Genomic DNA, 59,924 nt, shown 5'->3' on the forward strand with positions numbered 1-59,924 from the left:
GAAACGTTCCCAGCATTATGTATTCAGTACCGACAAACTCTACATATGTGGAAGAGGCTGAGATTCTTGTTTGATGAAAGGCACAGAGGGAGAGTTTTTCAGTACATGGATACAACTCCGATACGAGACTCGTGCGTCATATGTCGTGTTTCAGTCAGGACAGCCGCCAGCGGATGTTTACCAGTAGAGTAATCCGACTCAGTCTGGCCGTCCCACATGCACAACAACCCTCTCTTTACCTCTACGTGTACCATCCCATGACACCATTCCGGACATGACCTCTTTAAAAGCCTCGAGTCTGTGTTGTCGTGGGTGTTATTTTGCAAATCATGCAAACAATATCAGTGTAAATGTGTGTGTGCAAGGTTGCATGTGTGCACATTTGTACAATTGTGTGCTTGATTTGTCTCGTCATCCCTCACGTCAGATGTTTGCCCAGACTCCATGCTCAGTAATCCCACTCTTTTGCCAATATTTCTGCTCAATCTGGTTTCATCAGGTCAGGATTAGCAGAGATTAGTCAAATGTCCAGCCGCTGCCATGCACATTCACTCATTCATTAATAATGTTAATGTCTCTGTCATCAGCACATGGCATTTCTCTCACTATCTTTTTCAAAAACCCTAACCCGTATATTAAACTTTGGTGTGTAACTTGTCCTGCACCATTTGTGCATCTCCACTAGTTGAGTATAGGTGTTGTTTTTTAGTGACCAGGACTTTGACTTGGTGGAAAAAACAGGTAAATCGACTTAAATTGAAAGATGGACCCAAGCCGTATCTAGAGGCCAGAATTGACTTCCAGTTGGACAGTTTCCTGACTTTATACTTATACTTTTAGCAAATGCCAGGAAAATCCTAGCAACCAACGTTTTTGTCCATCATTTTAAAATTGTGCTGATGCTTTTTGAAGCCTGTGTCCGGCTTTTGGAAAATAGTAGCCATGGCAGCAGAACTATTATCTGTCATTCTAACAGAGAATTTTAAATGATGGACAATGACTCAAAATAAACTGAGTATGTGCGGAGGTTGCAACATGGGGATTGGACACGATTGTTGATCATCAAAGTTAATACTCCAGCTATGAGAGGCTTAGTCTGGCCAGAGTGGTGAGTAGGAAACCAATTCTCAAAATTACCCCCATTTTCTCTATTTTTAACACTATAATCATAACTTGTGGTCAGTAAGTCAGTAAATCCCCTTTCTTCTCATTGCAATTAACAAATATATCCAACCTTGTTGTTGAGAACTACAGCTCAATACATCAGAAATACTGATGTGATGCATTAACTACTACGTTTCCTCTTTTTAAACTCTTTTTAAGTCATCTAAAACCAGCTTGTTCAGTTTTAGAAGTTTCAGACTGCTTAAAGGAATAGTTTACCCAAAAATGAAAATCATCTCAAAATTTATTCACCCTCAAGCCATCCTAGGTGTACAGTATAAGACTTTCTTCTTTTAGTCGAACACAATCGGCGTTTTATCCTGGCTCTTCCCAGCTTTGTAATGGCGTTGAATAGTGTCCAAATTTTTAAAGCTTAAAAAAGTGCACTGTAAAAAATGACCGTGATTTTAACAGTAAAAGAGTGTAAAAATGCTGTAAAAACTGTCAATTGGTTTACAGAAAGTTTCCGTACTATATACGGTGAATAACTGTAATTGTACATTTAATGTAATTTTACGGTAAAATACAGTTAAATTAACAGTTTTTGGAAGTGAAAAATAACAATTCATTGTAAAATTTACAGTGAAAAAACGTAAATTGACATTCCCACAATTCCCTGCGTGCCACTTCACATTTGATATATTTTCATTGAAATAAATCTGTTTCTTCTTAGTTTTTCTCATTTTTTTCTAATCAGTTATGTACATTAGGGTTTTATGTTACATCTAATGTTGTTAACTTAATGTTTATTGCATTTTTAAAATGTCATGCATGTTACCATGATGGTGTTTAGTGTGTGTGTGAATGACACTGTGTGCACCTTCTATATATTAGTATTGTTCTCTCAGCTTGTGGAAAATCTGCTTGTGATGAACTTTGATTCATCTTGTGACTCTTATCACCACTGTGTTTGGTGACTGTCAGTGTATTATAAAGATACAAAACAGATATTAGTACTTCATTAGGTTGGTAAATTAACATTATATCAGTTAATGAAATACGTTATTTTACCGTAAATTTAACAGTTTTTTTTTTTGTTTTTTTTACGTTGCTACTGTATTTTTTACGGTAAAGTTCTGGCAACCACAGCTGCTGTTTTTTTTTTTTAGCGTAAATTTTACTGGGATTTTTTTTACAGTGTGCATCTATTGTGTTGGAATTTTTGAACTAATTAATCATGAACTAACATTTCTTTTCTTCTCCAGGCCTAATAATAATCTAACTCTGAAATAGAGAAACAGTAACTAGGACTGAGTGTTGTGATTTAGAAACATTCTGCTGCGCTGGCTAGACAGCATCCTTCTCAGGATAAAAAATAGTCTTTGAGGAATTGTTTCAACCTATTGAGTAATCTGAACTATTAACCCCGAGACATTTTTTGATGATCTTGTGATTCAGTTGTTCTAATCTAAATTTATGCGGGACAGAGGAACTGAGATGTGTTTCTTAAATCTAAACCAATCGTATTGAGACTGATGATAATGAGTAACAGATCAAGCCATACTGACTGAAGTGTACCTGAAATCCTATAAAACCTGTTGTGTTCCTTTGTTTGGAGAGAGATTCTCTGGAATTGATGAGAACTCTCTCGGCTGTGATTAAAGCTTTGATGGACAAAAACTGGAGTCTCTGGTTATAGCTGCAGCAAGTCAGGTTAGGGAACAAGGTTTAAGGAGTCATAACGTTGACCCGAAATATTGAGTGTCGATTAGGGCACGCTCCCAGGTATTATTGAGTGTCGATTAGGAGATGCTCTGAAAGATCAGGAAATTTATTGAGTGTCAGTTAGGAGACACCCCAGGAAGGTAACTTAAGTCAGGTGCGTCTTGGAAAATCTACCACACTATCCATCATAAAAGTAATCCATACAGCTCCAGGGGGTTAATAAAGGCCTTCTGAAGCAGAGCGATGGGTTTTTGTAGAAAAAAATATCCATATTTAAAACTTTATAAACTACTGTATAATCACTGGCTTCCGGTAATGGCCGTATGCGCATTCAGGATAGAATCCAGTTCTGGCAGAAGGGAAGCCTCTCTTATATCAAAATCCTATCAAAATCCTTTAAATATGGATATTTTTCTCACAAAAACCCATAGCTTCGGTTCAGATGGCATTTATAACCCCCCTGGAGTCATATGGATTACTTTTATGATGGATGGATGTGCTTTTTTGAGCTTCAAAACCTCAGGCACTATTCAATCCCATTACATAGCTGGAAAGAGCCAGGATATTATTTAATATAACTCTGATTGTGTTCGGCTGAAAGAAAAAAGTCATATATACCATGGATGGCTTGAGGATGAGTAAATTATTGGATGAACTATCCCTTTAAAGGTATTTCTAAACTTTTGATTATTCCAGTATGAGTATTTTTTTTTTTTTTTTTTTTTAAGGTTCTGTGCAACTCAGAGTCTTTTAATCTAATTTTAGCCCACTGAAAATGGAAGACTGGCAGGATATTATTTTCTCAAAAGCTCTATGTGTTAGATTCTAATGAACAATTTATTTAATTCTGATTCGGAACCTCTTTTTTCATCAACTATTTTTCTGTTCTTGCTAGAGAATAGAAGGGAATGTAATGGCTGATATTCATGTGAAATTACACAAAATTACCTTGAACAGATGGTGGTTCTCTCGGTAACACTTAGTTTGGGGACTATTCCTAATTATTAAGTAGTTGCTTATTATTAGCATGCATATTACAAGCAACATTACTAGAATATTGGCTTGTTATTAGTATTTGTAAAGCACATATTAATGCCTTATTCTACATGACCATACTCAACTCATACTCAACAAGACTCAACTTAACCACTAAAACATCTTACTATTAATAAGCAGAAAATTAGTTTATTGAGGCAAAAGTCATAGTTAATAATGTGAATATGTGTTCATAAAATTAAAATGTGACCATTCTTTTAAGAACTGATCACTGAAAGGTTCCAAAAAAGGTTCTTTTATGGCGTCGCTGTAAAACCCACCTTTTGAAAACTTTATTTTTAAGGGTGTACCTTGATCCTCATTGATCCTGGAACAACATTTCTATTAACTGATCAGATAGTAGGATTAGATTTAGGATTGGGGTGAAATTCTACCTAAAAGACACCATACAAATGACTACAATCATTGCATTAATGGAGTGTTTCCCATTTAAAAAGTCCTAAAATAGGATCTTTGGAGGGTTGATAAAAGCACAGGGCTCAAAAATAATGGACATTTGGAAGTTCAGCATGGCTGCCAAGATTATGCCTTAAGAATGACCTGCAAAGGCATAATTTAAGCCATTTAAATCACACTGAACGAGACAGAAAGCTTAAATGTTTTTCCCTTTTGCCTGAGTCTATCCAACACAGCTCTTCAGATGAGGTAAAAAGGCACTCAGAAAGGCACTTTCTATTTTTACGAGGAAAGGCAAGAGCTTGTACTGGCATGAATCAGTAAAAACAGAGATTGACCACAAGGTCAAATCTTCAACATCAACTTCAACTCAATGGCTCTTCCCTGTTGTCTTTCCCTCTCTGAACATTCTTAGCTTCATCCACTGTCAGCCTCTCCTAGAATTGGTGTGCCCTCGCTGACCCACATATGTTTCTTCTTACTCCACATTCTTCAGATCAGATGAGACCAACAGCGCAGCTGACTCATTAGATAAAGTAGAACCTAACCCATAGAGATCAGGCAGGTCCATGGGTGAGTTCTAGTCAGCCAGCATGCATTAATGACACAAATCAGTATGTTATGCCAGACAGATGTCTGCTTGCGCAATAATGGCTGTTATTGCTGACTTAAACCTGGGCTCAGTTTTCTCTGGATGGAAGTGTGGACGCAGACCTCTGAGGCATGTGTGTTACTGTGGCAACACAGCATCAGCTTCAAGAATCTGGATGCTTTAAAGACGGTCTTAATCATAGGCTGCACAGACACCTATTTCTGTTGTGGAAAACAGCAGCATTGATCTTTGGTATATACAAACACAAGAAAATATGAAGAGGAAGAAAAAAAAAATCATACTCCACCATTTCATCACGAATCATTTTGTCTTCATTCACAAACCACCCAAAATCCAACTTAATCAGGTCATACTTGAGCTGGTATAAGGTGAGGTTGTGAGTATTCAAAGGTGCACCATGGGTAAAAATAACAAAATAGCTAACAAAATTAATTTATTGAGCAAGTAAATCATTTTTTTTTCAAAGCAAACTTATTGAAAAATGCACTGGAACTGCAACACTGAGAGGTAGAAAATCCACCAAACATCCAAACAATTTGCAAATTTTCTTCTCTTTATCAAGATATAATTAAATGTGGTTCTGCTAGCATGCAGCAGACAGTGATTGCAAATCATAAGAGGGAATTAACTGTATTATTATGAGAGAAAAAGCAGTTGTAATTGTTGAAGTGTGGTGTGTACGGAAACTTCAAGGACATTTTTGTATTGTAATGATGAGTTTCTCTTTGTTGCTAAATATTTAGATCAGAACTATACTATAATATTATATCTCTATATCTACTATACTAGACTCTAAAAAACACTGGGTTAAAAACAACCCAATTTGGGTTGTTTTCAACCCATGGGCTGGGTAAAAATATAGTACAGATCACATGTTGGGTTAATTTTAACCAGCGAATTGGGTCGTTTATTTAACCCAGCATAATGGGTTGATTTATTGTTTACAGCTTTTAATGTTTATTCAGACCGCTGCCTGTGTTTCACTCGTTGCTGAAAAATGCTGTGACTGACTCCATAACCTGTCCATAAATAATCAGTGTGCAATTCTGAGAACATATTTAATATCCTACGTATTTATGTTCTTTATCTTTTTAAATAAAATCATAAACTTTTATCCAAGGCATCAGGCGTTTCCATTACACGAAAAGACCGATGCAACACTAGTTTAGGTCACATTATGCCCCTGTATGTTGCTTTGCATAAAATTAAACAATATATACAGAACAATAATTACGTACGTACGTACACAAATCTGTATTTTACCGAAGACATGCACCAATTTGACGGAGCTGCACTGCTTTCTCCTGAAGAGGTTGCAAAAAGTCAGTGTTAAAGGTGCCATTGAATTGAAAATTGAATTTATCTTGGCATAGTTGAATAACAAGAGTTCAGTACATGGAAATGACATACAGTGAGTCTCAAACTCCATTGTTTCCTCCTTCTTATGTAAATCTCATTTGTTTAAAAGACTTCTGAAGAGCAGGTTAATCTCAAACTCATTCAGAATCAAATGTAAACATCCAAATAAATACTATACTTGCATGATCCGACGCATGCATGACGAACACTTTGTAAATATCCATTTGAGGGTTATATTAACTTTGTGAACTTTGTTTATGCACTGTTTTATAATTGCACGGGCGGGGAGCGGGCTCATATTTAATGATGCCCCAAAATAGGCAGTTAAAAAATTAATTTAAAAAAAATTGATGGGGTATTTTGAGCTGAAACTTAACAGACACATTCAGGGGACACCTTAGACTTATATTACATCTTGTGAAAAAACATTCTAGGGCACATTTAAATAACTCAACCCCTGGCTTGTTACGTCTGACTCAGGATCTGTGTAAAACAAAAAACTAGGTTGTTACATCTGACCCAGGATCTGGGTGACACAAAAACTACCCAAACACTGGAAAAATAACCCAAAAAAATGACCCAAAAGGCTCAACCCAGGACTTGGGTAGAAAAAATAACCCAAGATTTTTAGAGTGTATATATCTATGTATATATTTTTACTGTATCTATTAGGGGTGTTAACAATGCCCTCTTTTCAATACATATCACAATACTGAACTCACGATACAATATTATTGCGATACTCCAAGACATGTTAAATATGTCTAACAAAAAATGTACTGTTGATTAAAATGCTATATTTGGTATTACATTAGGTAACATAAGACATTTGGCATATCAGGACCCACAAATATTCTCCTATTACATTATTATACATTATATTTAACGTTATAGTAGTTTAATGTATTACTGACAATACAACTCTGTAAACTTGAATTTTTTCTCAGTAATTTTCATTTTGAGTGAACTATGCACAATATCTATCTATCTATCCATCCATCTATCTATCTATCTATCTATCTATCTATCTATCTATCTATCTATCTATCTATCTATCTATCTATCTATCTATCTATCTATCTATCTATCTATCTATCTATCTATCTATCTATCTATCTATCTATCTATCTATCTATCTATCTATCTATCTAGTGTGTAGTTATTAAAACAAAACTTAACCCATACCGCACGCATTATGATAGACCTATAGTAAAAAATATTTGACTCTTTTTCTTTTCTTATAATGGCTAAAAATTTGGGGGGGAAAAAATATTATTTTAAGGTACTTTATGATATGTTGCCATATGGCAACAACATACAATAGTGGAAATAATTTAGAATAAGTGTAAGTGTATATAGTTAATATTTTCCCTCAGAAATATTGTCTGTATTGAATCAATTGGTGCTATTATAAGCTTTAGAAGTAATTATAAACAACACCTTTTTACATATTTTCCAACATATTGTGCTTTTATTTATTCCATTCTCTTTTGCTGAATAATGCTTTATATTCTTTGAATTTCATTACGTTTTTCATGAATATTATTTAAATTGCAAATTTAGACAGTTAAAAACAAATCTAATACTGTTCATCATGTATCATAAAACATTGACATAAAACCAAAAACATTGCAGTTCATGAAAATTCAACATTACGCAGTCTTATGAAAGGAAAGTTATGAACATAAACCCCCCATAATCCTAGAAACTTTTTTTCTGTACAAAACTTCACAAAGCATTGTTTTTGTTTTGTTTTTCAGAGGTAAGGCACAGGTGCACATCACATTTGGTGCACTTCACCCTAACAATACACTTACAGCCACTTGCACCATGGTAGGCCAGTGGTTGGTCTGGGTCAGTATACTGGCTGTGGTGGCAGATCTCTGATGTTGATTTAATCCATAATATAGCTTACGTGAGATGATGTTACCAGTTTTTTTTTTTTGTGAATGTGACATTGGGATAGGTCAAAAAAACATATCATAATTGATGTATTTTAAATATATAAATTATACACAATTTAAAATTCTACCTGTAAAATAATATTCTGTTTCTAGAGCAATAATATTTTTGAAATGGCAAATTCAGTAGATAAACTCAATAATATGCCACTAGAAACAACTCGAACAGTCCTGCCATTTTATACCAAGTTCAGCTAATGTTACAGGAGATCGATTGTTGTCAGTGCTCTATAATTAATTAGAGTAGGCTATCATTAGTTTTGTCCTGCCAGATAATGATCACCTGCTTTTTCCCGTCATGGCTAAGGTTAGGCGTGTTATATTATCTTAAAAGCTAATAACATTTATTAATTAGCTTATAAAGCCCACATTCACATGTTACCAAAAAAAGCTCAGTGATCCATCAGATCCTGTAGGTCGGTTAGTCGGGTTTACAGCTGAGCAACTCATTTTGTCGGTGTGAAATAACACAGAATTCAAAAATTAATAGTTAGTAATCTTCTCCGGGAGAAGCTGTCAATCACAAATGTCAATCATAACGACACACCCGGTTTCTATTGTTATCTAAAAACTTATCACAAAAACAAACAATTTGAACATGTATCAGAATGATAACAACTACCTTAAATGACCAAAACCATCTTTCAGAAATAGAAGTGTAAAAAAGAAGTTTATTTGAAGTGTAATTTATTTTTTTATTTTGACTCAAGTCCCATTCGTTTGCATGGAGAGGGCGAGGTTTATGACCTGTACTGCATCCAGCCACCAGGAGGCAATCAAACAAACAAACAAAACCGCTGGAGAGATTGCTAATGAGAGACACGTCTCGAGAGCAGTGGAACTTTTAATATGCCACAGTCGCCATTTACGCTTTTTTTTTGGTCTAGCGTATGTGGGGTAATGCAGCGCTGTTTATCATATTATATACATTTGTGTGTTGAAAGTTGTAATGATGATACTCTGTGTGTTCGCTTGGTGGCTGCTATGAGACACTTGTTGCACACTGCAGTAAGCTAGATCGATATTAGTCATGGTAAAACATGGTACTCGCGGTAAATCAAGAAAACTAAATTTAAACAAGAAGCTATATAACATGAGGAATATAATGCATCTTTGGTGTTTCAATGGATTCTACAAAATAAAACGAAATCGAGGGTAAGTAATGTAAGATAAGATAATGTAAGTACACAAGTCAACAAAATATATAACTGTTCTAGTGGTTTTTGGATATTTTACTGCAAAATGCTTACATATTGCACCTTCAATGCTTTGTAATGCCCCGCGGAAACCCTAGAGAGTGAACAGAAGAGAGACAGAGAGAGAGAGAGAGAGAGAGCATAAAGAAAGCTCTCAGCGTCTCACGTTCAGATGCTCACGCGTCTTTGACAGTCATCACATCACTGTTTACTCTGACTGGAGTAACTCTCAGCCGACTAATGAAGAGCCAGAGGATGTGTTAAGGCTTTTCAGACTTTAACAAGTGGTGGGTTGAGGGTTCGAGTCGCGGGCAGCATGAGCGCGGATTGCGCGGGATATTACAACGCGGAGAACGTGTTTGTCAGCAGCTTCACGTGCCCAAAGCCCGACAGCGACGCGCGTGCGATATTCTGCTGCGGGTTCAATGACGTCAAATACTGCTGTGACGATCCCAACAGCTTTTTTCCCTATGAATATGGATACATGTGGTGGCTTAGGTAAGACGATATTTTGTGTAATATTTGTTATGAATCCCTAATTTTAAATGATGTAGGCTAACCTTTTTTTTTTTTTTTTTTTTTTTTTTTTGTCAACATACAATAGTTGCTAGTTAGTTGACAACTTTGTAGTAACCAGCATCATAATACGTAATGTTAAACATGACAGAAATGACAAAGTTTGAGTGAGTAACTGATATTTTAAAAGTTTGAAAGAGAAACTGTGAAAATGTGCCAAATTATGGTTGTTATCGTAGATTTTTATAAGAATTGTCTACTGTCTGCTTGTGTATTTACCAAAACAACAACTTTAAGGGATGTTTCACTGAAAATTTGTTCATTGCCCATCTCCAAAATCGAAATTTACACATGACACATTTATAACACATTTTTGAACACACAAGATGTTTTACATTCTACAAAAGTAGCTAGATGGTGATTTATTGGCTGCTGTTAAGCACCAAAAAAGACAAATTAATACAACTAATGCACTTTAAGTCTTTTAAAGCCATATAGCTTCAAAAACGTGTTTAATCAAAATCTACAACATGCCATGCCTGTTTTCCTAGTAGGAAACAGCTATTTTAGATGATAAGTTTTTCAAAGAATAATGACTGAATAAATAGTTTTGTTCTGTCCATCGTACGTAACTATCATGGCTTCAGAAGCCCCATCATATATTATTAAAGTGATTTCTTGCAGTATAATATTTGTTGAGATATAGATATTCTATGAAACATCTATTGTGTTACACAAAAGAAAGATAATCATAAAGATGTTGAAAGGCAGTATATTCTTCATTTTTGTATGAATGTGACAGTATCAAGTACAAGCTAGTTTATAGTTTACAAACTATTATTCTTCTCACTGTTTAAGAAATAAAAGTGTTTTCAAGAGATATGATCCAGACCAAACAGATTTTCAAAAGTCAAACATCCTTTACATGCAAACGAGAAGCTGAGAATCTAACATAAGACTCATTTTCATTGAATGTATCTTTTTTGACAAAAAAACAACAGATCTTCACAAGACAAACTAATCATGTTTAGATGTATATCAAACTTGAAATGGGATATTGAAAGGTTTAATTGTTGATTGATCAGATTCATGAAGGATCATCATTGCTAATTTGTGTCATTAATCAGCAAATAGCTTCAGTCGGATCAATCTCAAGTCTTAAAGATGAACACTTTCTGCACAGCAGCTTAATAATGACCTTACAAGACTTGAAGTGAGATTATAGACACTATCAGGGAACATCTATTTTATGTTATTAATACCTGAGCTTTGATTAACCGAATAAGCTGTAATTAAATGACTAATTAATTAATGCAAATTGCACTTATCAATGCCATCATATGTAATTAGAATAAAGGAGATTGAAGAACTGCAAAACTTGTGTACATTGTTCATAGATCCATTCTTATGTAAATTGTTGCAATAACTTAAAAGCTGCAATTTACATCAAGAATGGTGGAAATTTATGTATGTTTCTTGAATCTTCTGATTAATGATGATAAGGGCAACTATTTGCATTAATCATCCATATTCATGCCTGAAGTTTAGTTAAATGCTTACTTGGGATTTCATGCAAATCACAACAGCTGGTTTAATAAGTGGCAGAACACCTTCAATCAGGTGTTAATGAGAACTATTGTAGTTTTACTGGATTCTCACAGAGAAAAGTTTGTTTTTGTTCAGAGGTCACTGTTTCATAGCTCTCAAGACTAATGGAGTAATCACCTTATGTTTCAAGTGTAAATTTATTCTCTCTGATGTGTCTCTCAAAGTACCGTGAAAGAACTAGAAGTAGAGACAAATGGGGCGATTCTTGACAGCAGTAAGAGTATAGAACTATAAATGAAAAGCAAATCGTTTGGTCCTGGTGTTGAGAAGTCTGTGGACTTTTTAAGATTGAGATCTCTTCTGAAACTCAAGAGGAGATGGGATTAGTGTACAGGAAGAGAGATCTGAGAAGCAGATGCAGTCTAAAAAAATGCTGGGTTTTTTAGACTCAAAAATGGACAAACCCAACCATTGGGTTAAATGTTTAAATAAAACCCAGCAGATGGGTTTGTCCATATCTGACCCAAACACAACCCAGCATTTTTTAGTGTGTATCCATTTGCTCTGCATTTAACTTCATTGCTGTCTAGAAGAAACATCAGCGATAGTATAAAGAATTCTCATTTGAGATTATTGATTCTTACAGGATCACAATAGTTAATATCATCCTGGGCTGCATTTCCCAAAAGCATCGTAAACCAACGCTATCACACGACCAATTTGTACGTATTTTACGAGGTGGCTAATTCGTATGAATTTATATGATCTCATTCGTATGAATTAGTGCGATTTATCTAAACCCCAGTGACGGTTAGGTTTAGGGGAGGGGTTTGGGGTAGGTAATTCGTATGCGAATTTGTCAATTTGTAAAATGTGTACAATTTAGCAAAAAACGTATGAATTGGTACGAGTGAGGTCGTATGAATTTGTACAAATTAGCCACCTCGTAAAATACGTACGGATCGCCCTGAGATCGGGTTGCGTAAACCTACGTAGAGAGACCATTGGTACCAAATGGTTTCTACAGTCCACTTAAAAGGCTACTCATTTGGGAAACACATAGTCCCATTGAGCGAGTGAATGAAAACGAGTGAGTGAATTCAGACACTGAGTGTGATGCTTTTAGTTTGTGCTTGCTGTTTAATAATCATTTAAAACTTTGCAAACTGACAGCTCTAGTAGTAATGAAAAGATTTATATTGAACTCTGTTATGCAAACCATGTATAAACCTCAATTAAACAATGGAATAATCAATTAAAAAGGAGTTTATACCTATATGATTTAATGCTGAAGCCACATTGGACCAGCGGTTTGGAAAATGGATAGATGGATGATTCAGCTGCAGGCGCCATCTTCTGGTGAAATGGGGGAATTAATTTAGCACAACTGTTACAGTGTACATGAGTGAACATCAGATGTACACTTGTTGTTGTGGTGCATTATGGGATTGGATGAGTGCACTCAATAACATCCACTATGGTTTTGGACACTACAAATGGCTGTCCTCTCAAATAGTGCCCTATTTAAGGGTATAGGGGCCGATTTCGGACACATCCCTGGTCAGAGGTGCTTTCCTGTACAATGACGTAACTCGCTGCTTCACTACCATAGTATGATGCATCACTGAACAAATCAACTAGCTAGTCACGACTGTTTCCTGAAACTGTATTGTCACAAACCTGTCTTTCAGCCACACTGGTGAATAATGTCATGCAGATGAATTAATTACTTAATTTGTTTGAGATCAAATCAATGCTATATATTTTTGGACGGAACTTGCGATGTTAGTTGGCTAACGATACTTTTGGGAAACGCACTCCAATACGGTTGCTATTCTAAAACCAAACAAACAACTTGTTTTCAATCCAGATCTTGATATATTTTGTGTGAATATCACAAAATCTGTCAAGAACATGTCTATTTCAACCCAAAGTCAAAGTAATAAAGTTTTGCTTTACGTCCATTTATTTTTTTGGCATCGTGAAATTTATTTTCTAAACTTTCTTAACTAAATTTTCATAACTTTAATGCAAATATTCCCATTTTCATGCATGTTCTTTACACAAAACTTAGGCCGAATTTATTTTTTCTTTTGATTGTGTGGTGAAACATGACCTGGACATGCTCTTGAAGGATATATAGGTGATAAAATTCCAAACATTGTGCTTTGCTATAATAATGAATGCAGAGATTAAGCTTTTCTGTTACAAAGGGCCAATTAAAAGCCTTCTGTGGCTGCTGCTACTAATCTTCATGTGATCAGGTCAAGCAGCCCTGCATCACTCTCTCATAGAAAACTCTATGATGACTTTTTCAATCACATGCCACCATGACATGACCTTTTACAGCATGACCTTTCAGAGAAGTCTTTGGACAATCTATAATAATTCTGATTCACACTCAGGGGTTGTTCATGGTTTCCCCTTTGAGCTTTATAGAGTGTTAAAAGAGTGTGATGAGAATCTTGAGATCTGTTCCAAAAATAACCTTTCAGCAATCAGTTCTAAAAGAACCATTTTTTTCTGAATCATAGATGCCAATAAAGAACCTTTATTTTTATTATGAGTGTATATGCAGCTGCCTTCAATGGTGTGGGCTCTAATGATTGGGTCACCTAGCAACCACCCAGCAACAACAAGTTTCCATGGTTTAGAAAAAAATAAAAATCTAATGAGCGTTGTACTGCTAGTTTGACTGATGCTCTTTAATTGCAGTTTCTCCGCAGGTGATGTTCTGCTGCTTTTAGTGCCTCTGCAACTAAACAATTAATGTGAAACAATCCATTAACATTAACTGATTTATGTAAGAACTCATTTGCTTTTTTCAAAGCTGGTTATAATTTGTTCTCATTCTCAGGGATGCAGAAGTGTGACGGCACGCTTTAATAATCTAAAACAAAGTCATTAGTGCTTTCATCCTATGATCTTGTGGGGGAGTAGAAGGAGATTTGAAAGCAGTCGTTTGAAAGGGGAAAAACATCTGACCAAAAAAATTAAATATTTGAAAGTGAGAGTCTTTTATTCTAATTGCAGAGTGGATTTTTATGTATTCAGAAATATGCAAGTTATTTATTTATTTATTTTTTGGTGGTTTTACTAGATATCTCTGCTGTCCTGCATTATTAGCCTACTGCGTAATTAAGAAAGCTACATTTCTGACTAGTGATTAATAATTTTGTATGTCTCATTCCTTTATGCATTTGATAATTCTGTTTCTCTCTTGACGTCAAACATGGCACAGTGCATCCACGTGCCATTGGGCATTTGATATCATCATGGTCTACAGTGTTGCCAAGTCTGTGGTTTTCCCGTGGAATTGGCTGCTTTAACAGTGTTGCCGCAGGTTGTTTGTCATGTTCGCGGGTTAAAGCGACTCCAATAACGTGATATTTAGTCCCTGGAATGCTTATCTTACCAGGAGGTTTTGTTGTGAAAACCTGGCAACCCTGGTCTACATGTAAAATATTGAATCCCTCTCTTTCTCTGCCTGTCTCTGTCCTTCAGTTTGGGAGCTCTGGTTGGTTTGTCTATAGCTGCTGTGGTGCTGCTGGCCTTCATCATCACTCTCTGTGTGCTTTGCTACCTGTTCATCGCCACTAAACCCCGAGGGTTGGACAACGGACTGCCTCTACGAGCACCAGGTATGAAAACAGCTTCAACAAAAGAACATCTTGAGAGGAAAGTCAGTGAGATCCAAGGCCCTGTTTACACTTGGTATTAAGATTTATTAATTTCCATTTTCACATGGTGTTTCAATCTGTCTCTCTTGTCCACTTTCAAACATTTCTGTCCTGATTTCTTTGAGGGGAGGGGCTATGGGCAGGTAAATGTAAGCCTCCTAAGTTTCTGCAGCTGCACAATGTCATGTTGTAAATAAGTCAACATCTATATGGCAAACCTCTCTATGTTGCGGTGGTTGTTGTTTTTGGTGTATGACCACCAACGCAATTGCATCACACAAATCGGATCTGAACAGACGATAATTTTAGATCAGATTCCAGTCAGATACACACATAATCTGATTTGGACTGCCTTGCACATCGACGTGGTTACATGTTTGTGATGGTAGGTTTGAGAATATCTTTGGCACACTGCATTTTTAAAAATGGCTCATGGTTTATCTTAAAGCATATTAAAATCACCACATAGACATATGATCAACATATTAAAAACTTGATTTTCATCACAGGGGGTCTTTAATTGCAACAATTTTATTCTATGAAAATAAGAACATGAAAGGCACAACAACAATTTTTCTCTTTATTCCATGGATCTCGCCAATTTTCCCCCATTTGTAACCCTTTTTGTCACCATAGTGTGTGAGCAACTGCAGTGACGTAACCTTGACGTCTAATCCCAAATGGTTTATTGTTTATAAACTGTAAACTGTTTTTAGAAACTCGTTCACATGCTTTGATTGGATGGTCTAAACAGCCCACCCATGGCTATTTTCACCTCACATTTTACTGAACTACTGTATATTTGCGTCATTAATGTTAGTAACACCATAGGTGCTAGCAGTAGCTAGGTAACAACTCAAGAGAAATTGGCAAAAATGAAAAGAGAGGTCACTTTCTTACTCTTATTGTTTGGTTGCACTCCCAAAATATACAGTAACATGCACTGAACCGCACTTGCATGATTATGTTTTGGATGCATTGCAAAAGAAATCAAGTTAATCATTGAACAGGATTTCAGAGGCAATTATAATTCTTTATTGCAAAGGCCAGCCTTTTCAAGCGTTTCAAATAAGCGTTGCTCATTTTTATGTTTTTACAAGGCTTAAGCAGCATAACAGCATACTGAAACTAATAACGACATTTTCCAAGTGACAGTTCGATAGCTTGTTTTGTGTGAGAAAAGGTTTCATACATCAGACACCAGACAGTTCAGGAAGGACACGAGTTAGTTCAAAGCAAAGTTATATCATTCAGTGTTTGAGAGCTCTTGTACTATGTGCTGCAACTTGGTCCAATGTTAGATCCGTAAGGATGGTTTTATAGACCTTTCAGTAGGCGAATTCATCTCTGTCAATGAGCCGGTGAATACTCCATCAGGTGAATAGATGACTTGATGTAAGAGCAGTAAGTAACTCCAAAGAGCTGCAGAACCATGTGATACTCATGCAATCACAGTAGCTATTGACAAAGCTTGTATTTGCATAATCAAGTAGCATTCTCCAGAAAGTTTAACAATGAACTGAAGAGAACAGCTGTAGGGGGTTTTCAGGCAAGACATGAACATTAACATACAGAAAATAATACAAAGAAGTTATGAACACAAGAGAGAACCAACGAAATATTAATAACTGATTATGTTGTAGTCAATGTATGCTCTTTTCTGTGAGCTTTTTGTGTGCCTTTTTTTTGCATAGTAAAATAAAACCTGTAGCTGTAATTTGCCTTTTTTGCCTTATTTTTCTTGCAAATTTTGTCAGATAAATACCAAGTTTAGTGTGTTGTTCTTCCCTCATATTTAAAGGTGCCATCGAACATTTTTTTACAAGATGTAATATAAGTCTAAGGTGTCCCCTGAATGTGTCTGTGAAGATTCAGCTCAAAATACCCCATAGATTTTTTTTTATTCATTTTTTTAACTGCCTATTTTGGGGCATCATTAAATATGAGCCGATTTATGCTGTGCGGCCCCTTTAAATCTCGTGCTCTCCACCCCCGGAGCTCGCGCTTGCCTTAAACAGTGCCTAAACAAAGTTCACACAGCTAATATAACCCTCAAATGGATCTTTACAAAGTATTTGTCATGCATACATCGGATTATGTGAGTATTGTATACTGTTATATTGTTTACATTTGATTCTGAATGAGTTTGAGGCTGTGCTCCATGGCTAACGGCTAATGCTACACTGTTGGAGAGATTTATAAAGAATAAAGTTGTGTTTATGAATTATACAGACTGCAAGTGTTTAAAAATGAAAATAGCGACGGCTCTTGTCTCCGTGAATACAGTAAGAAACGATGGTAACTTTAACCACATTTAACAGTACATTAGCAACATGCTAACGAAACATTTAGAAAGACAATTTACAAATATCACTAAAAATATCATGATATCATGGATCATGTCAGTTATTATTGCTCTATCTGCAATTTTTCGCTTTTGTTCTTGCTTGCTTACCTAGTCTGATGATTCAGCTGTGCACAGATCCAGACGTTAATACTGGCTGCCCTTGTCTAATGCCTTGAACATGGGCTGGCATATGCAAATATTGGGGGCGTACATATTAATGATCCCGACTGTTACGTAACAGTCGGTGTTATGTTGAGATTCGCCTGTTCTTCGGAGGTCTTTTAAACAAATGAGATTTATATAAGAAGGAGGAAACAATGGAGTTTGAGACTCACTGTATGTCATTTCCATGTACTAAACTCTTGTTATTTAACTATGCCAAGGTAAATTAAATTTTTCATTTAAGGGCACCTTTAAAATAAAAAAAATAAAAAAATAAAAATATATTTGTCACGGTTATGGACTCTTATTTTAATTTTCTGTTTTGTTTCCTGTAGTTCCTGTTTCCCTGTTCTGTTTAGTTTCGGTTTGCTTGGTTTCTGATTATGTCCCTGTTTGTTTCTGTGGTTACTTATAATTATCAGCTGTGCCTTATTTAGTTTATTGTTATCTCTTTACTATTTAAGTCCTGAGTTCAGTTCTGTTCCTGGTCTGATATTGTCTTATTAATATTTATACAAGCTGTTACGCTGCCTTTGCTTACCTTTGTGATTCCTGAGTAATTAATTTGATTATAGGACTATAGCTAATCCCTTCTTCTGGGGATTAATTATATATTATAGTTTATATTTAGTATATTTTGATGGTGCTATATTTGTCCAGGTCATACTTCACCTCAAAATCTAAAGAAAAAATATTATTTTTGTATAAAAATGACTTTTTTTCTTCTCCTTCTTCTTTTTTTTTTTTTTTTTTTTTTTTTTTGCATTGTGAGATATATATTCATGGCAATTAAGATCATTAACCCTAGTTTGCATTCAGTTTGAGTTAATGAAACATCCAGTTTGTTTGTCATTAAATCCAATAAGACTCAAGGACCTGCAGCTGTGAAGTGTCATTTTCCATTCATTAAGAATATCAACTATATATATATATATATATATATATATATATATATATATATATATATATATATATATATATATATATATATATATATTAGTTGATATATATAATCTTTGCATTGAAAAGTAGGCTTTGTTTTCTTAATGTATGTTTCTATCGTTTGACTTGTATGTTTTGTTTGAATGTGACCCATCTTGTACTCAGACTAAAATAAAGAGCTCAGAAGCCATGCACTTAATGCAGGTCTATAAACAATATCCACTAGAATGCTTAATTGGCAGAAAGGTCGAGATCTGAGTGGTTTAAATGATTCAGAGAAGAGAGGTTTAATGAGACAATTCAGCTCCTTGTGTTAAGCGGTAATATTCTTTAAAGACCTGAAGGGTTGTAATTACTCATCTTAACTCATTAACACATGCATGAGAACACATGTTTCTCTACTTACTAAGATTAAGTGGTTACTCATAATAGCTACTACAACACAGATACTACAACACATCAGCGTTGTGAAGCATGTTAATGTTGGCTGTAATTTATTATCTACTAATAATCAGTAACCACACATAAATGCTTCATGTAGGTGCTGAACAGATTAACCAGAAAATGTTTAATTTCCTGTTCATATTTAACCAAATCAATAATTGTATTTTGCACAAAGAAAATGAAGCCTCTTTTAGGCTGTTTAGGCTTAGAAAATATACAAAAAAATGCACACAACTACAGTTGCAATCAAAATGATCATAATCAAAATGCAAAAACAAACCCTAGAGACTACTAATTTACAAATGTAAGCTTTTCTAAAGATACAGTTTATCTATAACAGTTTAGTGGCAAATTAAATGTGTTAATATATAATGTCAATATTATGTAATGCTTTTGAGTTAATTGAGTGGATTTTTTGTATTATAGCTAGTCATAGTTATTGAACCCCTATTTAACGCCGCTGTTTTTAAAGGGATAGTTCCCCCAAAAATGAAAATTATCCCATGATTTACTCACCCTTAAGCCATCCTAGGTGTATATATCTTCTTTCAGACGAACACAATCAGAGTTATATTAAATAATATTCTTGCTTTTCCAAGCTTTATAATGGTACTGAATGGGGGGCGAGATTTTGAAGCCCCAAAAAAGCACATCATCCATCCATAACAATAATCCATACGGCTCCAGGGGTTAATAAAGCGATGGGTTATTGTAAGAAAAATGTCCATATTTAAAACTTTATTAACTATAATAACCAAAAACCCATCGCTTCACTTCAGAAGGCCTTTATTAACCCCCTGGAGCTGTATGGATTATTTTTATGATGGATGGATGCACTTTTTTGGGCTTCAAAATCACGAAAATCTATAAAAAGATTAAAAAAAAATGTCTCTATAGTTCTCTAAATCACAAAGTTATCAATACATTTGACTAATTTTTCTGTCTAAGCTAATGTTTACATTGATTGCTAAGGAAAGTTTACGATTAAACTTTGGTGTGTAACCCATCCTGCATGGTTTGTACTAAATGCATGATGCCTCAAATTGTTCAGATTTGTTTGTCAGTGTCATGATGAATCACAGGAAGCAATTGCAAGTTACAAGGTTTATTGTAGAGAGAAAACAGAGATGGACACAAACAGTCGATGAATGGTGCAGGCTTCCAGTAACGCAGGGACTGAGATGATCCGTTGGTGGTGAGTGAAGGTGACGAGAAGTGACGTGAAGATAAATCCAGGGTCCAGACATAGAACGAGCAACGTAGACAACCAACTGGACTGAAGACGAGATGAACAGAAACTCCGGTCAGGAACAGACGAAACACTAACGACACAGGACACCAAACAACGATCTGACAATGGAGATGAGAATGAGGTGAGTATATAAAGGGGAGTGAATGAGCAGCAGGTGATGGGATGATGAGCGGCAGCTGGATCCGCTGATGAGCCGCGTGGCCTGGACACGCCCACAAACACACTCGCACACACACAAGCACAAACACACCCACAGCTGTCAAAACACAGAGCACGCGACAAGAAGGAAACAATGTATCTGTGAACCGTGACAGTACCCCTCCTCCTAGGGACGCCTCCTGGCGTTCCCCGACTCCCTTACCTGTCGATTGTAATCATCGATAAGGGTGTGATCCAGGATGTCTCTGGCAGGAACCCAACTTCTCTCCTCCGGTCCGTAACCTTCCCAGTCCACCAAGTACTGAAATCCACGTCCCCTCCGCCTCGAGTCCAGAATACGGTTGACCGAATAGGAAGGTTCCCCATCTACGAGTCGCGGCGGTGGGGGAACCGGAGCAGGCGGATTAATATTGGAATGAAAAACGGGTTTGATCTTGGATACATGGAAGGCGGGATGAACTCTCCTGTACGCTGGAGGAAGTTTGAGGCGGACTGCCACCGGACTAATGATCTTGGTGACAGTAAACGGACCAATAAATTTGGGAGCAAGCTTATTAGAGACGGATCGGAGAGGAATGTTCTTAGTTGAAAGCCACACCTTTTGACCAACGACGTATACGGGAGGCCTTGACCGGTGGCGATCGGCCTTGGCCTTGGTGCGCTCCCTCACTTGGAGAAGAGTCTCTCGGGCTCTCGTCCAAGTGCGGTGACACCTCTGGACAAAGGCGTGAGCAGAGGGGACCGCGACTTCGGATTCCAGACTAGGAAAAATAGGTGGCTGGTAACCTACGCTACACTCAAACGGAGATAGGCCCGTGGACGACACTGGTAAAGTATTGTGCGCGTACTCCACCATCGAAAGTTGCTGACTCCAGGAGGAAGGATTCTTAGAGACCAGACATCGCAACGTTCGCTCCAAATCTTGATTGGCTCTCTCAGTCTGGCCATTGCTCTGGGGGTGAAACCCTGAGGACAAACTAACCGTCGCCCCCAGCAATCTACAAAACTCCTGCCAAAATCTGGACACAAACTGGGGACCTCTGTCAGAAACCACGTCTATCGGGAGGCCATGAAGCCGAAAGACGTGGTCAATGACTGTAACCGCTGTCTCCTTGGCTGATGGTAATTTGGGCAAGGGAATGAAATGAGCCGCCTTCGAGAATCGGTCCACTACGGTCAAAACAACCGTGTACCCTTGGGAGGGTGGGAGGGCGGTGATAAAATCTAGCGAAATATGTGACCAGGGTCTCGAAGGGACTGACAGCGGTTGAAGCAACCCATCCGGGGAACGATTGGAAGTCTTGCCAACGGCACAAGCTGAGCAAGCCAATACAAAATCGCGGACGTCCCGAGCCATGAGAGGCCACCAGAATCGTTGCTTGACTAAAAATTTAGTTCGACTGACTCCTGGATGACACGCTACGTTGGAGCAATGACCCCATTGAATGACCACGGACCGTAGTTGCTCCGGCACGAATAAGCGGTTCGGTGGACACTCGGGCGGAGGCGTTACCCCTTCTAGAGCCAACTTGACTCTCGATTCGACCTCCCATGTGAGAGTGGAGACCACTAACGTCTCAGGTAAAATGCACTCGGGAGTAGACGGGCGTTCGGAACGATCAAAAATACGAGACAAAGAGTCGGGTTTGATGTTCTTAGAACCCGGGCGGTACGAGAGAGTAAAATCAAAACGTCCGAAAAAAGTGCCCACCGAGCCTGCCTGGAGTTCAACCTTTTGGCAGTTCTGATATATTCTAAATTCTTGTGGTCGGTCCATACAATGAAAGGCACCCCAGAACCCTCCAACCAATGGCGCCATTCCTCCAAAGCCAACTTGACTGCCAGCAACTCCCTATTACCAATGTCGTAGTTGCGTTCGGCGGGAGACAATCGATGAGAAAAAAACGCGCACGGGTGCATCTTATCGTCTGCGGAAGAACGCTGGGATAACACTGCTCCTACCCCCACCTCTGATGCGTCGACCTCTACCACAAACTGCCGTGATGGATCAGGGGCAACAAGAATGGGGGCTGAAACGAAGCAGGCCTTCAGTTTGGCAAACGCAGCCTTGGCTGCGTCTGACCACCTGAACGTAGTTTTGGGAGAGGTCAAGGCAATCAGAGGCGAGGCTAGTTGGCTGAAGTTGCGAATGAACCGCCGGTAAAAATTGGCGAACCCCAGAAACCTCTGTAGGGCCTTACGGGAATCTGGACTTGGCCAATCCACCACAGCCTTAACCTTCTCAGGATCCATGCGCACTCCCTCAGTCGACACGATGTACCCTAGGAAAGGAACAGACTGTGCATGAAAAACGCATTTCTCCGCCTTGACAAAAAGCCCATTCACTAACAACCTCTGAAGCACTCGTCGAACGTGCTGAACATGCTCCTGGAGAGATGAGGAAAAAATCAATATGTCGTCCAGGTAGACATATATGAACTGATCAACCATATCTCTCAGCACGTCATTGACGAGTGCCTGGAAGACCGCTGGGGAGTTGGAAAGCCCGAACGGCATAACCAAGTATTCAAAGTGCCCCCTGGGGGTGTTAAAAGCGGTCTTCCATTCATCCCCCTTCCTGATGCGAACCAAATGATAAGCATTTCTTAAATCCAATTTTGTGAAAATGGACGCTCCCTGCAACCTCTCGAAAGCTGAAGACATTAACGGCAAAGGATAGGTATTCTTTACCGTAATGTTGTTCAGCCCCCGGTAGTCAATACAAGGTCGCAGGGACCCGTCCTTCTTCCCCACAAAAAAGAACCCCGCCCCCGCTGGAGAAGAGGAAGGGCGGATGAACCCGGCTGCCAGTGAATCAGAAATATATTTCTCCATGGCCTCCCTTTCAGGAACCGAAAGGGAATATAACTTGCCTTTAGGCGGAGACTTTCCTGGCAATAAGTCTATAGCACAGTCGTAGGGACGGTGCGGAGGAAGAGAAGCAGCCCTAGACTTACTGAACACCTCCTTCAGGTCGAGGTACTCAACGGGCACGTTAGACAGATCCACTGCTTCCTCCTGTAAAACAGAAACAGAAACGGACGAACAGGCAGAGACAAGACAAGACTTATGACACTGCTCGCTCCAGGCCACGATGGAGTTCTGGATCCAGTCTACCCGGGGGTTGTGTCGGATCAGCCACGGATGACCAAGGACAACGGGGGTCTGTGGAGAATCAAAAATGAAAAAGGTAGTCTGTTCTGTGTGATTTCCGGCGGTGATCAGGGTGACGTTCTCGGTGCTGTGAAAAATAGTGGGGAGACTCTGTCCATTGAGTGCGTGCACGGTGATACTGTTGGTGAGAGGTCTGAAGGGAATGTGAAGTCTCATGGCAAGAGATTTGTCCAAAAAGTTACCTTCAGCACCGGAATCCAGTAGTGCACTGCAGTCGTGAAGATGATTGGACCATCCCAGTCTCACCGGGAGGAGGGTGGATGTGGTTGAGGGCTTTCCGGCGGAGATCCCACCCGACAGTAGCCTCAAACTTACTGCCGGGCTTGCCCCTTTTAACGGGCAGTTGTAGGCGAAATGACCGGCTCCACCACAGTATAAACACAGTCCCTGGGACCTCCGCCTCTCCCGCTCCTCCCGGGAAAGCCGAGCTCGACCCACCTGCATGGGCTCATGGTCTTGAACGGGGCTGACCGTGTCCATGCTGCTGGAGCGAATCCCCTCCGCGCTCCTCTGGGCTGGAATCCTCCGCTCGACCCTGGTCAGCCGAGCGTCCACCCTGAGCGCCAGGTCAATGAGTTCATTAAACGTGGTCGGAAGGTCCAGCGTGTAGATCTCCCGCTGAACACGGTCAGCCAGCCCATGCAGGAACATGTCCCACTGCGCCTCCTCGTTCCAGTGGCACTCAGCCGCTAGTGTACGAAATTCGATGGAATAATCAGACACCGACTTCTCTCCTTGGCGAAGTTCCGCCAACTGCCTGGCGGCTTCTCTCCCAGCGACCGACCGGTCGAACACTCTCTTCATCTCCGCGGCGAGTGACTGGAACGAGGCGCAGCATGGGTCTTGATTCTCCCACACCGCCGTCCCCCAAAGAGAAGCTTTCCCCGTAAGGAGAGTGAGCACAAAAGCCACCTTACTCTGCTCCGTATTAAATGTCCGGGGCTGTAGAGCGAAATGCATAGAACAACGTGTCAAAAATGCTCTACAGAAATTAGGTTCACCTGAGTAGGCTTCTGGCACCGGAAGACGAGGTTCAGGACTGGCGGCGTTCTCTGGTGTGGGTGGGAGGACGGCCGGTGTGGGCGGCGCAGCGGGACCGCGGAGAAGCTGGAGCTGTTGGGTGAGCTCGGACACCTGCGTCACTAAAGCCTGCACAGCTCGCCCGGTTTCATTAAGATTTCTCTCCTGGGAATCCATACGACGCATGTTGCTGTTGATAAACTCCTCTAGGGTAGTTTGCCGGGCGCTTGCTGCTTCCGTAGCTGGGTCAGATCGTTCTGTCATGATGAATCACAGGAAGCAATTGCAAGTTACAAGGTTTATTGTAGAGAGAAAACAGAGATGGACACAAACAGTCGATGAATGGTGCAGGCTTCCAGTAACGCAGGGACTGAGATGATCCGTTGGTGGTGAGTGAAGGTGACGAGAAGTGACGTGAAGATAAATCCAGGGTCCAGACATAGAACGAGCAACGTAGACAACCAACTGGACTGAAGACGAGATGAACAGAAACTCCGGTCAGGAACAGACGAAACACTAACGACACAGGACACCAAACAACGATCTGACAATGGAGATGAGAATGAGGTGAGTATATAAAGGGGAGTGAATGAGCAGCAGGTGATGGGATGATGAGCGGCAGCTGGATCCGCTGATGAGCCGCGTGGCCTGGACACGCCCACAAACACACTCGCACACACACAAGCACAAACACACCCACAGCTGTCAAAACACAGAGCACGCGACAAGAAGGAAACAATGTATCTGTGAACCGTGACAGTCAGGTCCCACAGTCCCACAGATTTACATTGAAGGATGGATTGAGCCAGATCTATAGATTTTTGGGTGGAATGTTTTGACTTGGAGGAATAGGAAACCACAATCCTAAACCTATGAAATCCTGAACCAGTGCAAAACAATCCCTCAGATGAAGGACGAGGATGGTCTGATTTATCCACCACCTACATTTATCCCTGTCTCTGTCGCACCGTTCTGTCTGCGACACAAACAAATAATTGCAGTGTCACGTTATCCCATGGCCTTTACCGTCTTGTTTTCTTTGTAGATTTGCTCAAATTCTGCAAAACGACCCAAAACATAAATTGATATTATTTTACAGAGACCCCAACCATGACATTTTGTTTTCAGAATGAAATGGGTTTTTTAGAAATCGATGTGTAAAGGTATTGCAGGGGTTGTTTTTTTTTTTTTTTTTATCTTCATCTCTTTGCTATCTTTGACTTGTCTTTGTCTGCCACACAAACTTGAGTTTCTGATTTAAGAGGATAACAACATTCTTGCATTTAATTGCATGAAATAAGGTTTCAGGGTTAATGGATGAGTTATTCATCTGTTTCTTTTTAGAGAATGACCTCGTCACCTCTTCAGAAATGCATCATCCATACATGCCATTTTTATTTCAAGTTTGTTTTGAAGAATTACATTCATTTTATCAGCAACCTACACTCTAAAAAATAAAACATTGGTTCAACAAAAAAAAAATATGTTAACGTTTTCCACTAGAATTTTTAACTTAAGTCAATTGGGAGAATTACATTAATTCAAAGCAATATTTTGAGTTGATCCAACATAATGTTTTAAGTAAGGTGAAGACGCTTTTTGGACACAATAAAACGCATTTCTAAGTAACATGAACTTACCAAGCACCGCTTGACATCATGATGGTAACTCTCCAAAAACCCACATTAACAGAGACTCTTCTAAATTAGCATAACAAAACATTAATTACTGCTAAATCTCCCTTACCATTAATCTTTTGCAAAAAAACATTATATAACACTTACTTGTAGCATTTACTCTCCCTTTCAAGTGCCATGGGCAAAGCATGATGGGAAATATAAATCCCAGCCCAGTTAAAAGAAGTTTTCATACAACTCAAAACAATGAAACACGTTTACACGTCATCAGATTGTATTTTACATTAACAGAACTTAAAATTAAATACATTTTTGATTAACTGAAAATGTTAAACTATGACAAGTCATGATACTATATCGAATCAATAGGCATAATTTGTGTCATCCAAGCTCAATAAAATAACAATTACAAGTAAAAAGTCTAACAGCATTCAGAACTTGATTTTTCATTTCACAACAATATATATTTAAGTAATGACTAAAAGTCCCCTGAATTAGTTTTTAGAGTGTACACATCTCTCTTTTCTTCTGTCTCCATAACATACAGACAAAATTATGTTGAAAAATTAATTATGTTTGTAATTATGTTTGTTTATGTTTGTTACAAAACACAAAGTCCATCCAGCAGGAGTTATTCTCTATATCAGTTTCACTGTTTCTGAACTCCCTGAAACGCCTCCATTGTAGTTTTGAGTTTTCTTCCGGGAACGAACACGTCACAATATTCCTCATTTAAATAATTCCCATCCAAAATAAAGGGGTGGGGCCTGGTTGAGTTAGTATTGATGAAATTCACGGTTATGGTAAAGGGCGGAACATTTCCCAAAGACGCTAAAAGCGCATAAGCAATCACAACACACTGGTCCAGCCAACCAATCAGAGCACATTGTGCTTTTCAGAAGGCGGGGCTTCATAGAGACAGGAACTAAACAGGGTAGCGTTTCCCAAAAGCATCGTTAGCCTAAGTTGATCGTAGCTCCATTGCCACCAATGGAGCTACGATCAACTTAGGCTTACAATGCTTTTGGGAAACGCAGCCCAGAGCGTTACTGACAGACTGGGAAGAGAGGAGCTGCAAAACTGTCAAATTGTGAAAAGTTATGTATTTTTTGAACATTTCAACACTCTAAAAAATGCTGGGTTAAAAACAACCCAAGTTGGGTTTAAAATGGACAAACCCAGTGATTGGGTTGTTTTAACCCAACTGTTGGGTTAAATGTGTGCCCAACCTGCTGGGTAGTTTTTCTTAACTCAACTATTGTTTAAACATTACAGTATTGCTTACTTAAAATGAACCCAAAATATCTTGAAAATTAACATTTATTAATATGTTTAATAAATGAACATTTTAATTTCATTTAGATTCATTTTAAGTCAGCCATATAGTTATTTTCAAACAATAGTTGGGTTAAATAAAACTGCCCAGCAGGTTGGGCAAACATTTAACCCAACAGTTGGGTTAAAACAACCCAATCGCTGGGTTTGTCAATTTTCAACCCAACTTGGGTTGTTTTTAACCCAGCATTTTTTAGAGTGAAGCATGAAAATTCTAGTAGACCCCAAAAACAAGATCAAGACTTTTTTCACATTTTTTTGTTTTTTTTTGTGATATTTATTTCCAGTCCAGTGAAATATCTTACGTAGTTGCATTTTGGGAGAAATAAAGCTTGTTTATGTGGTCTGAACAAGCAGATGCACTTGTGATTGGAATTGTTTTGTAAGCGAGGACCATATTAGTGCTTTTTATGAATAGCTATCTGATGTTTTTGTTGAGTATCACATTTAATGCATCGGAGCTTTTATGCATCAAATAGGATATGATTAAATCTGTTCAGTCAAAAAATAAAAAACATTCATTTCCATCAGGGTTTAATGTAAAATTAGTCACATTTGTTCTTTTTGTGTTTATTGTTTGTGTTTTATACTGCTTTTATATCTCTTTTAATCTGTTTTAAGGGACTAAATTAAAGTTTAAAAAGTTAATAATATGACTCTTTATCATTATTCCCTCATTGTTTTGCCCTTTTTTCTTAAAGCAAAGAACCTTGCATAGGTTAACAGTGTGCAAGGTTTCAATGCAGCAAAGCATGTCTTCTGCAAGATTCCCTGTTAAACTTAAAGAAATAAAGGTTAAAGGTTCCTCCCACTCATTTGAGTGTCTGTACTGCAGAGAGATCAATTGGGCTCTAGCAGGAGTCTTTATGTAACACTAGTACACGGGGAAGATCAGAATACCTGACAGAGAAAGTGAGATTGAATCTAAAGCCTAATGTATAATATTTTTTTGTGTGTGTGTTTGAGATTTTTTTTAAATATTAATTTTTCCTATGTTAGAAAATGTGCCACCAAGAAGGCTACTATGAAAGTGGCCCTTGTAATAGCATGAAATACTTGTTTTATTTAAGCACGTTCTTGTTTAGACATTATATGGTCCATGCATGCATTGGTATTATATTGGATATTCCTACAGATGTGGTCCTGTTAGCATGCATGACAATATTTCAGCATATAAATATTGAAAGGGAATTTCACCTTGTACAACAACAACATAAATTCTAAAGTGCCCCATCCCATGAGAGCTGTGCACATCATCAAATCTCTTGCAAATGCATCCCAATACGCAGATAAATATTTATATGTTATATGAACACACAACAAAGGGGATGAGGCCATGTTGGGCTGCTTTAGAGAAGAGGAAGAGTTGTTGTAGTAGAGTGTTGTTGACATGCCGTCATTTCAATGCTCGATTTGAGCAGCAGCTCATTTGCATTTAAAGGGACACACACAAAAACGGCGTGTTTTTGCTCAAACCCAAATAGGCACAAATGTGACAAGCTATAATAAATGATCTGTGGGGGATTTTGAGCTGAAACTTCACAGACACATTCTGGAAACACCAGAGACATATATAATATATATAGAGACATATATTAATAAATACATTCTGGTATTAAATTGAATAATTGAATATCTCTTATCCTGAGAGCACCAGTAAATATTAGTAGCACTCTTTGCAGACTATTTATGTCCTTCAGTATTTTGAGTGTGTCCTTGTAGACGAGCATCACTATTGATTTTGCTCGTACTTACCTGCAGGTTTTGCACAGGTTTTCCACTCGTGTTTTCTTTTAGAAAAATGTTTAATGTTGCCCGTCATGTGTTTCTCAGGATCTGGGCCCAGTCCACAGGAGGGTCCGAGCCAAGCCAGCGCGCCGTCAGGACCGCAAGGTTTCCGCAAGCATTTCCTAAGAGGCAAACTAGACTGTGACAACCAGCCGCCTGATCCGGACCGGCTGTTCCAGCGCTGCTTCATGGCTACGGTCACCACCATCAATGTAGAGGGACCTTCATAAAGCCCAGGAGCCGCAAATATGATGTGAGCAACGTTACCCAGGAGTCTTTAACCAATCATCATGTGACTGATAACATGGTAACATTTTGAAGAATTCTGGTTGGAAGTTTCGGATGCCGTAGCACAAACTGAATACAATCAATGACGAATTGCCTCAAACTTCTTAGGAAAAAATCATTTAATTTATCCTCAAATATATGCTTTTCATTTGCACCCAGGCACTTTGGGTTTGTTTTTGTGGCAAGAAACTAATTAAACCATTTGCTTTTATCAAAACATCAGTCTGTAGATCAGTAACTGCAGCTTCAAAGAAATAATAATGCTTTTGGCTTTTTTGGTGAAGCAGTTGTATTGGCGTCACTGCAACTGAACCAAAGACTGAACTGAACTCAAAGAGTTCCCGAATGACATCACTGGGACTATTTTTTACTATGACTAAAAGATAAGTAAATCAATTAATTCCATTTTTCCCAATTTTGAAACAAATTGTAGTGTTGAGCTGAACAATTCAATCATGTTACTACATGTTACTAAAAAAAAATCAAACAGCACTTTTTTTTTTCCTGAGACTTTTTTTTAATCAATTTATCAAATAAAAACAGAATTAGGTGGCCCAAAAGCTAGTCCCTACTAAGCGATGTTTACATTTTTGTTTTTATTCCCTTATTTTACATGTTTTATACTATATTTAGTTAGTTTATTAGTGTAATTTATTTTTTTCATTATTAATTTATTTTATTTTGTTTACACTCTCTTTCTCTCATATATATATATATATATATATATATATATATATATATATATATATATATATATATATATATATATATATATATATACATATATATACAGTCCAAAAGTTTGGAAAAAGTACAGTAAAAAACAGTAATATTGTGAAATATTATTACAATTTAAAATAACTGTTTTCAATTTGAATATATTTTAAACTGTAATTTATTCCTGTGATCAAAGCTGAATTTTCAGCATCATTACTCCAGTCTTCAGTGTCACATGATCCTTCAGAAATCATTCTAATATGCTGATCTGCTGCTCAAGAAACATTTAATGTGTACAATATTTTTTTTCAGGATTATTTGATGAATAGAAAGTTCAAAAGAACAGTGTTTATCTGAAATCTAATCTTTTGTATTGTTTGATTGATTTAATGCATCCTTGCTGAATAAAATTATTAATTTCTTTAATTTCTTTTCAAAAAAATAAAAATAAAAATTCTTACTGACCCCAAACTTTTGAACGGTAGTGTATAATGCTACAGAAGCTTTGTATTTCAGATAAATGCTGTTCTTTTGAACTTTCTATTCATCAAGGAATCCTGAAAAAAAAAGTACACAACTGTTTTCAACAATGAAAATAATCATAAATGTTTCTTGAGCAGCAGATCAGCATATTAGAATGATTTCTGAAGGATCATGTGACACTGAAGACTGGAGTAATGATGCTGAAAATTCAGCTTTGATCACATGAATAAATTACTTTGTCAAATATATTTAAATAGTACACAGTTATTTTAAATTGTAATAATATTTCACAATATTACTGTTTTTTACTGTATTTTTAATTAAATAAATGTAGCCTTGGTGAGCAGACGAAACTTCTTTTAAAAACATAAAAAATCTTAGTGGTTCCAAACTTTTGGACTGTATATATATATATATATATATACACCTACAAAATTTTGGTCACACTTAAGTTTAGGGTCAGATTCTCACTATTAAAAAAACTATTAACTATGACATTTGCCTCAAACTCCTAATTAATAGTTAAGTAAGATTGTTAGGTTTACGTATTGGGTTGGATTTAGGGATGTAGAATATGATCATGCAGAATAAGGCATTAATATGTGCTTGATAAGTACTAATAAACAGCCAGTATCCTAGTAATATGCATGCTAAGCACCTAGTTAATGAGAATTAAACCCTAAACTAAAGTTTTACCAACATCTTCATTTTATTTTAAAAACAAACTGACACATCAGGGTTTAAAACTATTTTCATAACAGGGTTTCAAAAACTGCAAATATTTAAAATAAGGTGGAAAACTACATTTTCTAAAGGTTTTGTCAAAAAGAATAGCCATTTCAATTCATTTTTAAGATTTGTATGCCTTGTTTTTTGACCTGAGTGCAAAGTTTTGTACCTTTCAGATGTCTAAAAAAAAAAAAAAACAATCGTTGTTCATATATATTTTCTATGGCAGGGAAATGTTCTTTTCTTTTTGTTTTCATGGGTGAATGTGTTGTCTATTGTTACGCTGAGGGCCAAAGCTGCATTGAATTGGACTTTGTAAGCCACAGTATAGTTCAACACTTCAGGGTTGCTTCCTTGGCCTGTATTGATATGATTTCAACATGCTGTGATGAAAATTGCTTATTGATGTACCTTTAAAGATTGTTGCATTTCCAAAGTGCTGCTTGAAACATTGCTGGTCAGTTCAAGACGGTTCCTCAATGATGTTTGTCCTGAGTGGCTTTATCTTTGTTTTGAGCTTCTGTAAGGTTTCATGTGTTTTTGCTGTACTGTATGCACCTCATCAGCACCAACATTAAAAATGATTTGCCGGCTAATAAAGAAATATGCCATACAAAATACTGCATTCATCACTGACTCTACTTTTAAGGTATCAGGATGCTGTCCAAATTCAAGACCATTATTCATTTCTGAACTAACTGCACCTTTGGAAAAACGTTAACTTTTCTTTTGTGATTTATTTCATAATTTATTCAAAGACTGATCAGCAACACCAGTTAAAGCATCCTGAGAAATCATTGCAAAAACCATTAAAGGTATTTTTGTCCCCATCTTGTTTAAATATCATGGTCATTTCAAATCCAGTGTACCACGTTTTAGTTGTTCTTTTAGTACTTTCTTCACACATTATGTCCTCAAAGCGCACTCAAAAGCCTCATATTGCAATCTTGAAGCATTTTATTTGTTTCCCTGAAGTCCACTTATCTTAGTGAAGGTTTCTTGCCTCAGATACAGTGGTAATTTATTTTCACACTGCAGTTTTACACCTCTTTCTGACATTTACAGCTAATCATCAGGCTGTTTATAGTGTGCCTTCAAGACATCATGTAATCTCTGTTTTGACTGGCTAACCTTTTCATGTGAAACATGTAACAGCATGTTGCAGATTACCAGTTTTAGAATTTGCACTAAAATGCACTGTAAAAAGTGACTTTTAGAAGTTGTAAATAATAATAAAAAAAAGATTATTGGAGTAAAGAAAATACTATTTCAGTTTACTTTAAAATTTCACATTTAATTAAATGTGTTACTTGCTGCTTTTTAATTATTTGGTTTTTGATTTTAATAGTTCACTATGGCGATTCAGTCCGAATGCAATGTATATGCTAGCACAGTCGAACACAGCCTTGCAAAGTATACTTCGCTTGACTCGTATGACGTTCAAAGCATGCGCAGTGTTGAGCAATATCTCAAAACTGTACAACCAATGTAAATATTTTTGTGTTCTTTCATGCTAGAGTTGTACATATGAGGGTTCTTTCTAACCTCTTCGCACCATCTCTCGTTTGTGTAGGCCTCTATCGCTGCTGTAGCTTGCATGCGTTCCGTTCTGTTCTGTTCTGTTTATGCAGGTTTTCTTCGACTACCTGGTGAATCGACGCTCCCAGAGCATGGTTGCCACCTTGTGGATAAACTAATAACTGCAAAAAGAAATTAAATGTGCATATGCGACCTGCGTGTACAAGTACTCTTCTTATGACAAAATTCACGACATGCACATTATGCTTATCCTCGCATACGCGTAAAAAGTGAGGTATACTTTGGGCTTTAATGTCAGCGCATAGTTACCTCGGCATAGTTGAATAACAAGAGTTCAGTACATGGAAAAGACATACATTGAGTTTCAAACTCCATTGTTTCCTCCTTATGTAAATCTCATTTGTTTAAAAGACTTCCAGAAAACACGCGGATCTCAACATAACACCGACTGTTACGTAACAGTCGGGATCATTAATATGTACGCCCCCAATATTTGCATATGCCAGCCCATGTTCAAGGCATTAGACAAGGGCAGCCAGTATTAACGTCTGGATCTGTGCACAGCTGAATCATCAGACTAGGTAAGCAAGCAAGAACAATAGCGAAAAATGGCAGATGGAGCAATAATAACTGACATGATCCATGATAACATGATATTTTTAGTGATATTTGTAAATTGTCTTTCTAAATGTTTCATTAGCATGTTGCTAATGTACTGTTAAATGTGGTTAAAGTTACCATAGTTTATTACTGTATTCACAGAGACAAGAGCCGTCGCTATTTTCATTTTTAAACACTTGCAGTCTGTATAATTCATAAACCCAAATTCATTCTTTATAAATCTCTCCAACAGTGTAGCATTAGCCGTTAGCCACGGAGGACAGCCTCAAATTCACTCAGAATCAAACGTAAACATCAAAATAAATACTTTACTCACATAATTCGAAGCATGCATACAGCATGCATGATAAACATCTTGTAAAGATCCATTTGAGGGTTATATTAGCTGTGTGAACTTTGTAAATGCACTGTAATATAGTCGAGATGAGCTCCTGTGGCAGGGAGCAGGTGAATTAAAGGGGCGGCGCACCTCCAAAATCAGTGTATAGTTAATGATGCCCCAAAATAGGCAGTTAAAAAATTTATTTAAAAAAAATCTATGTGGTATTTTGAGCTGAAACTTCACAGACACATTCAGGGGACACCTTAGACTTATATTACATCTTGTGAAAAAGCATTCTTGGGCACCTTTAAATGGTCTTGGTGGACTGGAGATGGGGCTTGTTCAGTCTTTTATTTCTACAGAGAAAGGGTTTCCATTAAATATCCTGAACTTTACAACTCAAAGAAAATTTCACAACACGTGTAAGACAGGTCATGAATATATTAAGATATAAATTAGTGAATTTGAAATGTCTTAGGTAGTCGTGCACATCTCATAAATGCATATCATATCAAAACTAATCATTAATTTCTAATAGTTGTAGTTGTATTTACACCCAATGAGTCCTACTCAATTTTCTCCTCTCATACACCTGCATGACCAAGCATTGTATTTAATATGTCAAGCACGTCGTTCAGAGAAGCTGTGCGAAGCGGGCAGATGTACCCTTTAGTGTTTGAGAGGAGGTCTGATGGCTGACAGGATATTATATCCAAACATTTCAGCCGTGATCGTCTGGATTTATTCTGTCAGTGAATTCTGACCGGCTCTGAAAAATTGAGAATGTGGTGGAAGGTTTTTGAGTTTAGAAAGACTTTAAATAAATGGTTGACTCAGATTTATCAATGAAAAATTTGCTGCAAAGACTCATCTATAGGGCTTGGGCCCTAAATATTTTCATAAATGGCAAAATTCATCACTGACTCTACTTTTATGATATCAAGATGCTGTCCAAATTCAAGACCATTATTCATTTCTGAACTAACTGCACCTTTGGAAAAACATTAACTTTTCTTTTGTGATTTATTTCATAATTTAATCAAAGACTGATCAGCAACACCAGTTAATGCATCCTGAGAAATCATTGCAAAAACCATTAAAGGTATTTTTGTCCCCATCTTGTTTAAATATCATGGTAATTTCAAATCCAGTGTACCACGTTTTAGTTGTTCTTTTAGTACTTTCTTCACACATTATGTGCTCAAAGCGCACTCAAAAGCCTCATATTGCAATCTTGAAGGCAAGGCAAGGCCATTTTATTTGTATAGCACATTTCATACACAATGGTAATTCAAAGTGCTTTACATAAAGAAGAATAATAAAATAGAACATAAGGAATAGAAATAAGAATTTTTGCTTTCTGGATGGAAGAGCTAGAAAGTTTCAGGGAGTTTTTTTTTTTTTTTTTGTCCTTCAGAGTGGATCTAAATGGATCTTCCTCACATGACAGGACCGCTGTCTAGCTCTACCTGTTAAGGCACTTCAAACTGATACACAAAGTTTCAAACTCAACCTATTCCCCCTTCCGGTGATATCTATGCAACGCAGTTCAAATTTCCTCTTTGGAAAGTGTCCTGACTGTAATCCAGAGATATCTTATAACCATGCACCACAGCTCAAATTTCCCCATGGTTTGTCTCCTTATCCAAATTTACCCAATTTTAACCTAATCACAAATGCTTTCTTCCTTATTCTCCCAGCTCTTTTGAAGCATTTTATTTATAAAATAAAAGCAGTGAAGGTTTCTTGCCTCAGATACAGTGGTAATTTATTTTCACACTGCAGTTTTACACCTCTTTCTGACCTTTACGGCTGTTTATAGCGTGCCTTTAAGATGTCATGTAATCTCTGTTTTGATTGGCTAAACTTTTCATGTGAAACATGTAACAGCATGTTGCAGATTACTGGTTTTAGAATTTGCACTAAAATGCACTGTAAAAAGTGACTTTTAGAAGTTGTAAAAAAAAAAAAAAAAAGATTATTGAAGTAAAAATAAATACTATTTCAGTCTTTTACTTCAAAATTTCACGTTTAATTAAATATGTTACTTGCTGCTTTGTAATTATTTGGGTTTCAATTTCAAAAGACAATAAACCTTGACGAAAAAGAATAATAATAATAAAAAACAAAATCAATATCATATCAGTATTGTTCATATGACTTGTGCACTCTATTTCAAGTATTGTGAGAAACTGAGAGAGACTGAAGCAATTTATAAGTGAAAATAGTCACGGCTTTCAAATCACATTTTATTATGATGTCCAACTTGCTGCAACTCATCCACATCTGAATTGGGTGAAAAGATTTCAATTCTGTGTGACTGAATTTCATTTTTGGATAAAAGTGTGCTCTGCCTTTTGACAAATAACAAAAACTGCATTGATAAATCCTTCTTTGTGGTGAGAAAAAGCTTTTAAGCTCTGGGACTTTTCAAGACTGAAAAAAGTCAAAGCTAAAAGCCAATTTATTGCAAAATAGTGACCGTGGAAACTGTGATGGGACTGAAATAGAGTAGATTTAGATTCTTTGTCCCAGGAGAAATTAATTATGGGAATGAAATGCAGGAGAAGATGAACACGTTCTCAGCCTCAGGTGGTTTACAGGTCAGATACACTCTGAATATTTGTAAAACTCCTGAACAAATAGGCTAAAAGTAATACAGCAGATGTAAATGTTGTAAATCCCTCGACAAAATTAAAAGTGAGAATGTTTAGTGAGCATCTTGTGCTTCAATGGAAGCAAAATAGCCTACTTATACTTTCTGTTTTTCAATACAAACTTTAATAAGAAAATCCAGGATTTTCAATGCAGTCTTCACATAGTAGGATTCGCGTTTTTTCACTCCGCTACTTCCCTTGTTTTTCTATGTAACGGCGCGCTCAAGTTAAAAGAAGTTTGACTTCTTTTTTAACGCATTAGACCTTACTTTTTCCCCAATGACCTGCGTCTTGTGTTTTTAAATGCAAAATGCATTCTGTGTGAACAGGCCTTTTTGCTAATGACTGATAGTCATGTCTGTTTTCCCCTGAAGCCAGCTGAAGCAGGCCTATTTCAAGCACTCTAATAAAAACCACCTGACAGGTGAGTCACCCCTGATATTTAATTTACTGCATAGTTCATATTGATCTTTGCAGTGATGAATAATTTCTCACTTTGACAGTTTCTTCTGGCACTGCACAAAATCATGCGTCAGATGCGCAGACTGTAATTACTTCTGGCATTTTATTACAACCGAACTAGGAAAAGCACCTTTGAAACCATCGTTTTCCTTCTGCTGTGAACTTCAGATAAGTGCTCACGGGAAGAAAGACATTGTAATGACACTTCACTGTAAAATATAGGGTAACATGGTGATTATTTAAGGATTTCATTTCATTCTGATTGTGCTATTCATCAGATTGTGGATTGGGATGCATGTCAATATAGCAAGTGATAAACACTATATAGGGCATTTGTTATTAACAGTCAGTTTGAGGTAAACATGAACAGGATATTCATTACTGTATTTATTACTGGAAGAAAACCATCTGTTAGTATCATATCCATAAATAACCACAGCAATAGCATACTCGGAATAAGAGAATATTTAAATGAAGCAAGAAGGTATGAGGTATATCACAGTTTCTTGTACTTTTGATTTGAGATACTAGCATACAATCGCTGACACATTAACTAACGTTAATGAATGGCAAATATGTAAATTATATTTTAAAATATATAAAAATGGCCAAAAATATATATTTACGGATAAAGTTTAGTTATATTTCCTCATATCCTTTGGGTTCCTCAAATCATTAAAAGTAGATATGTACAACAAGAATTTTGAAAAAGACTTTATTTTTGTTGTTACTTCCTGGCAGCATAAAATAGGGAAAACATTTGTTTAGAGCCTCTAAAACGACAATCAGTCAATGGTAAAACATCAGCTGTAATAAAATAAGGGGCCAAGCACAATGAAAGGCATGCCAACATGGCTGGGAGCATCAGACTGACTGCAACGAAAAATTAAAGACATATTAAGATAAAATTAAAAAAAAATCAAATACAGTCTCAAAATAATTTGACTTAAAGGATTAGTCCACTTTCAAATTACAATTTTCCTGATAATTTACTCACCCTCATGTCATCCAAGATATTCATGTCCTTCTTTCCTCAGGTTTTTGATGAAAACATTCCAGGATTTTTCTTCATATAGTGGACTTCAATGGAGCCCAAACGGTTGAAGGTCAAAATTACAGTTTCAGTGCAGCTTCAAAGAGCTTTAAACTAGTTATAGATTGAAAGGGCTCGGTTTGAGTAGATATTTTATGCCATCATCACTGTCCTCGTCAGAGCTCATTTCCCAGTAAATTCAGCAAATAATAGGCTATTTTTATATTTGAGGTCACAAATACGAGCCCATTCGCGATCTCAAACATATTCTCAAAACTATATAATTTTCAAAATCTTCTAAATCAATATTTCGATCGCTAACAGCTTCACCAGATCCATCCAGTAACATTTACAGTCATATTTGATTGCGTTCAGTACTTGTTCTGCAGTAAATCGCTGAGCCATTTCATGTTTTTCTTGTTATTTCGTTTTCTGTCTAAATGAGTCGTCACTTCAGCATTGTGTATCAGACATTGCCATGTTGTGGAATAAAGGTGAATTGGACTTATTCCATCATCTAAGATTCAATTATTGTTGTGCAGAAAAAATACGTACACTCATACACACCTCGGGTCGTTAGAGACCCTATACAATTTTTACAAAAAATGAATACAAAAACAGGCATTCTTTTATAATTTTATGATTTTTTTCTTGTTATATTCTTTATAATAAATTGATTGAGGAATACCAAGAAGGTTGATGTCTAACTTTACAAAATGAACGAGGAGGAGGGTAGCGAATGACGTCCCGGGTCACTTGAGACCCGAGGTATGCCTTTAAGGGTTAACCAACCATGATAACTTCGTTAGATAGTAAATCATTACAAAATATGGTTTTGGTTTTAAAGCAACACAAGTTGTTTGCAAATTAGACAAAACAGATTCAGATTGCCCTGCAAATTCGTAAAGCAAAGAACAATGCTCTTTGATATATATATATATTTATATATATATATATATATATATATATATATATATATATATATATAAATATCACTGTCTATATATCATTTTCAACTTATTAACATAATGAAAACTGGTAACCTTTAGGAACTTCAAAAGATAAAACAGCGAAACTCCTAATATTATTTGCAAAAGTGCATTCTGCAAACAGTAAGGTGTAGATCAATGTGGCATTTGTTGAAATTCATCACTGAAGGTGATACCAATAGTACAAGTGGCTTATGAAGAAACAAAGACTGGCTAGATTGCACAGATTAATTAAAACACCGGGAAGAAAGTATACCCTTTTAAGGAAAAAGCTCTATTTGGGGGATTTAAGTTCTTTGCATCTGGCAACCACATGCATATACCAAAGAAAAAAACATGTTTTCAGAATAAAATAACGAGAGGGCCAATGTCGTGACGATTATTTGTAATCAATCGAGAGAAGCAGATATTGTTATCGTGATTAAAATACGATTAATCATGCAGCTATACTTTAAACAATATAAGGGTCTTATCTAGCGAAACGATCGGCCATTTTCTAATTTCTTTTTGACTGAAGAACGAAGGACATGAACATCTTGGATGACATGGAGGTGAGTAAATTATCAGGAAATTTTCATTTGAAAGTGAACTAATCCTTTAATGGTTTTTCACTTTTAACCAATTGGAGTGAGGTGAAAATGAAACATGCAAAGTTTGGTGTCAATATGCCAAAGCATTGCAGATATGCAGCCATTTTGGCATCATGCCTCAAATTTGTTGCTGCCGTAAATGAAAACGCTTTTATCAATCGACATGAAATCCGTTCGCCACAGTCTGATGATATGATTCAATTTTGGTGAAAATCAGAGCAACAGTCTAGGAGGAGTTAGAAAAAGTGGCGGTAAAATGGCAGGAAGTTCACCCAACTATGGCAAAGTTGGTTCTTGAAATGACTCACAGTATTTATTGAGGCCAGTTTCATTACAACAGGTTAATATAGTCAAAAGTTATTAACATTTTTGTAACATTTGACCACAAGGTGGCGCTGCCCTGAAACTCTTGAGGACTGTCACGGCATGGTGCCAAAAACTCATAATGAGTTTCGTAACGATACGCTAATGTGTTCATAAAATACAGCATTTTATGACCAAATTCAAAATGGGCAATATGGCAAAATTGTATATCATTCGACTCAAAACTAACGAGACACTTGATTTTTGGACAAACCATTCATAAGTTATAAGCAAAAATAGCAATTTTCATATCTCCGGACAAGTAGGTGGCACTGCACCAAAACACAACATGTGACTGTCCTCCAAAAAAAATGACCTGCCCTCTAGCTGGCGTAAAAATAATGACAGTGTTGTGTTACGTCTGTCATCATGAAATGACGTATAACTATTGTTACCAATCAAAATGCGTGTTCATTTAAATGCTATATGTGGACTTTTTACATCATTTGTCCTATTTCCATTTAGCAAAACTAATTTTTTTTTATTAACAAATTGACGACTACACCCACCCCATCCCTAAACCTACCCTTAGTGAATTAGGGTGCGTTCACACTTGTCATGTTTATTTTGATTAAAACAAATCCTGGTGCGATTGCTCTGTTAGTGCGGTTCGCTGCCACCCGAACCCTGGTACGCACCAAACAAGCGAACCGAGACCGCTAAAAAGATGTGTCTCGGTCCGGTTCCAAACGAACTCTGGTGCGGTTCGAATGATATATGAACGCAACACGGACCAAAGACATGTAAACGGATCAAAAACAGGAAGTAGAGACCCTAAAAAGGACAGAATCCTCATGCATTTCTTTTTTTTTTGTCATAGTCGCGAGTTTGCCCATGACAGGCATCAGACGCGCGTCTCCACGCAGCAGATCGTTTGTGTGTGACGGATGGATTCCCGCCATTGTTTTGACTACTTTGCACATTTTATAAGCTCTTCACGAGTTCCCAGCTGGCCAAAATACCATCACATGCAGGCTACGCACACACAGTGAGCACATTTACCTCAGCAATCAACACTGTTTTGGATGTTCGGTAAGTTCCGTCTCAAAATAGGCAATACGTCATAAAATCCAACCAATCTCATTGCGAATGTATCCCTATGCCTTCAAGGAACACTCCACTTTTTTTGAAAATAGGCTCATTTTTCAACTCCCCTAGAGTTAAACAGTTGAGTTTTACCGTTTTCAAATCCATTCAGCCGATCTCCGGTTCTGGCGCTAACACTTTTAGCATAGCTTAGCATAGTTCATTGAATCTGATTAGACCGTTAGCATCGCGCTTAAAAATGACTAAAGAGTTTTGATATTTTTCCTATTTAAAACTTGACTCTTCTGTAGTTAAATCGTGTACTAAGACCGACGGAAAATAAAAAGTTGTGATTTTCTAGGCTGATATGGCTAGGAACTATACTCTCATTCAGGCGTAATAATCAAGGAACTTTGCTGCCGTATCATGGCTGCAGCAGTGCAATGATATTACGCAGCGTCTCTCACAAACGTCTCCATGGTTGCAAGGCACGCTCCCTGTGCAAGCAGGGGCTCACAGGCGCTGCGTAATATCATTGCGCTGCTGCAGCCATGGAACGGCAGCAAAGTTCCTTGATTATTACGCCTGAATGAGAGTATAGTTCCTAGCCATATCAGCCTAGAAAATCACAACTTTTTATTTTCCGTCGGTCTTAGTACACGATTTAACTACAGAAGAGTCAAGTTTTAAATAGGAAAAATATCAAAACTCTTTAGTCATTTTTAAGCGCGATGCTAACGGTCTAATCAGATTCAATGAACTATGCTAAGCTATGCTAAAAGTGGTACCGCCAGAACCGGAGATCGGCTGAATGGATTTGAAAACGGTGAAACTCAACTGTTTAACTCTAGGGGAGTTGGAAAATGAGCCTATTTTCAAAATAAGTGGAGTGTTCCTTTAAGGTTCGGTATCTTTTGGTTCGGTGATAAAATTGCCAATCTGAACGCTAACCAGGACTAAATGTTTTTTTTCTTCTTTGTTCCAGACAAAATGAACCAAACGAACCGAAATACAAGTGTGAACGCACCCTTATAGTGAATACACTTTATAAGCAAATGTGTTCTCGTATGATCACATGATTGCAATGCTCTGCCAATTGAGCTACACGAATCCCGAAACATGACGCAGATAAAAGGAAGTAATGCATTAAAATGAAAGTGTCCTGTTGTCGATAGGAGCGCAACTTTAGCAAGCGCTCCTATGGGTCGTATTTCAGGGAAGTGACAAACGACCTATATGGGCATATTGGTTGGAGAACATGTTGCCTAATAAGGATTTGTTTGTGATTTGCATTATATGTTGCTTGCATATGCTTTTTTGTCAGAATACGTGGATACTTTTGAATGTCAATCAATGGAAAACATACATAAATGCTGTGTAAAACAGGCATAGTGACTATGAAAACTGGTGGTCAATGATGGTAATTCAGTACAATAAACTTGAAAAGTAAACAGAAGTTGAGAAGGTAAATAGTACTTTTTAATGAATAATTTATAGAAGAGCCTACTCAGAGGTGCTTGATCTGTTTTTCAAGGTTGTGAAGCATTTGCTTTGAAGGTGTGGAAATGAACGCGGTTTCACAATATTCTGACAGTGAGGAGTCTTAATCCAGTTACTGGATGTGGAGGCAAACTTGATAAGACAGCAAAACTTTCAAACCTTCCTCAGCTGCTGCGAGACCCGCACTAACATCAGAAGAGTTTCACTACTGTGTGTTATATCTGACTCTGTCACAGAAGCCTTGAAGCTTGAGTTAATTGGTAATTTTATGATTAATTGCTGCATTTTAGGAACTTTACTGGTTTTTATTTGTACGTCATCAGTTCAGGCAGCTGCTTGAAGTGTTCAGACTTTCTACTATGAAAGGTTTTAAGCATTTTGAGTGTGTGTAATAGAAATGTCAATGTTAGAGCAATCTGAGACATAAAGAATGAAGAAAACCAAAGAGTCAATCTTCAGGACGAACAGAACAGCAGCATATTTTTATGTCAAGAAATGCTCATTTTCTCTCTCACTATGTGTCTTTCTTTGTTCTGTCTTTTTCATCTTCCTCACTGGAGGAAGTTGAGAAGCCTCGGGATCACCTCAGGCACAACACAATCTGACGTTCATTAGCTCAGGAGAAGAGATGAGATACAAGATGACATTAAATGAGATGAGCAGACAGCACTGAAGCAAGCCCATAAAATTATATATAATCAGTCAGTCTCATATTCTCCATGAAGAATTTAGTTGCTTTACAGTGTATAGTGATTTAGTCCAATTTAGCAAACTGAATCATTTCAGAAACTCATACCTCAACAAGACTTTAAAGTAAGACTAGATGAGTAAAGTTTGCTAGCATTATTTAATACATTGTTAGCATGGCTTGACATTAACTTTTTCGTTCACCAGATACTGTGGCTAGTGGTTTTCCAAAGTTACTAGCCACTCAGCACTTTCACTGGCCACAATTTTGCTGACTGGAAAATTACATTTTATATGATTAAAGTTGACTTTGGCATGCTAAATTACTTGATTTAGCTAGATTTAAAATGCTTTCAATCGTTCAGATGCAGATTGACCACTCTTATCAAAACTACATGTTATTTTTGTTACACTCTAAAAAATGTTTGGTTAAAAACAACCCAAGTGGGGTTTGTTGGGGAAAAATTTAATATGCCAATATCTGCTTCAAGCTATGCAAAACACCTCTCTGAGCTCAACAGACACAGTGTCTGCTGAAATCCAGGGGGGTAACGGTGAGACACCCAAACTGAGAGCTTTCCCGAACCTAGGTTATCGGATAATTTAAATAAGTTCAAAGACAGAAGGGGAAGCCATTTGTGTATGTGTATTGTCACTTTTACCCTGTATGGAAAAGTACTGAGAAGAGTTGCTCAAACATTGGGGGTATAAATGTTTGTGGGTTCTCTTGTGTCCTTAGTTCACACTCGGGGCAGACATTGTATGGTTGTGTCGACTGTGGACTCTTTCTTGCAAGAAATAAAATCTTTATAAAGTGAATTCTCATAAGGTTTGTCTCTTACTAGTGATGTCAGCTAATTAATTTTTGCCGCAACAGGTTAAAAATGGACAAACCCAGCAATTGGGTTGTTTTAACCCAGTCGTTGGGTTAAATGTTTGCCCAACCTGCTGGGCAGTTTTATTTAACCCAACTACTGATTAAAAATGACTATATGGCTGGCTTAAAATGAATCCAAAACACATCATTACTAGAGGCAACAATAATAATCAAAAGGTGTAGATTTATTAATAAGCAATTTAATAAATGTTTATTGTTTATTTTTCATTATTAATAAATGCTCATTTATTAAACATATTAATAAATGTTAATTTCCAGCATATTTTGGGATCATTTTAAGCAAGCAATACAGTAATTTTTATCCAACAGTTGAGTTAAATAAAACTACCCAGCATGTTGGGCAAACATTTAACCCAACCACTGTTGCTGGGTTTGTCCATTTTCAACCCAAATTGGGTTGTTTTAACCCAGCATTTTTTAGAGTGTAGGCTATACAAAATGAAAAAATGAAAAGAAAAAAAAATTTGAGCAAAATACCAATTCAATAGTAAACTAAATAAACTATTTTGTTCAGATACAGTAGGTTTATTTAACATGTATACATTTATTTAACTGTTTGATTAACATGACAGACAGGTATTTAATTGGGCTGCTGAATGCATGGACATAATATACTGACACATACACAGTTTTTACCCAGCTGTTTACGTCCACTTAAGCCATAACTGACTGTATTCATGCGAGATACTTCACACGATGAACATTTTGACATCTGTGTGCGCGCGTAGGCTATTTTTCTATTCAGGCGCGAGGAGAACTGATCGGGCGCGCGACAGAGAGAGAGAGCGCGCTTCTGTTGTGTGTGATTTAGCGCTATTCCGCCTATCCTTGACTTACTGCACGTTCATCGATAACAAATTGTGATTGAATTGTAATTTTGTGCTACAACAGGGTCGGCTGTCTTTGATTAGGCTGTAGGCTGAAATTATATTCAACCCGCCAAAGTGGCTGTAGTGAGAGTGGCTATCTTACCTAGCTGCCACAGCTAAAATCTAGTCATTTCAAATTTGGCGGGTTGGCGGCCAGTTAATGTCAAGCTCCGATTGTTAGTACGTTTTAACAAGTTGCTAGCATGATTAGCATGTTGTCGGCTAATTTAATATGTTGATAGCATGTTGCTAGCATGATTTAACATGTTGCTAGCATGTTTTTACATGTAGTCTTACTTGACCTAGTCTATGGGACTTTTCATTGTTTTGATCATCCATTTAATTTTCAAAGATGTGAATGAACAGTGCTAAAACATGGGGGTTTTGATAACACTTAAGTATATTTAAGTGCTGGCTATGAAACTTAACAAAAGTGTTAGCAGTTTTATTCCAAAAATGTTTCAAAGCATTATATGTGGAAATTTCTTAGTAGAAAAAAAAAATGATAGTGTAAAAGTGTTTAGAGAGAGTTTATTTCTAAACGTCCACCGGAGGTGTGCCAATAACTGAAGAAACACCCAACTGTGGTAATGAAAATCAGAGCTACTTGATATTCTGAGAGTAAAGTTGGTAAATTTGAAAGGTCTTGAATTGTGAGTATGCATAACAAGACAGCAGTCACGTCATGTTTGCTGATCAGGGAAATTAAAATCCCTGCCTCATTCTAAAGTTTTGTTTAACCTTTAAAAGGTTTTGTTAATCAATTGATGTCTTATCAGATATTCAATTCACATTGTCTTCTGCTCCGCTGTTCATAAACCTTCTGGTTGCTGCATTTCATTGAAAAGACAGTGAGTTTCCAGAGGTCTTTCTCCCTGCTGTTGTGTGTATAGTGTGGAATGTGCTTCATGAATGAACATGTGGGACCTTTTTTTATGCCATTTCTTGCATAAATTACAATGCATTTGCTAGGGTGTTGTGGGTTTTTCCAAGTCATCTCAATGGCAGAAAGGGTCCCAATCACCCTGAATTCACCCTAATTTTTAATACTTATGTTATACCTCTGAAAAGAGGGAGATGAACAAACATAAATCTCGTGGTTGTTTCCCCACTGTGAACTTTATGTAGAATCTGTTCATGACAATTGACAATAAACTTTGCAAAACAGCATCAATGATCTTCTCTTTTCATTTCACAGATTTTTACAATGAGTACCATAAGCTATTCATTATACAATTTTTAGTTACTTATAAGATCTTCAGTTATTTATAAATAATACATTAATTAATACATATTATATAGCTGTTTATGAGAATATCTGATACAATTCAAAATAACATGTTAATACTCTTTAAACAATTATCTCGTCTGAAAATACATCAATATCTTGGATTCTCTGTAATTCACTTTTCACATTTCTCAATATATTCATGTTTTTAAAGCAATTCAACCAATTGGCACTAAACCAACAACATTAAACATTAAATACAAAATACGCAAATATTAAACACTCTACATGTGATCTCGCACCATTATGTAGGCCTTGCGCCATCTCATGGCTGAGCTCGTACATCTCTAAACCAATAATTAACTTTTAAAACATCTTTAACAAAATGCAATCGGTATCATTATAACATCTGCACACTCTTAAACATTATATTATTAACACCTTATAACAGTTTATCATTAGAATACCTGAAAAGAGGGAGATGAACAAACATAAATCTCGTGGTTGTTTCCCCACTGTGAACTTTATGTAGAATGAAGAAACCCGCGAGATCTCCCCCTAGTGTTCCAGCAGGCCAGAGCAATCGATCACACACCTTAAATGTGCCCAACTAATAGATCACAGATGAACTCAAAATGATAAACAAATTACATATGTACATTCTATAAAGTTTTAAACATTCACAAGATCATAGGTAAAATATTTTTACTGTTTTTGAATTTATGAATTTAATTGCATATTATGAATTTAAATGCATATTTCAATCTATCACACACTCCCCTCCAAAATTAAATGTCGTCTCGACATTACCATTCTCTTTTAACACAAGAGTCTTTCAGTCCTTTTGGTGTTTTTTTTTTTTCTCGTGCTACAGTTCTTTTAACGGTTCAACATTTAAATAGTCCACAGATTGTCCCAAACTCACTCGTTCACTTCCTGGAGCAAATCAACAGTTTAGCAGAAAGAACCGTCCATGTATCAAAGTGCAACACTTCAAAGTGATAAGAAACAACAGTCCATATTTTCTTTGAATTTCAAGAGTCCAACAGCCTCTCACGACTACAGTCCATAAGGCAAACAGTCCATTGTTTTCTCAAAATTTCAAACTTCCAAGACTGTTCAAGGCAATATTCCTCAGACAAAACAGTCCATAAATTTCAAACTTTAAAAGTTCAAAGAATGTTCAAGGCAATATTCCTAAAACAGAACAGTCCACAAGTTCAAGGGGCCAGACTGTAACAGTCTATAATGCCAATTGCAAATTTAACAGTTTGTGGTCCCTCCTTAGTGGACTCCATACACAACAGGCAACTGGTAACAACATTGCTGAACAGGTGGCAACCATGTTGACAGTCCATGAGCAGACACATACGGTAAGTTCTGTTGTGGTGTCTGCAAGATCCCATTTAGTTGCCTGACATAAGTCGGTGTACCAAGTTCGTCATAGGTAAGTACTCTTGGTGGGTATCTTTGCCTTCTAGGTGGCTGGTAGGTTTCCTCTCTTTGACCCTCTTGGTCACTTTCAGGGGATGACATGGGAGCCGGAACCTGTTCATCAGCAGGTAAGTTCAACTCTTGTTCTGCACTGTCGGTCTCCACAGGTGGCTCCTGATCCTCTTGGTCACTCTCCACAGATGACATTGAAGCAGGAACTTGTTCCATGACCCCATTTGGCTGCTCATCAGACTCTGTGGTAGGTAGTGGTTTGAGACTTTCAGGTTCAACAACATTGTTTGGTTGAGGTACTTGTGGTGGTATATAATGAAAATTTAATTCATCTTCACTCTCTTCCTCAGATTCAACATGGCTGACTTGAGGCTTTTCCAATGTCTGTTTTGGTCTGATCTTTTGAGGCAGAGCAGTTTCAAGAGGTAGGTGGTCACAAGGCATTAATAAGTTGCGATGGAGGACTCTGGATCGTCCTTTCCCTTTTCTGGCTTTACTTCATAAATTGGAAGCTCACCACCCATCTGCCGAACGACTACATGGATACTGTCTTCCCAGAAATTACGAAGTTTACCAGGGCCCCCTCGGGGTGTTAAGTTCTTTACAAGAACACGATCACCTGGCTGCAGTGTGGTACTCCTTACCTTCCTGTCAAAGCTCTTTTTGCTCCTGTCAGCAGATTTTTGAGCACACTCTTTGGCGATTTTATATGCCTCTTCCATTCCGTGTTTCCATTTCTCCACATATTCTTTCTGATTACAGGTAGGCATTTCTGAATTCAAGCCAAACAACATGTCGACCGGCAGTCTTGGAGACCTTCCATATAAAAGGTAGAAAGGAGAAAACCCTGTGACTTCTGAGCGGGTACAATTATAAGCATACAGTAGCTTATTCAAGGAGTCTTTCCAGTTAGATTTTTGACTTTCTGTGAGCGTTCGTAGCATTTGTAACAATGTCCTGTTAAAACGCTCGGCTTGGCCATTGCCTTGCGGATGATATGGGGTCGTTCTGGAGCCCGTGATGCCACAGTATTTTTGGAGCTGTTCAAACAATTGATTCTCAAACTCTCCACCTTGATCATGATGGATGCGAGACGGGAAGCCAAATTTTAAGGCAAAATCATTAAAGATACGATCTGCAGCCGTTTTACCCGATTTGGAACTAGTGGCGTATGCTTGGGCGAATCGGGTGAAATGATCTACTACCACAAGTATATACTCATAACCTCCTTTGCAGCGGTCTAAGTGGAGAAAGTCAACTGAGATCAATTCAAAGGGCTGAGTCGTAACAATGTTTGTCAATGGGGCTCTTGTCTCATAACAGGGCTTTTTCTGCTTCAGGCATCTGCATGTTTTTGTGACATAATGCTCAATATCAGCCTGCATATATGGCCAAAAGAAACGTTCACGGATGAGTGAGAGAGTGCGATCTGTACCTGGATGGCCCATTTCATCATGAAGCTCTCGCACAACTGTTCCTTTAAATTTCTCAGGGAGGACCAACTGTGTACGTGTGGAAGTGGTTCGGCAGAGGATACCATCCTTATTAATGGTAAGCTTTCCCCACTCACGAAAAGGCATTTTGTTTTGAGGCTGTAATCTTTTAGGTGTTTTACTTGAGGTTTGGTTCCAGACAGTTTGCATTCATATACAGGACTAATATCCTGGTCATTAGTTTGTGCTTGTTGGATCTCCGTCATTGACAATGGAGTTACTGTCGGGACTGCTGGACAAGCTTCAATAGATGAACAGTTAGTGGAGACTGACCATGGGATGCTGGGACCCTCTTGAGCTTCTACAGCTTGAATTGTCGCACCAATTACATCAGATGACAATTCCTCAGAACACTCTTTCATCATAGTTCCTATGTCAAGGGGCAGTCGCGACAGCGTATCAGCATCAATATTTTCACGGCCTGGGCGATATCTGATTGTAAAGTGGAAATCTGCCAAATCAGCAACCCACCTGCAACCGGTGGCATTCAATTTGGCAGTTGACAGGACATAAGTAAGGGGGTTATTGTCACTATATACAGTGAAAGTTGGAGCATAATACAAGTAATCACGAAATTTTTCGGTGATTGACCACTTCAAAGCAAGAAATTCAAGCTTGCCTGAGTGCAAGTGGTAGTTTTTCTCAGCAGCGGATAGAGTACGGGACCCATAGGCAATCACACGAAGTTTCTCATGTTGCTTTCTGTTATAATACTGCACCTAAGCCTTGAGCTGACGCATCAGTATGCAGTATAAAAGACTGTGAAAAGTCCGGGAAGGCCAATACAGGGGGCTGGAGCAAACAGTCAATTAGTTGTTCAAGGGTGCTCTGCTGTTGTTCCGTCCAGGTAATGGACTTACTCGATGGCACACCAGTTTTCATGCATTTTGTCTTTGATTGTCTTTGGTTATTTTTCAGGTGAGCGTTATCTTCTGGAGTACTTTTTAACAGGTCATACAAAGGGCTAGCAATGCGAGAGAAATCTTTAATGTACTGTCTGTAGTAGCCAAGTAGACCAAGAATTCTCCTCAGCTCACCCACATTCTTTGGTTGTTTGTCTTTCAGGGATCTGACAGCTTCTGTGTCTGCGGGATCGACTTTACTTCCCTCTGCAGAAACTATTCTACCCAGGTAGCGGACTTCAGATTTGAAAAGCTCACACTTACTTGGCTTAAGTTTGATGCCATGTTGCCTAAGCTGTTGCAGAACTTTTCTTACATCCTGGACATGTTTCTCAAAGGTCTTACTAAACACCAAGGTGTCGTCGAGGTATGGGATGCAGATCTCATCTCGCAAGCCTTCTAAACACTCTTCCATACATCGTTGGAAGGCTGCGGGACCATTCATCAGCCCGAAAGGGATACGCACCCATTCATATAGGCCCCATGGTGTCACGAAAGCAGTTAGGTGTTTACTCTCCTTTGACATGAACCCCTGGTGGTAGGCCTTCCCTTGATCTAATGACGAAAACCAGGAATTACCACCAAGGCTGTCCATAATGTCCTGCACCCTCGGAATTGGTTGTCTATCTGGGTGAGTCTTTCTGTTCAGGTCCCGATAATCAATACATAAACGGAGGCTGCCATCTTTCTTTCTTACGCACACGATTGGAGAAGAGTAGGATGAGTTTGATTTTTCAATCCAGCCTTGTACTATGAGGTCATGTAAGTATTCTTTCATCTCACGATACAGAGGCTTTGGCACAGACATGTAAGTACGATTGACTGGTTCATCATCTTTAAGTGAGATGCTCAGTTGCAAATTTCTGATGCACCCAATGTCGCTGTCTGACTTAGAAAATGAATGGCACTCTTCTCTTAGCATTTGCTGTACTACCTGTCTCTGGTGTTTATTCAGGTGGCTGACATCGACAGGCGGGTCCCATTCATCAGTATCCGCTGCCTGGATGTGACATACCCCAACAGAGGTAGAGTTTACTGGCACCTCAAACATACTAGCAGGTAAGACATTCTTGACCAACTGTAATGTACCGACTGGGGTCTGGCCCATGAGAGTTACATCATGATCAGTGTCATTGTACACCTCAATTGTGAGAGTTGTTGGAGCCCCCCTTTTTTAGACTCACTAGACTTTCTGTGAATTCAAGCCCATCCGGCCATTGGGGGTTCACATCAGGTTCAAAAAGGAGTGTGCTGTCCTCTTTAACTGGCTGCATGTACACTCTGCATAAGACCTGTACAGTACTACGTTTTGGAATGTTAACATGCACTTTTGTGGTCTTTACTGTATATTCACATGAGCTCTCTGCACTCAAGAGTTGGATAAATGTCTGGACTTTGCTCCTCTTTAAGCTGGGGAATGCAGCTTTCACAGTTCTCTCAAGCATACTGTTTACAGTGTTTGGTTGTGCTTGTTCAATGGAGTTCACAATTTGTTCTATCACATTGAAACCTATGATAGGGTGTGAGAGATTTTGACCCCTCGCTACGAGCATAGGAATGACAAGTTCAGCTTGGTGAGATGCCGGTGATGATAATCTGAATGTCACTTCAACATATCCAATATAGGGCAGATCAATGCCATTGGCAGCCACAAGGTTCAACGTATTTGGAGCCTCAAGGATATCGGACACAGCTCTCAATGGGACTTCTGGTAAGTATTCCTGTTTCCACAGTTCATCAATGACACATACCTGAGAGCCAGTGTCCCACAGTGCTTGAATTTGTTGGCCATGCAGGTAACATTCAACAAGACATTGCCTCCCTACCAATGATGTCACAGGAGAATGCTGATTAACTTTGATTCTGTAGGGGGCGTGAACACTCATGGTCATGCAGGAGTTTGACACTGGTTTCAGTGAGTTGATACAAGTTTGCTTGTGTTCAACCCAATGGTGAGTTTGGCAGTTTTTAGAACAATACAGTGCCTTTTTACATTGTGAACACTGCTTCATTATCTTCTCTGTTCTTTCACAGGCTGCACATTTTGGGGACTGGTCAGTGGATCTGGTTACTCCCTGTCCCGCGGAAGTAACCGCTCTCCATTTAAAGGACTCTCCCTTGAAGGCTTAATGCCACGAATTCTGCATCCTGCTTGAAAGTGCTCCCCACTGCCACATCTAAAGCAATGCATGCAACGGTCCTCTGTTCTTTGCTGCTGACAATTGAAGCACTTTCTTGCTTGAGAACGAGTAGTCGGTGCATAATATTGTCGAGGCATATATTGGGGTTGAAATTGAGTGTTCACTCTTGTTTGGTTGGTACCCGGTGATGGCCAATATGGTTGCACTGGACACTGAACAATTTCTCTGTCAGAAGTCCTCGGTGTAGGAATGGGGCATTGTGGTGAGGCAAAGGCTGGTTGCTGCAATGATTCTCGAATGTGAGCTATTTCAGCACTGAGTGTTTTTAGTGATGCTATATCAGTTCTCAGTTCTTTAAGTTCTGACAGCACACTGGAAGATGGTTTTGGTCCGCTTGAAGTCACACTGGGTTTCTTATCAGTGGTTTCATCACTGGACTTGACTGAATGGACAACAGTAGGGGTGTGCTGCACATGGGTTTTCTTTTTCTTTTGTCTTTCTGCCTCATTAGCACAAGCAATATTTAATTTCTCCAACAGAGCCTCATCTGTGGTTTTCATGTCAAGAAGGAGGGGCTGCATGTCTACTTTAATGCTGTCACTTTGGAGACCGGTGAGTACAGTATGTAAGAACATGCTCTGAACTAACGCTGGATCATATTTTAGGCCTGATTCTACTTCTTGGGATGCAAACAAGGTTTTCTGACGCAGGTCCAAAACACGCATTAGGAAACTCTGAGGTGTTTCTTTGTTCCCTTGGCATTCAGAAGTAAGTTGCTTATAAAGTTCGGTTGCATTTTTTTCTTGGAAGTGAGAACGTAAAATTCGTCTGAGTGTAGGTAGAGTCAGATTGGACTTTCCTTCTAAATAGCTTCGTAACTGCAAGCCAGGGGAAATGGCACGAATGACTGCATCACAAATCTCACATTCTGGGTAGCCTCTGCTCAGACCGTTCTCGATCTGGTGAGCCAAACTTGAAAAGGTCAATTTCTCTTTTTGACCTGGCTCACCGATTTGTCCAGAAATTTTGAACTCTTTGCGCCAAGGTGGGCTTAAATGCTGAACATTCACAAAGGGTTGCAGGTGTGCAGCAATTTGTGGTTGAGGCTGAATACTACTTTGTTTTGTGCTCAGTTCGTCCAATTGTTGCATTTCACTCAATTTTTGTTTCATTGCACACTTCAGTTCATCTAACTCCTTTTGCAATCTATCTTTTTCTGCGACTTTGCATTGCTCTGTTGGCTCATTTTCAGCGACTGTACTCAATTCTACTATTTTATGTCTCAAGCTTAATAGTACAGACATGCCACCATCTTCTAGCTCTGTTATGTCCTCTTCAAGATGTTGAAGGATGTGAGAGATCAGAGACATGCGTGATTTAGAAGGGACTTTCTCTTGATCTGATATGTTCAGGAACTCACAAACACTGAGAAGTTTGTCTTTGGATAGGGGATTTAACATGGCAATGATCTCAACTTGCATTTCCTCTAGCACTGTTGTCTCCATTTTGACTCTAGAGTGGATCTTTTCTCTGAGTTGGGGCTTAATTGAGACTGAGTGAATTTATCTGTTTCACCTGATTATCTCTGTGGCCTCAGGTTTACAGTTCTTTACGTCTTTCTTGCCTTTACTGCAGGAACTCTTTCCACTCCACTGTTGATCTGGGTTGTTTTAGGGGATGTACTGCATCAAAAGTTGTCTGCCAGGTAAGTGACGACCACCCTCTGAAGAGTATATCCCAGCGGTGCCTCCAAATGTTATACCTCTGAAAAGAGGGAGATGAACAAACATAAATCTCGTGGTTGTTTCCCCACTGTGAACTTTATGTAGAATCTGTTCATGACAATTGACAATAAACTTTGCAAAACAGCATCAATGATATTCTCTTTTCATTTCACAGATTTTTACAATGAGTACCATAAGCTATTCATTATACAATTTTTAGTTACTTATAAGATCTTCAGTTATTTATAAATAATACATTAATTAATACATATTATATAGCTGTTTATGAGAATATCTGATACAATTCAAAATAACATGTTAATACTCTTTAAACAATTATCTCGTCTGAAAATACATCAATATCTTGGATTCTCTGTAATTCACTTTTCACATTTCTCAATATATTCATGTTTTTAAAGCAATTCAACCAATTGGCACTAAACCAACAACATTAAACATTAAATACAAAATACGCAAATATTAAACACTCTACATGTGATCTCGCACCATTATGTAGGCCTTGCGCCATCTCATGGCTGAGCTCGTACATCTCTAAACCAATAATTAACTTTTAAAACATCTTTAACAAAATGCAATCGGTATCATTATAACATCTGCACACTCTTAAACATTATATCATTAACACCTTATAACAGTTTATCATTAGAATACCTGAAAAGAGGGAGATGAACAAACATAAATCTCGTGGTTGTTTCCCCACTGTGAACTTTATGTAGAATGAAGAAACCCGCGAGATCTCCCCCTAGTGTTCCAGCAGGCCAGAGCAATCGATCACACACCTTAAATGTGCCCAACTAATAGATCACAGATGAACTCAAAATGATAAACAAATTACATATGTACATTCTATAAAGTTTTAAACATTCACAAGATCATAGGTAAAATATTTTTACTGTTTTTGAATTTATGAATTTAATTGCATATTATGAATTTAAATGCATATTTCAATCTATCACACTTACAGTTAGAAGCTTGTCAGTTCATCATATTGCTTGTATTTTTCATTATTTTGATGTTGTTCTATTAGACATAACATGTACACTTTAAAAAATGCTGTTGGATTGAAAATAGAAAAACCCAGCAATTGGGTTGTTTTAACCCAGGTGGCTCATAACTCCTAAACCATTAGCCATAGGCACAAGTGTCTTTATCGTTAAAATCCTTGGCTCACGATGGACAAGATGCATGGATTGTCATGATCACTAGTGAGAGTGCCCTAGTCAGCCACTAGAGGGCACTCCATCCTGGACTCTTGTTTTCACCCCTTGGACTACAATTCCCATACTCACTCCTGGACTCATTATCCCACTCATTGCACTCAGCTGTTTTGTGTTTCATCATTAGTGTCTGTCTATTTATACTCAGTTGTGTCTGTCCTTGGTTGTGGTTTGTTGTATTGTTACGTGCATTGTTTGTATCGCTGGCTTTTGTTTTTGTGGACTGATTATCTGGATTGTGACCTCTTGCCTGCCTTGGATTTACGTTTCTGGACTCCCCAATAAATACTTATGCTGCGCTTGGATCTACCATCTTGTTCTTGTGTGCAACCGTGACAGAACAATCCACCCTAAATACTAGATCCAGCAGCATGAGTATTCGGATTAGTCCCCCAGCCTCCATTGGAGAGCGGATGGCTCTAGTTCGGGCAGTGGTGGCTCTGCGACAGGAGGGGAGAGAGGTAGGGTGTTTTGCCCAGTTTTTCTGGACATTTTCAAGAGGGCTGCGGTACAATGATGAGGTGCTTAAAGGGGTATTCAATAGATGCCTTGATGACCCTCTTCCTCAGTGGGAGTTACAGGGGCTCCAGATCCTGGATTTCTGGGGCTTTGTCAGCTATCTCTCCCACAGAAGTCAATGGGCAACCCATGCTCAGCCAGAGTCCGCTCCAGCTCGTGAATCCGTTCCTGAGGTCACTGAGGAGGTGGGCACTGAACCTTCGCTTCCCACACGGAGGAGGAGGAAGAGGAGGAAGGCTCCAGCCAGCGAGCCCGCTCCAGCCAGCGAGCCCGCTCCAGCCAGTGAGCCCGCTCCAGTCAGCGAGCCCGCTCCAGTCAGCGAGCTCGCTTCAGTCAGCGAGCCCGCTTCAGTCAGCGAGCCCGCTCCGGAGCCCGCTTCAGTCAGCGAGCCCGCTCCGGAGCCCGCTTCAGTCAGCGAGCCCGCTCCGGAGCCCGCTTCAGTCAGCGAGCCCGCTCCGGAGCCCGCTTCAGTCAGCGAGCCCGCTCCGGAGCCCGCTTCAGTCAGCGAGCCCGCTTCAGTCAGCGAGCCCGCTCCAGCCAGCGAGTCCACTACAGAGCCCGCTCCAGCTCGTGAATCCATTCCTGAGGTCACTGAGGAGGTGGGCACTGAACCTTCGCTTCCCACTCGGAGGAGGAGGAAGAGGAAGGCTCCAGCCAGCGAGCCCGCTCCAGTCAGTGAGTCCACTCCAGGATCCGCTCCAGTCAGTGAGTCCACTCCAGAGCCCGCTTCAGTCAGTGAGTCCACTCCAGAGCCCGTCTGCTCTGCCCTGCCGCCGCCGCCCAGGCCGTCTGCCCTGCCGCCGTCGTCCAGGCTTCCTGCCCTGCTGCCACTGCCCCGGCCGTTGGAACCGCTGAAACCCGACTGGTCAGTTTCTCCAGCGCCGCCCTGGCAACCAGCCAGGACTCCAGACCCCAGGGAACCCGCCTGGTCAGTTCCTCCAGTGCCGCCCTGGCATTCAGCCAGGATCCCGACCCTCTTAGAGCCCCCGTGGTCTGTTCCACCGGCTCCCCCCTGGCCTTCGGTTGGGGGCTCTGGTCCTGGCCCACCATCCCTCCCCCTGATCCTCCTCCGGTCCACCTCCCTCCTGAGTTTTGGTGTTTTTTGTTTTTGTTGTCTGGTGGAGCGTCTGGTAGCCGCTCCTTTGAGGAGGGGTAATGTCATGATCACTAGTGAGAGTGCCCTAGTCAGCCACTAGAGGGCACTCCATCCTGGACTCTTGTTTTCACCCCTTGGACTACAATTCCCATACTCACTCCTGGACTCATTATCCCACTCATTGCACTCAGCTGTTTTGTTTCATCATTAGTGTCTGTCTATTTATACTCAGTTGTGTCTGCCCTTGGTTGTGGTTTGTTGTATTGTTACGTGCACTGTTTGTATCGCTGGCTTTTGTTTTTGTGGACTGATTATCTGGATTTTGACCTCTTGCCTGCCTTGGATTTACGTTTCTGGACTCCCCAATAAATACTTATGCTGCGCTTGGATCTACCATCTTGTTCTTGTGTGCAACCGTGACATGGATTTGCTAGTCATCGCTCATCAATTTTCAGGTATTTTGGATTTTTTTTTGAAAAACCTACTATTGCAATCTAGACCTAGTTTTTTTTACCTGATTGGAACCAAACCAGTGCAGCAAGATTCTCCAGAGTCTGATTGTCAATAGTTATCAAAAAAAAAAAAAATGAAATTCTGATTCATGGTCCCTAAGGAACACCAAAACGTTTGAAGTGGGTGGAGCCACTTTTACTAAAATGGCTATAACTCATGAACGGAATGAGATATTTTCATCAAACTCAGCACACCTATGTAAGAATTTATTCTGTGGTTGCATGTAAAAGGACGTGGCGACTGGCCTCTTGGTGGCGCTATAACAGCGAAAAAAAAAAAACATGAAAACAGCTATAAGTACTTCACAATTAGTCCGATCGACTTGAAAATTGGCATGCAGTGTCTTCGTCCAAGGTGCCATGATTGTCTATGATTGTCATCTCAAAAAACATGGCCGCCATCGGCCACTGAATTTTGAGAAGCAGAACGAAACCAGCTGGGCCTGTTTGACTTACGGCCCTAGAGGTCTGTGAGAAATTCACAACCCACGACATTCATACCACATGATAGAACTCCTCATTCTGAGCAACTTTGCCTCTAGGACCGCTGCTGTCCACCGAATCGTTTGTTAAATATTAGAGATTATTTCAAAAACCAACTTGTTGTTAAACTCACCATAGTTGTTAAAAAGCTTGGTAAACCATATATTTCCTATGGTAAATTGCATGTATTTGCTGTAAATGGCCTTTTACATATATTATCTAAGTGGTTACATGCTTGCCAAATAAAACATAACTTTTTTTTTGCATGTGCTTAAAGGCCTTAAATGGATTGAACCCTGATAATTGTTACTCGCAGCTATATTTATTGTTGCCTCTAGTAATTAAATGTCAACCTATTTTGGATTCATTTTAAGCCAGCCATATAGTAATTTTTAAACAATAGTTCAGTTAAATAAAACGTTGGCCAAACATTTAACCCAATTACTGGGTTTCACACCCAACAATACTAACATATATTCCACACAAAATTCCTTTCCGCAAAAATAGAACATTTCAGCATTTAAGGACACATAAAAGTTGACCATGACCTGATGATTTATACAGGTTGATAGTTTGACCTTGAGAAACTGTTTTAAGTCATCTATAATACATTTTCAAATTAATTTACTTCAGATGTTCACATGACCTACTCAAGAGGTCATGTATATCTTTTTTGAAGCTCTGGAAGGAAGAAAATCATTCAGTGTAAGTAGATTAAAGTCTTAAAGCGGCAGAATTTTTCATCATGGCCTGAAAAAATTAATAAATCATTAGAGGTGAACTTTGTAGGCGCCTAGGAAAAGTTCAAATGACTCTGAAATAAAACAATCCAAATGTCACTTCCATTAATTCCAACATGCACCGATTTTGAGGTTGTGGCATCTGAGGAGAAACTGCTTTATATAATTGTCTGTATTACAGGCGTCATGTAATGAGAAATCACTTTTCCTTGATCTTTTGAAATAACAAAATCTGAAGAACACATGAACTTAGCCTTATTTGAAACATGCATGTCTTCTATGGAACACAAGCATGAATTAAATAAACCTTGACGATCTTGATCGATGGAACCCAGAAAAAATAAAATGGCGAAACACTGTCCATTTTGTAGTTCCAAACATTTGAATTTTTGTATGAGCATTAATACACACCTCTCAAACAAGCAGAAAGGATGTGGTGAAAATCAAGTTTTTAATGTTGTTTATATGTCTTTGTGGTATTTTTAATGTGCTTTAAGACAAACCATATAGCTCAGTTACCTATTGAGAGGCAGATTTTAAAGAACAGACTGCTTACAAAGTGTGAATGAGAAGCAAAATGTGAGAACCACGATGTTCCAACTCCATAATTTAGTTCCTTTGTCACACTGAGCACTTACTTTAGAAGACAGCATGAATGTGTAAATGGCCATTGTAAAGATTTTCTGTCCTCGAAACCTCTGCAAAAAAATGATTGAAGGACATGTCTTGTCATATTTTGCTTTTGAATGTACCTTCTGGCTAAGATAAAAAAAAATAAAAATAAATGTGCTCAAGTTTGCAGCCTTTTTGACAAAATATGCAAAAGAATATTCTCATGAAATTGAAATTTTTACTTATAAGTCCCTTTTTCCTTTACTGGTCTGATCAAAATATATGCTATTACAGTTTTTCTCCATTGGTTTGGCTCATTTCTTGAAACAGAAATTACATTCTCAAAACAACATGGACAAATTTCCAAACCACTTGGCAATTATTCACAACAGAATTGAATTTCTCATCATTTCATCAAATTGCAAATGTCTAAGTACATGTCTCAATCTCTCAGTACATCTTTGCAAATGATTAAGTAAAGGTAGCCTACATTTAGCACAATTTCCAAGTGAATAGATCTTGTTGATCTAAACTGATTTTTGATTCTCAGTCTAATGGTCGTTCGCTCCAAAATATGTCGGCGTCATTTCATTGTATAAGTCA

At 38.3% G+C, this 59,924-nt stretch overlaps 2 protein-coding genes across 2 annotated transcripts; one reads left to right on the forward strand and one right to left on the reverse strand.

Annotated features, from left to right (window-relative positions):
• Window positions 1-9,726: 9,726 nt before the first annotated feature.
• LOC137009520 (protein shisa-like-2A) lies at window positions 9,727-29,644 on the forward strand. Its single transcript, XM_067371806.1, has 3 exons — window positions 9,727-9,908; window positions 14,979-15,115; window positions 29,460-29,644. The coding sequence occupies exons 1-3, from the start codon at window positions 9,727-9,729 to the stop codon at window positions 29,642-29,644; spliced, it is 504 nt and encodes a 167-aa protein (XP_067227907.1).
• Window positions 29,645-51,447: 21,803 nt separating this feature from the next.
• Window positions 51,448-55,071, reverse strand: LOC137009458 (uncharacterized). Its single transcript, XM_067371706.1, has 2 exons — window positions 54,794-55,071; window positions 51,448-54,161 (listed from the first exon to the last, which is right to left on the reverse strand). The coding sequence occupies exon 2, from the start codon at window positions 53,900-53,902 to the stop codon at window positions 52,325-52,327; it is 1,578 nt and encodes a 525-aa protein (XP_067227807.1). The 5' UTR covers window positions 53,903-54,161; window positions 54,794-55,071; the 3' UTR covers window positions 51,448-52,324.
• Between the last annotated feature and the right edge of the window lie 4,853 nt (window positions 55,072-59,924).

Source organism: Chanodichthys erythropterus, chromosome 20 (genome assembly GCF_024489055.1).
Source record: "Chanodichthys erythropterus isolate Z2021 chromosome 20, ASM2448905v1, whole genome shotgun sequence".
Lineage (NCBI taxonomy): Eukaryota > Metazoa > Chordata > Actinopteri > Cypriniformes > Xenocyprididae > Chanodichthys > Chanodichthys erythropterus.

Coding starts and splice junctions, on each gene's coding strand:
- LOC137009458 (XM_067371706.1), bottom strand. CDS start 53,902: ATGGAGACAACAGTGCTAGAGGAAATGCAAGTTGAGATCATTGCCATG.
- LOC137009520 (XM_067371806.1), top strand. CDS start 9,727: ATGAGCGCGGATTGCGCGGGATATTACAACGCGGAGAACGTGTTTGTC. Junction 9,909..14,978: donor GGATACATGTGGTGGCTTAG/GTAAGACGATAT, acceptor TCTGTCCTTCAG/TTTGGGAGCTCTGGTTGGTT. Junction 15,116..29,459: donor ACTGCCTCTACGAGCACCAG/GTATGAAAACAG, acceptor TGTGTTTCTCAG/GATCTGGGCCCAGTCCACAG.